Source organism: Quercus suber, unplaced genomic scaffold, assembly GCF_002906115.3.
Source record: "Quercus suber isolate HL8 unplaced genomic scaffold, Cork oak 2.0 scaffold_140, whole genome shotgun sequence".
In the NCBI taxonomy this organism is placed as follows: domain Eukaryota; kingdom Viridiplantae; phylum Streptophyta; class Magnoliopsida; order Fagales; family Fagaceae; genus Quercus; species Quercus suber.
Window position 1 is genome coordinate 611916 of NW_027069601.1, and position 72089 is coordinate 684004.

At 33.4% G+C, this 72089-nt stretch overlaps 3 protein-coding genes across 3 annotated transcripts; 2 read left to right on the top strand and 1 right to left on the bottom strand.

Moving 5' to 3' along the window:
• Positions 1–14909: 14909 nt before the first annotated feature.
• LOC111986212 (uncharacterized) lies at positions 14910–16272 on the bottom strand. Its single transcript, XM_065776719.1, has 3 exons — positions 15859–16272; positions 15343–15769; positions 14910–15043 (listed from the first exon to the last, which is right to left on the bottom strand). The coding sequence occupies exons 1-3, from the start codon at positions 16270–16272 to the stop codon at positions 14910–14912; spliced, it is 975 nt and encodes a 324-aa protein (XP_065632791.1).
• Positions 16273–18656: 2384 nt separating this feature from the next.
• LOC111986211 (uncharacterized) lies at positions 18657–28443 on the top strand. Its single transcript, XM_024017837.2, has 6 exons — positions 18657–18821; positions 18955–19072; positions 24141–24299; positions 25225–25485; positions 27027–27701; positions 27863–28443. The coding sequence occupies exons 2-6, from the start codon at positions 18992–18994 to the stop codon at positions 27950–27952; spliced, it is 1266 nt and encodes a 421-aa protein (XP_023873605.1). The 5' UTR covers positions 18657–18821; positions 18955–18991; the 3' UTR covers positions 27953–28443.
• Positions 28444–36567: 8124 nt separating this feature from the next.
• Positions 36568–36903, top strand: LOC112029926 (uncharacterized). Its single transcript, XM_024062607.1, has one exon. It carries the CDS (start codon positions 36568–36570, stop codon positions 36901–36903), a length of 336 nt encoding a protein of 111 aa, XP_023918375.1.
• Positions 36904–72089: the final 35186 nt, after the last annotated feature.

Here is a 72089-nt window from a genome sequence, read left to right on the forward strand (position 1 = left end):
TAATTAAGAGGTACTTTAGTCCACGAGTATTTTCCTTGAAATTATTTATATACACATTGATTTTTGAGTTTATGATGTTTACATGCTAAGTTTAATTCTTTAATGCATGTATGAATTTATTTAGGTTGAAAGTAACTGATTGATATTAGCTGATTAGTGGCAATACTAAAAATAATTTCAAAGAAATCCAAATTGGGTTTCCCTTCGAAAGAATTGTTGTTGGTGGCAAATTAGCATGGGAAGCATAGGCTTCTAAAATGCCAAAGAATACTTCGACTACTTGCTGTGGGAACCACCATGTATCAAAGTCCAAACTTTCAAGGTTGCCAAAAAACTGGAATGGGACATTGGAACCGTAACCTTATCCTTATGGTTATGAAGAATTTGTGGTTACGTGCAAGAGATGCTCAATTGACCTTGAAATGTTTAAGTTGGTGAATAGGTTTTTTTTTTTTTTTTTTTTTTTTTTTGTAAGTTTGACAAACAAAAAAAAATATATTAATGCTGCTTTATATATTTTAAATAATAAAATACAATATTCTCTTTTTCTTTTTTCATTGTAGCATCACTTAATAAAATGTAATATTTTCTTCTTTTATTCATTGTTTTATCTAATGCTATCCTCCATATGATAAACCAAAAAAAAACCTCCAATAGTATCACTTAAATAATAAAATGTAATATATATTTTTATTGTTTTATCTAATTCTATCCTCCTTGTGATAAACCCAAAAAGACAAAAAAGAAATTGACCAATAGTTCACTATAATTAACCGCACGGGTTACATACTAGTATATAATAATAGGTAAAACAGAGAGAAAATCCAATTAAATTTCAAATTGGAATTCAATTAGAGTCTAATTTTGCGCCATGTGTATCATCTAATTTAAATTTTAAAATTTTGTGCCAAGTGAGTTAATTTAGTGTAAAAATTAAATTTCAATTAGAGTTTAATTTTGTACCACGTGTTCCATCTAATCTAAATTTTTAAATTTTTGTGCCAAATTAGTTAATTTAGTATAGAAAATAAGGGGTCCAATAGAATAAACCATAAAAAACATAATCATATAACTAAAAAAAAATAAATTTATAAGTCATCTATATATATATATATATATAAATAGGTAAAGCTTAGGGAAAATTGAATTAGAACTTGAAATTATAATCCAATTTTGTGCCATGTGTCTAAATTTAGTGGGAATAATAGGTGAAATTGAGAGAAACTTAAATTAAAGTTCAATTTTACGCCATGTGTCTTAAATTATTTATTCTTAAAGAGTTTTATTTCTTAATTTTAGAATCAAATATGGGACCACATCATAAATATTCATCCAGAGTTTTATTTCTTAATTTTAGAATCAAATATGAGACCACATCATAAATATTCATCCAAGTGAGTTATTAAGTACAAAAACCAAAGAGTCTAAAATAAATGAATCCTATAAAAAAAAAAAAAAAAAAGTGCGTCACAGTAATTAAAAAAAAATAGACAATTTACATTTTATACCTAATAATATCCTTATAAAATTTTTTAAAGAATTAACGAAATATAAAAATAACTGTCAATAGTATTTAAATTTTATATATATATATATAGGAATTATATTATGCACTTTATTATATATTTTTAAGTATATTCATGCATATGCATGGGGTTATAAGCTAGTATATATTAATAGGTAAAGTTTAGAGAAAATCTAATTAGATTCTACAATTGAAGTCCAATTTTGTGCCATATGTCCTTAATTATTTATTTTTAGAGAGTTTTATTTTTTAATTTTGGAGTCAAATATGGGATTACATCATAAATATCTATTCAAGTGAGTTATTGTGTATAAAAACCAAAGAGTTTAAAATTAATAAACATTAATTTTTTTTTAAATGACAATTTACATTTTCTACCTAATAATATTCTTACAATACTTTTAAAGAGTTAAAAGAAAAATACTATCAATAAATTATATATGTAATTAAGAATTAGAGCAAATTGCAAATTACACCCCAAAAATTTGAGGGTGATTGGATTTTACACCCTGAAATTTTTGAATTTGGATTTTACCCCTTAAAGTTTGGGGTGTTTGGATTTTGCACCCAGACATTTCAAAGTTTGGATTTTACCCCCTAAAATTTTGGGTTATTTGGATTTTACACCCCTAAATTCTGAAACTTTAGGGTGTAAAATTCAAACACCCCAAAACTGTAGGGAGTAAACTCCAAACACTCCCAAAGTGGGTAAAATCCAAATTCTAAAACGTCAGTGTGTAAAATCCCAATATCACCAAACTTCAGGGGGTAAAATCCAAATTCCAAAACTTCAAGGTATAAAATCCAGTCACCCCCAAACTTTAGAGGTGTAATTTGCAATTTACCCTAAGAATTATACTATGTATCTTAATGTATATTTTAAGTATATTCATGCATATGCATGTGGTTACAAGCTAGTAATTAGTAAAGGAAAAAGTTAATGGATGCTAAGAATTGACTTAAGAAATTTTATTTGAAACTTTTTATAGGAAAAAAAAAGGCAATTGATATTTTTGACAACTTTTTATATTTCATGCTAAAGTGGTATTAAAACTTTCCTAAAACGTTCCATTAATAAATGTCCTAAGAACATATATTAACCGAACATTTATAAAAGGGTCGTGCTAACGAGTGCCCGTTAACAATCCATTTTAGGAAAGTTTTGATACCACTTTTATGAGAAATAGAAAAAATTGTCAAAACATTAATTATTTTTTTTCCTATAAAAACTTTTTTTAAATAGATTATTAACCGTTGCCCTAAGGGCATCCGTTAGCATTTCCCTTTATTAAAACCTACAATTGTGTTTACTTGTATTGATTAGAAGGGTCGTCTCCTCTAACTAAAAAAAAAAAAATCACATTTATGGTCCAATGAGAGAATTGATGAACTCTCAAAAATTTCAAGGAAAGTTGTAAACATTTAAAAATACATTGAAAGATTAAAAGCCACTTGAAAATGTTGATTTAGTCAATTTGTCTTTATCTTGGAAATAAATTTTGTGTGTGTGTTTTTTTTTTTAATTTTGTTTTGTTTTGTTTTTTTTTTTTGTTATAATTGCTATGAACATGGAGGTAAGATTCGTATAAGAGGCACCACATTACACTATTGAGTTACAAACTTACAAATCTCTTGGTATTAATTTTTTTAATGTTTGTGTAATTTTTGTTTTGTTTTATATATATTTTTTTTAAAATTTTGTTGTTGTTGTTGTTGATGGAAGTTGTAATCATTAGAGTAATTGGGTCTTAGAGCCTATAAATATGATGGAGAACTTGCCAACTGACAATCAATCACATTGATTATTGGTTTTCTTGAGTTAAGACATAGGATTCGAAAAATGGAACAAGTTTTAGTGCCATTGACTAGACTAATTTTTTAGTACTAAGAGAATACAATAACATGATATTCCCTTACCATATATCCTCTATGATAATGAATTTCATTAATTAAATTTAATTATGACAAAATATATTATTAATGTGAGAAGACATATATATTGCCATATGATTTTGCGCTTGGAAAATGTCAGGGACATAAAAAATCTTACAATTATTGCCACAACTTGTTACATAGTGAGCTGGTAGAGATTAAATGGTGGCTTCACACATCTACCACTCGCAACTCATCATATGGCGAGTTGAAGAATTTTTTGTGTCCCTAGCAAGGTTGTCAAAATTGGGATCTTATGTAGGATCGTGGGAGGTAAGTGAGATCATGGATCGTAGAATCAGATTGTGGATTGTAAGATCCTACATTATTTGAGAAAAAAAAAACAAAAAATACATATTGGTATGTTTAATAATTACATAAATTATACATTCATTAATATAATTACCATACATCACTACATCCGTTTGTAAGCATTATTTAAAGAGGTCAAAAACCTCAAAATGTAACACTCTATTAGGATATTTTTTTATTTTTTTATTTGGGTCCAACTGACGCTCTCTCTATATTAGAGTGGAAAAACTTGGTTTATTGAGATTTTATTTTTCATTTGGGTCCAACTAAACTTATTGTCAAATTAAAGTAGATTACAAGAAACCAAGGTAATTTGGGATTGTCAGAATCGTACAATCCAACTGATCCTGAACGATCGTAAAGATTCTTGAAAGATCCAGATTATTTTGGGCAAATGGAATTGTAAAATCCTACGATCGTAGGATCCAGATCAAAATTTTAACAACCATGGTCCTAGCATTGCTCTATACACTTTGTACTCCCCCCAACGTACACAACACAAAGCTACAACTTTGCAAGTGCCTTTTCGTAACTGGAAAGAGCAAAAAGAGCAAGCACTGGCACCGTACCGTTCTTTATTTTATTTTATTTATTTATATTTTTATTCCTGTTAAGTGGTAACAATCATGAATCATTATGAAAAATACTCGTTGGTTTAAATCGTATTTCTTGTGGAGAACAAGGATTTTACAAAAAAGAAAAAGAAAAAGAAGTACTTAACTGAGAGTTGAAGGCAAGCATTGCCTAATTAATTATTAATGACATAGTTTTGATGTAATTTTATTTAATTAGTATTATTTTTGCCATGTGGTTTTTGCTGGTGAGGAACTTCAAGAAACATGCCAAAAACATCTATTTTGTGTCAAATGCCAAGTTCTTATCTCCATGAATTTGGCTGCATAGGATATGTTCAGATGGTCAGATAACGGCACCAAAGTCGCCTATTACAACTTAATTACTGCACAAATGAAAATCGTGAGTGTTCTTGTTGACAATATAACTTACAACCTTGTCATAGAATTTAAGCACAAATAATGCTAGATACGAGATATTTTTCACTCAACGTAATTTATTGTGATGAACACGTGAAAGTGACACGATACTAAAGTGTGCTCTGAAATGAACAACTCAGTCTTGTGTCCCGACCTATGCATAGAAGGGAAGACTCACTCCTTCTGTTATACATAAATCACATCGTGCTAAGTTAATGGTCATGAAAAACGTTGTAAAAGAAATATTGGGTCTAAAATTATTGTTCACGGAATCCACGCGCCACCCGTAGTGTTCACATAAAGCAATGGCCAACATTTATCGGCGTTAGCAAGAATCAGCAAGCCACATTAAATTATGGTCTCTTGGATTGGAGAGTGTAGTGTGTGGATGTTTACCTTGGTGACATTTTCAACCTGGATGGGACAGAAATTGAAAATTGCAAATCTCAAACCGTTCAGTTTAAGTTTATATGCCTTTGCCTTTGTCGCCCACCTAACAAGTTGTGATGTTTGGCCAATTAGCGAAGAAAATATAGACTTCTATGTTCTGTTGGATTCAAGCTTGTCATTTAGTTAGCGTTGACGGGTTCAAAATTATAAGTGAGGTTTTATGCTTTTTAATTTTTTTTTTTTTTTTGCAAAAAATAAAATCACATTAATTTCTCTTAATATTTAATGAAATTACAATTATGTCAACACTTTTGTAGAAGTAACAATTCCCTCTCTGAGTTTTTATTTATTTATTTATTTATTATATAAATATTAATATGTAACACGTACTTACACACGTGAATAATGAATTGTAGTGGTGTTATTGATGTTAATTTGAGTTATTAAATATACAAGACATTAGTTCAACCAGAATATTTGGAGGTACTAAAATAATTTGTCCTTGCAATTTTAATGATGTTGGTTATGTCAAGTTCCTCATTACACTGCTGTTATATATGTAATTTTGGAAATCACTATTGGACACTACATATACAATATTGTAGGGACGCAATTGTGGCCCAAGCCCAAAGGATCAATGAACTTAGGTCCAAAAAGCCCAATACAATGAATTTGTAGAGAGTGAGTTGGAAAATTGGGCCTTAGTAAACCAGACAACAAGTAAAGTGGATTCATATGACAAGCAAATGAAGACAGACTCTTTGTTCTAAGTAAAATCGTCATCGACACAATCTGAGGATATCAGTTCTTATATATTGATTCTCAAATTAGTTTACAAATTCAGTTCTTGATTGCTACAATGTTTCCCCTTCTATTTTTTTGATTCCCCTTTCGTCAGAGGTCTCTTACATTATATATCTCCCTTTGAATGACCTTGGCCCTCTACTTGTTGATCATCCAGACCACTACTTGAGTGCTTGTCCCATCGAACACTCTATCTAGCCCTCTGTGAGTTAGGGTAACCAAGGTAGCACTGTTCATGAGTCTTCTCCAAATAAATGCAGCCAGAAAATTAGCTGCAGGGCATTCAATGCAATGACAACAGCTTTCTCTTAGATATTTCCTAGCTCTCATCCTCCCTGTACTTTCATGATGCATGTTTTTATCAATAAAACCTCCTGAAACGTCACCCTGGATGGTAGGAAGTACATCTTGATCTTCGTTGCGTTTAGTCAAGGGGATATTCCTTCTCGGACAACCTCTCCCACCCATTATAGTCACAATTTTCTCGTAAAGTTCGAAGTATTATGCCTTCCTTGCTATTAATATATTCTCAGACCATAGGGCCTCCTCGGACAAGGCTCAAGGCCCAATATACATTTGGGTTTGCGTTCTCACAATAGTCCCTTAAAACTCCAGTTTTCCCCTCCTATTCGAGGAGAAAATTGGGGTTTTGATGTTTGAATAACGAATCCCACATGTTCCTTTGATTTCCACACTTGAGAATGTCGCTTTGTGTGTCCCGTAATTGCTTCTGACACTTCAAAGCCTGCAATGTCTCATTAAATGCTCTAGGCGGCGCTATTTTCCCCATATCCTACAGTGAGATGTGGATCCTACGGCTGGCTTTTCTCCTTGAATTTTGAGCGGGATAACTCCCACTCAATTTCGCCTCCTATATAAGGCCCCTGGGGAGATCAATTTTCCTCATTTCACAAGTCTTCAAGCTCTCCAGAAATCTCAAACTCTCAAACCTTCAAGGCTTCCCAAGCTTCCAAATCTTCTAAGTCCTTTTCTTAAGAAATCTTTCAATCTTTTCAAAGGTTCAAGGATAAACGCACGTGCTTACTCTCATAAGTTTCTACTTGTTTAGGCCCTTTTCTCCTCAGCCAATCTCCTCGACCTTTCTTTCTTTGTTTCCTTTCTTTAAAAACTCCTTTCGCAACCCTTTAGTCTGCCTAGATAGGTAGGTTCAAGCACCTCGTAGACCTTTTCACTGGTATGGAGGGCTTCATGGCCAAGTACCACATTCCGCAGGGAGTAGCCTTGCGGTATTGTCCCCCAGGCCAAATAGTTACAGATAAAAAAGAAGGGGAGTATGAATGCCATTCCCTTACTGATGTGGGATATTACCTCAAATCCTGATCCAAAATTGTTAGGCTCGTATTGTGTCTTCCCAAGTCTAACAAAGGCCTAAAGGACGACTACTTAATTTCCTTTGGGGAGTGGCACGACGATCTTCACTGCCCCATTCGAGAGGGAGAGCCAGGTGGGATACCCAAGGTTTAGATCCCTTGGCACAGGATTTAGCACTTTTAGCTTTACTACTTTTCCCTTTTAACACTTCGTTTTCTTTGATGATGGGTTTCATTGGTCTAATCAGGATTTGCTCCTCGAATATTTTTGCAAATAAAAGGCACGCAACTCCCAGGCTCAGCCTTATTAACGTCCCAAGTCTCAACAAGGTACTGAGGTTCGAGATATTCGTGAGTGAAGACAGGCAACTGCGAGCCGTCCATCTTATTTTGGACTTCGAGCCCTTGTTGAACAAGTTTCAAGAAGTGGGCCACGTGATAAGAGTAGGCGACCTTTAGCTAGCCCAGATTGAAGTTTCAGTGCCTGATTTCCTAGACCGAGAAGATCACCCGCCTATCGAATTGCCCTTCCACCATTTTCCTCACGAGATAGCAACTCTAAGAGAGGAAACAACCTCCTCCCACCTATCATTGGAGGCTAAGATAGATCAATTTCACCTCGAGGAAGAAGGAGAGGCACAGGAAAAGCCCGTGGAGCTTTCAGACTCTGAGTGCGAACTTAACAGATCCTCCGTGGCTTACTCTCCTAGACTTATTGTTGCTAGGGTGGATAGCAGCTTCGGGGAGGAGGAGAACATGGCCTTGAACCCTAGAAGAGGCTTGAAAGACATCCTCGCCGAGAGGAACAAGGGCTCATCATCCAAGGAGGCCCCAAAGACTTAACTTTCCCCTAATCTCCCCTTTCCCCCTCTTCCTTCTCTGCTTGGCCTGCACCCCAATCCAAACTTGCAAAAGAAGAAAAAGAAAGAGAAGGACATTAAGGAGGGGGAGATTGCCCTACTAAAGGGCCCGAAACAGCAGAAAATAACCAACGATAGAGCACAGGAAACTTTGGTAGAGAGTAGGGAGGCCAAGCACTGGGCCAACGTATGCCATCCAGTTTGGAACCCAAAGTTGGAATTGGATGGCGCGACATTACCCTGGAATTCTTATATCAAGGAATTCCAGAGAGGCCATGCCTATCATGTGGCCAAGGCTTTAGAGCACCCCTTTCTGCTTCCCAAGGACATGGATGCCTTGAAGAAAGTAAGGCAGCCTGAGCTCTTCTTGTCCCTGAAGAGGGACCTGGCTATGGTAAGCTCCTAGGCACACTTCACTCATTTCTTTTCCCACTCTTTTGTTTTATCTCTAACATATTTCTTCATTGCTTATATGTAGGCTATCCAGGAAGTTTCTGTGGCTGAGGAATGGGTCAATGACGTCTGCAACAAAGTCAGGGTCAAGGCCAACCTCCGCTAGTAAGGCCTTGGGCGCGTTTGAACAAAAAAACAAGGAGCTTGCTAGCTAGCTGGTTAAAGAGGAAAGGGCGCGTCTGAGTGCTGAGGCGGGTTTGAAGAACACTGAGAAACAGGCCGAGGACCAACGTAAGAAGCTTCATATCACTAAGATAGAGTTGGCCACCTAGAGACAGCTGGTCCTGGATCTCAAGGTCGATCTACAGAAGGCTAAAAAAGCAACTCGGGTGGAAAAGGAAGTTTTTGAGGCTGTGGAGATGGCGTCCTATAAACGGGGAGTGTAGGAAAGGGAGATGCGGCTGGCAGAAGAGCTGACAGGGGTATGCAGAGACTACTGTAATGTGGTGTGGGCGGAGGCACTCAACCAAGCAAGAGTCTCGGCTACCTCCGAATGGAGGCTAATTGAGAACATCCACTACTCAAAGGACATTCGAGAGGCTTCAGCTACGCTCCCTCCTCCTACTGTTCTTGCCCTTCCCCCCTTGGAACAGTTGAAAATGTTGATTTGGACAACCTATCTCTACAAATTAATTGTATTGGGCCTCCACACAATATTTACCCATTTAACTTGGGTTCGGCTGAGGATTATTGTCCCCTACAGTATATATATATATATATATTACAAATAAAATAAAATCTCGACTTTCCCCCTTAAATGGAGTAAATTTGATAGCTCAACAAAAACATACAAGAAGTAAATAACAAATTAGGACCATTGGTACTTCCAAAGGATTATTTAATTAGTCTATAAAAAAAATTTACATTTCTTTTCCTTTTATTTTATTTTATCTTTTATTTAATGTGATGAGAATGGCATTTATTTTTAAAACAAAACACCATATCACTGCGTACCCTTGGTGCGGTAGTCACTCCACAAGTATAAATGCTTGTAGGTGTGAGGGGTAAGGGCTGAAGTTCAAGTCTCTGGGAGGAATTTTCACTCACATATATACTTAGATTATGTTAGAGTAAAAATTTTATCTTGTGTAAAAAAAAAAAAAAAAACAAACAACAACAACAACATAAATCACATAGAGAAAAATTTCTTTGAATGTGGATTCTTCAAGAATCAAGATAGATCTTTGAATGTGGATTATGATGATCTTTGAACCAAAGAAAAATAAATAAATTCCCCTCATATTCCAAGTTTCCAACAGTACTATGCTATCTTATTCTCCTGGAACAAAATTCATAATCATTGACTCTTTTATAGTTTTATTAGCATCAGTTTCTGCTAATAGTGCAAGCTATATACACAATTTTGTCTTTGTCTTGTTTTGTTTTTTGTTTTTATTTATTTATTATTTAATGGTTAAGACTAGAGCAGAGTCTGGCTATGGCTCGAGCAGCAACTTGTGGGTGGCGATTCTGGTGAACCAATGAGTTGTTGACTCATGACTGTCGAAGGCCTTGAGGCTTTGGAGAATGCAAGCAAAAGGATTTTTTTTTTTTTTTTTTTTCCCCTAATCAGATTTGGTATTTTTTTTAGTAAAGCCGTTTTTTTTTTTTTTTTTTTTGGGTGGGGGTATTATTAGGAGGAGTTCTTATTTACATAGTAGGGCAGTCCTTATTTACAAATGATTTTTTTTTTTTTTGGGATATTTCTATCTTTTAAAATAATTAATGCTGATTTGGGAATTTCTTAAAGTTGGTTTTGTTTCTTGTATTAGCTAAGGAATGGATCGGATGTATTTTCTTTGTGGGTTTTTTTGCACCGATTCTAAATTTTGAGGACACCCAAATAAATTAGAGATTCAGACCTTGGGGCAGTATATGTATATTTTACAGATAATTTATGATTTTATTACTTCTATAATTAGTAGTAAATAGATATTTAAAAAAGTTACCCCTTGGCTCCCCTAGCTTTTCTATTTACTTAATTTTAAATTAGAGCTTTAAATTAGACTATTTACTATTTTTTTTATCCAAAATTTCACCACTTTAATGCCCTTATATAGGTTATAAGGTTTTTTTTTTTTTTTTTTTTTGGTGGAGAAAACATACTAAGAGCTTTTATTAAGAACGAATTTTCAAATCAGCTTGTAGTACAATTTTAATATTTAGTGGTACTTCTTCCATCCAGACTAACATGTGATGATAAAATAAGTGTATGGGTAAAGAATGTGTAACAACATTGCCTAGTCGTCGTACTTCAGAAAATTAAATACAAGTAAAAAAGAGAGGCAAGGTTTTTAACGTCTTCAATAATGTTGCCGCACTGTGCAAGAGAACTAATGCTACTCTGTAGAGGTTTGATTAGGACTTTTGAATCATCTTCTAAAACCACCAATCGAGACCCTCATGTGCGAACTTAAGTGCTCTTCTTGCTGATAAGCCTTTATTTCCAAAACATTGAAAGTAAGAGTTCAAATCTTCTGTCCCACTCTTTTTGCTTCACTATATACTCCACAAATAAAAATATGCCACATGTTTCTAATTTATTAAATGCTAAATTTATCCTTTTATTATTTCAATTACCTAAATATGATGGGCTATTTATTTATTTATTTTAGAAATTGAAATAATAAAAGGCATAAATTTAGCATTTAATAAATTAGATGGACATGTGGCATGTTTTTATTTGTGGAGTATATAGTAGAGCAAGAATAGTGGGATAGAAGATTTGGACTCCTTATACCATTTGTTGAGACACAGAGGCCATGTCAAGTCCATCTTCATTTCGTATTGCTAGTATTTACCGCCCCATACAGAGGTTACAAGTTCGTGTTATTTAACCCGGTTGGCTCTCCTAACCTGGCCACATATTATTGTTATGATTTATTTATTTATTTATTTATTTTATAATGGCGTTAGAGTATTAGCATTAGTCTCAATACAATTTTAGCTAAATTGATAATTAAAAAATAAAAAAAAAAAAAAAACTCCACTTTTATTACTTTAGCTAATGTATGTTTTACAACAAATACACCAGCCTCAATACTCTATCCTTGTTTTATTAAAAAAAAAATTCCCACTCAAATCAAGTTTTTAAACTAAACAATAGATAAAATCATTTAAAATGATAAAATCTCAATAGATAACAAAATATAATCAAATGATCAGTTACATTATTTTTTTTAATAATGATATGATGTTATGTACTATAATATAATTATTATTTTAATAAGAAAAAAAAAAAGATTAAAGAGAACTTGGAGAAGTCATACTTGTGGGTGTGGCCACGTAGGGATTCTACCTCGGTTGTAAAGAATTAAGGGCCCGTTTGGATGGAGTGGAGAATGAGAGGGAATGGAGGAGAGTAGAGTAGAGTTAGCTGATTTTAGACCAAATCTACTCTACTCCCTCTCCATTTCTCTCAATCCAAACGGACCATAAAGTTCGACCGTACCTTCCATGATATCATGGACGTTGGAGCAAAAAAGAGAGAGTATTGAAACAAGAAAATATTTAAAAAACATAAAAGTCTAACTTTGGCGAAAAGTGTTTCACCATATGTGATGTGGTGGTGTTGCTCACTTAATATTTTGTACCAATTTGGTGAGACTAATATGTGAGTTTTTAGCTATATATTTGCTGAAATATTAAAATAGCTACACTGGCTCTTATGCTTGATATTGCTGGTATAGTACCCTTTTTTAGAGAAATTGAAGCATCTTTAAAGGGCTATAAATAACCTGAAGAAGGTATTCTGCTCATGGAAATAACTCATAAGCAAGCCCTTGATTCTTAAAAACATTATAAGGAAACATCTCTTTGGATTTACAGTGGCATAAGAGCTAGATGAAATCCTTTATATGTTCTCTGAATTAGGAATTAGGTTTTCTTTTCTCAAAAGTAATTCATTTTAACACAAGCAAAAAGAAGGTTATGTGTTCTTATGTGGATGGATTTGCGGGGCCGGGGTGGACTAGGTTGGTCCAGTGGACTGTACGCTTTCTTCTCCCAATGGGCTTCATTTCCTCTTAATATTGTTGTGGGCCGAAAACCCACTATATGCTTGTTTTCAATGTATGCCGTTTTCAACCAAATTGAAGCTGTTCAACCTAGATAAATTGGGTCATATCATCTACATTTCCACAGTTCCATGACAACCCGGAACTATAATCTTTGTACCCAACACTTTTTGAGATTAATGTACAATATCAGTTCTATCATTTAAGATGAATGTTAAAATTCTTTAAAAAATTAATACGTTGGTTGGGGAAAACATTACAAATAAATAAGAACTAATGTGCTAATTTTACTTATCAGTTATCAACTCACTATTTTGTTAATTCCTATACTAAGTGTGTGCTTGGCAAAAATTAATTTTGATAGCTTACTTTACTATTAAGTTTATTTTTGCTACTATTTATGAGTTTCACTGTACTTTTTGGTACTATTTATGGGTCTTATTATATTATTTCAGCTAACTTTTAACTTTTTTTACAATACTTTCAATAAAAAGTTTTCAGTTTCAGCAAAATAAGCAGATCCTAAACAGATCCTAAGTGTCTGTTTGGCTAGCTTATTTTTTGCCAATTTATTTTATTATTTAGCTTATTTTTACTACTATTTATGAGTTCTATTGCACTTTTTGGTACTATTCATGAGTCTTACTCTACAATTTTAACTAACATTTACCTTTATCTATAATACTTTTAGTAAAAAGTTTTCAATTTCAGCAAAGTAAGTGGATCCCAAATAGACCCTAATTCTAAATGGTTGAACTCTGTAAATTTATTTTTTTTAATAATTACAATAATAATATTAATAAATTTATAAGACAATGCTTCCTTTTTTTATTTTTTATTTTATTTTTTAAAGACAGTTTCAACCTATGGTGTCCGCTCCGGATAATAGCTATTTATCATTAAACTAAGACACCAATCAGTTTTTAGTGTAGGTAGGAATTAAAATTTAAATCTTTTAATCAACTATAAAATTTTTTACCATAAAACAATGCTTCCTTTTAATGTACTAAACAATATACGAGCCTAACACATGGTTAATGGCTATCAACACAAATTAAAAGCCAATTTATAATATTAAAATATGTATATATCTGTAGGGACTGGATCTGAGTACTTCTTCTGCTGGAAGAATGGACCCAGATCTATCTAACCCAATATAATGAATTTATAGAGAATGAGTCTAAGAACTAGCCCTTAGCGAGGATTACAGCCGTTAATATGATGGCCATAACAACCATACATAGACGAACTGAAATTATCTACGAAAGTTTGTCCTCGGCTCAGTCCGAGGAGTTTTGTGGTCATTCTTGAATGGTCCCCCCCTTTAATCGGTTTCTCCCTACTATATATAGTTCTCCTCCAACGATCTCTTTCTTCCACTTGTTGATCATTCGTGCCTTCCTTTGATTGCTCGTCCCATCAGCCATCTTACCAAACCTCCTGTGAGTTGCTGCAACCAAGACAGCACTGTTCAGAGGTAATTTCTCATTAATGCAACCAGAACTTTAGATGTGGCATTTAATGTGGTGGTGACAATTTATCCTGGAATTGCTCATCTACCATGCTTCCGTGGCAAACACTTTGTACTTGCTCTTTCTCTTGGGATGCTGCGGGAGGTTACCTTTGATGGCTCGCTGCTTCCTCCTCCCATGGTCCTGATTGGCCGAGGATAGGATTGTCCTCGGCAACATCCTTGGGCAACTTGGACTTTCTCACTACGTCCTCGAGCATTTCTTCCTTCTCGGCATGAGTCTTGGGCTTGGTATAAAGTGGTTCGGGGTTGCCAGATTCTTTAGGCCCCACAATATCTTTTTATATTTTACCCATGTTATATTTACCCCCTTTAATTTTTTTTTTTTTAATAATTGATATCATACATAAATAGGTAGCATTATTTGGGTTTCCTAAATAAGGTGTGCTCAAAAATACCAAAAATTACAAACACACCAAGAAAAATTGGTTAAGTTACAAAACTCTTGCAATCAAACTCAAATAATAACACACAACCCTAAAAAAAAAAAAAAAGAATAACCCAACAAAAGTAAAAATCATTTATTTGAATTTTGTGGTCACTTTATAAGAGCATCCACAGCAGTAGAGCTAAAAATTTAGCTTTTTAGCTCCACCAAAAGTTACTTTATCTATTATACCTACACACATGCTGCAGCAGTGAATCTATTTTAGCTTTCAATACAATAAAATAATATAAACATCACAATAAAATAATATAAACATCACAATAAAATAATATATCTATTACAATAAAATAATATATCTATTACAATAAACAACAATCACAACCACCTGTAACCGTCACCGCCACCGCTACCGCCGCCGCCGCTGCCATAGACTCTTCCACCACTGCCACCGCCACCGCCGCCGCCATCGACTCTTCCACCACCGCCACCACATGATAGCAAATAATCGTCTAGTGTTAACAAATAATTTTTTTAACCCCAAATTATACTTAATACAATTTTTTTTTTTTTACTAAAAAAAATTTTCAATCATCATGATAGCCTATTATCGTCTCAATTGTCCGGAAGTAATCTTGGAACAATGTGAACTATAAAATGCAAGAACTTTATAAAAAAACATATAAAATAAAACACATATTATAGCAAGAACAAAGTAGTCCATACATTACTCACGTACATAACTCAAACCAAATTACAATAAAACTCAGACACTTGCACAAATTTCTATGACTCATGCTTCTCAACATACAAAAAAGAAAGTTCCTACGACTCGCCTTGCAATTGCCATAAATGTTCGATGAGGTCCGACTCTTCTCAACCGCAAGTTTTTCTTTCTTAATAAACATTTTCTCCTCTTCCAATCGAGTTACATCCTCAATCAATTTCAATTTCTTATTCAAATATTCCCCTACATCTTTTCCAGTGGCTTTGTTCTTTCGGAAGACCTTTTCCGCCTTCCTACCAATGGGTCTCTCAAAATTAGAAGAGTCACCAAGTCCGGACCCACAATCCCCTTCGCCAATAAATATTGACTCTGGAGTTAGAGGCACAGATGATCTTGATTTAGCATTGCTAGGATCGGCAAACTTTGGTTGGTCCTTTAACATGAGCCAACAATGGTCAATAAGAAAGGCTTTCTCATGCTTCTCTATAAACAAAGCCTTTGCATCTTTAATCTAAAAAAATTAAAAGAAATATAACATAATTAATATCTTCAAACTATTGGTAAATGGACATGTTAACACTATTGCAATATAATTTATACCTTAACTTTTTCGGTTGTACCACTTTGATGAAGTGTATTAACTTGAGCCATACACCCAGCAAACTTATTTACCTTTTTACTAATCGCGCCCCAACGACTTAGCAAGGAGACAACAGTACGTGTAGTACCAGATGTATTGTACTTCTGGAAATACTCCCAAACTTTTTTACGAAATGTATTTTGTGTTTGTTCATTACTATTTACGGCATCAACACTAGTATTGAGCCATGCTGCCACTAGGAGTTTATCTTCCTCTGCACTAAAGTTAGAGCCTCGTTTTCCTTTTACAGAAGAGGCATTTTCAACTTGAGGTTGAGGTTGAGGTTGAGGTGGAGGTGGAGAATCAGAAACTGACAAAGGAGTATTTTGAGCCATTCCCAAAAATTGCGAGTCAATTTCTATATCCCCATTCATGATACCCGTAAAATATGGTAGGTTTCTATGCGACTCCATAAAATTAGAAAAAAAAAAATTGCAAACTTCCCTGCACACAGAAAATTCCCAAACCAACATTTATATCAAAACTTAAAATACTTAAAATTATACCAATAGAACATGATTATGCATAAATATTTAATTTGACATGTAACTTAATCCCACTGATAAAGAAAATACCAAATTCATTTTTGAGCATCTCAAAACCAAACTAACAATTTCACATTAAAATTACCACAATAAATATGTGCTCTGTTTCTAGTTTTGTGCAACAATATATCCAACAAAGTCCGCCCAAATCAGATATGAAACATTAAAACAAAATCCCTACACCAATGCTATCTCATCCAAATTTGCAATTCGGTGGTAGTTCTGTTTTCAAGCATCCACAACAGAGAGTAGAAACACCAAACAATCAAATAATAATAACAATAATCAAATAATAATAACAACAGAGAGTAGAAACACCAATCACCAAATCTGTTTCCCCAAAATTATCAAGAATCCAGAACAACAATAAAAAGTGGATCCACATGAACAGGACAACAGAGAATCCAGAACAACAGAGAAATCCACATGAAGTGGATCCAAATCATAATACCCAAATAAAAAACCCAATAGTCAATTTCTATATCCCCATTCATGATACCCGTAAAATATGGTAGGTTTCTATGCGACTCCATAAAATTAGAAAAAAAAAATTGCAAACTTCCCTGCACACAGAAAATTCCCAAACCAACATTTATATCAAAACTTAAAATACTTAAAATTATACCAATAGAACATGATTATGCATAAATATTTAATTTGACATGTAACTTAATCCCACTGATAAAGAAAATACCAAATTCATTTTTGAGCATCTCAAAACCAAACTAACAATTTCACATTAAAATTACCACAAGAAATATGTGCTCTGTTTCTAGTTTTGTGCAACAATATATTCAACAAAGTCCGCCCAAATCAAATGTGAAACATTAAAACAAAATCCCTACACCAATGCTATCTCATCCAAATTTGCAATTCGGTGGTAGTTCTGTTTTCAAGCATCCACAACAGAGAGTAGAAACACCAAACAATCAAATAATAATAACAATAATCAAATAATAATAACAACAGAGAGTAGAAACACCAATCACCAAATCTGTTTCCCCGAAATTATCAAGAATCCAGAACAACAATAAAAAGTGGATCCACATGAACAGGACAACAGAGAATCCAGAACAACAGAGAAATCCACATGAAGTGGATCCAAATCATAATACCCAAATAAAAAACCCAACGCGAAGAGGATCGGCGGATCGGATGTTAGTACCTAAATAAAAAACCCAACGCATCCACATGAAGAAGACAGAGGCAACTAACCTGAAGTGGATCGGCAGAAGCGAAGAGCGTCTGAGGCAGATCGGCGGCGTGGGTCTGAACTTGACGATGGCGGCGACATTGACGATGGTCGGGCCGGCGATGTTGAGAGAGTGAGCTTGAGAGGCTTGAGATGAGAGATGACAATGAACGAGAGAGAGTGAATCATAAGACCGGATTTGATAAAATGAAAAAAGAAAAAAAAAAAAAAAGCAGGTTGTACTGTACCGGAGTTGACGATGACGGCTACCGTTCTAGAGTTGACGATGGCGGTGACCGCACCGGAGTTGAGGATGGCGGTGACGGAATCGGAGTTGAGGATGGCAGTGATTGTACCGGAGTGTCTGTGTGTGAGCTTGAGAGGCTTGGAGGCTTGAGAGTTGAGAGATGAACGAGAGAGAGTGAGAATACAGTGAGAGTGAAGACTGACCGGTTTTGATAAATGAAAAAAAAAATCGGAACAAGTGGATCAGTTGAATAAAAAATTATTTTTTAGTTTTAGCTCCAAGCTACAGTGCACATCTATTTTTAGATGTGCACTGTAGCGAATCATCTAAATTTTTTTGCTTTAGCTCCACTGCTGGAGCATCATTTTAATGAAAGTGGAGCTAAAATTTAGCATTATTGCTTTATACCACCACTGCTGTAAATGCTTTAAGTGTTTGTTGGGTGTAGAGGGCAAAGACTGAGTTTTAAGTCTTTAAGATGAAGTTTTACACACATATACATTTAAATTAAACTATAGTAGAATTTCTATCATGTATAAAAAAGAAAATTTATTTTTATTTCTATGAGAATGCAATCCTAAATGTAAAAAGTTAAAAAAATAAAAATAAAATAAAAGAAGAAACTATGGTTCCACTACGAATGAAAATCCTATACATTATGAGTAAAACATAATCATCCAAAACGAAACAACATTCACATTTGGAGGGAACACATCACAGATTTGATTTGTGAAACGCATCCAATTGGAAAGACATATGGCGGGAAAATGTCCTTATAGTCCTCGCTCACATATAAAACCCTAAACTCTCATTTCTCTCTCTTCAATCTTCACAAATCTCTCTCTCACTCTCTCTCTCTCTGAAGCCCATTTCCTCTGCTTCGATCTCATCGAACTCTTGTGTGTGTGTGCAATAGAATCTCTCAGCCACAAACGTTAGGTATTTTCCTTCAAAACCTGATATTTTCCCTCTTTCTTCGAATCTAGGGTTTCCTTTTTTCTAGGGAAAAGACACAATCCACCCATTTTTCAACAATTTCTTTCACTAACATTCAGATTTTGTGTGTTTTCAGCGAATTTCAGGTACGTGTTGATAGCGTGGTGAAGAAAATGGCTGGTGAGCTTGAAGATGAAGCTGAGCAGACCGTTTCTATCCAAGAGTACCTTAAGGGTGTTGAGGAACAAGAACTGGTCAGCTTCTTTTCCATTCATAAATTTTATTTTATTTTTTTTAAAATATTTATTTTATAACCTGTATGATTTATGCACTTGTTGGTTGCTATGAAATCTGAGGAAAATCTGTTCAATTAGGGTGTTGGATTTTATGTTTTACGTTTTTTAGGGTTACTTTGAAATTGTGATGTCTAATTTAAGATAAAATGATGCTTGTTTGAGTGGAATAATTGTTGTTCTAGAATGAAAGATATGAAACGTGGAAAATCTTATAGGGACCTGTTTGGCTGGTAAGGTTTTTGATTCTTGAGAATTTAAGATTCCCGTGAGTTTAAACTCCTGTCTGTTTGAATTCCTGAGAAATTAGGCCTTAAGTGTTCATTTGGTCCTAGCTTAAAGGTAGGTGTTGCCCCTATTGTTAAGAATCTAGTTTTAGAAATACGAAGATTTTAATGTAAGTTTATTTGGGAGAATGGGGAGAAAACAACCCATGTGGACATTATGATATGTGATACTTGATAAGGAATGTTAAGATGCGATTTATAAAATTCTAATTAAGTGCACAATGCAAAAAATTAAAATTCCTAGGTGGAACTTCAAATCTTGAGAGCATATCACATGCAATGTGGTAATATGAAATTCCTGCACGTCTGTCTTGGTCCAACCAAAATTAGCCAATTCAATTAAAAATTCATGTCACGTCCTCCTAATCCAAAAATAACCAAACTGTCTCTTTGTCCTCAAGTCATCTCAAACAAGTTTGCTTTTTCTGTGGATGCCTTCAACCTTGTCCGTGATGTGTGGTTGTGTTGTCCATCCTGAGAGGAAAATTCAGTGCGTGATTGAAATTGATAAGCCAAGCATTAAATGGGAGCTAAACAGTTCACCACATCTTGAGGTGAAATTAAATTATTTGGTGCTCATGTGGTGGACATGAGCCCAAGAGTTCACTTATCATTTCCAGAAAGAGATCAAAGAAGCGTTAATATCACACCATTTATTGCCTCACTGGTAAGAATAAGCTAGTATAAAATACCATTTATATCCAGAAATCCCACAAATGTATGTCTTTTACTTTGAAAGATATATTGTGTTGCTTATGCAAGCTAAAACTAGCTCATTTTGCATTTGCAACTTAATTGCAACATCTATTCAATTTCAGTCTTACACTGTATTTTCTTGGTTTAGACAACACCTAGGAAGCACAAGAAGAATCTAATACCCGTTCCCAAAACAAAGAGAGCATTCCTGCTCTGAATGGTAATATTGCATTTGAAAATTTAATAAGTATCTTTATTCTTGATTTTTATTCTAATTTTCAAACATCCTTTAATAGTAAAGGATTGCTTTATTATCTATTATTAATCTTAGTTTGATATATATATATATATATACATTTTTTTTTAACACTATATGAAAATAAATGATTAATGACATATAGAAATATGAATAAAAATATATTTAAAACTTATAAAAAAAGAATAAAAATATATTTAAGAATTATTTAATAGATGTATCTTGCCGTACCTATGTCCTTTTTTTTCAAAAATTGACGTGTCTCCTTTGTACCCGTACCTATATCCATATCTGTGTCCGTTCTTCTTAGAACAACACTTACTACACATTGCGGACAAGGCAGAAGGCGTAAAGAAAGAAAACTTGTGGACTTTGGGTTCACGAGCGCCATTTCATGAGTTGGGTCTGAATGATGTTGTGGTTCTCGAGCATGGAGTGTCAAATTTGGAGGATGGATTAGTAGAGGTGAAGGGCCGATGGGAGGAGGAGGAGAGAATAGGTGAGTTTGAGATTAATGAATACAAAAATGGTTTTGTTAGTTTTGGTTGAGGTGTGGTAGTCAAAGGTGAGCCGGGCGCTCGCCTTGGTGCTTGGGTGAGTCAAGGTGCCACTAAAGAGTCTCTAAGTCTCTAAGGTGAGGTGCCTTTAGTGAGCTGCTTACCTATAATGCCCTAGGTGAGCAAGACGACCACCTTAAACTAGGCAAAAGGTGAGAGCCTTAGTCTCTAAGGTGAGGTGCCTTTAGTGAGCTGCATACCTATAATGTCTAGGTGAGCAAGGTGAGCACCTTAAACTAGGCAAAAGGCAAGAGCCTTAGTATTATTTACTTATTTATTTATTTTTTAAAATTTAATTTTGTTTATTTATTTATTTTATGTAGAAGCTTGCTGTAAAACCTATTGGTAGATTAATTATTTTTAGAATTTTGTTTGTTTTAGATAAGAAAGAATAAATTTTATTAAAAAAAGACTACTTCATGTACAATGGACACAAAGAAACCTAAAGAATTACAATAAATTATGTACAATAAGACAGACTCAATAAACATTGGAATTGAATAACTATTTGTAAAACCCCATTTATAAGACCAATCAAACAGAGAACAGCAAAAGTGGTTAATAACTGAGTCCTCATGCTCTACACATCACATTCTCTAAAGTACGCTAATTACATTACCTTCATATGGTCCACATTAAACATAACGGAATCACCATATATCTTAAGAGTGTTTACCTATTCAGTTTCTCCAAACAAACTTAAGATCAATCACTTTTTCTGTTAAAACCCGTTGAATCTAGAAGGATCAAAAAACAAAGCTCCACAGCTCGTAGGCCATTGTGCAATGAATCAAAAGATGCTCAGTTGTCTCCCCACTACACTGACACATGCAACACCAATTTACTAAAGAATAGACTCTCTTCATAAGTTTCTCACAAGGATCTTCTCCCAAACTACTGTCCAAACAAAAAAAAAGATACCCTTTGAGGGGCCTTCACACCCCAAATTTCTTTCCAGAGGAATGAAATAGAAGTGTAACCCCTCTAGGCATTGTGGAAAGAACAAATATCAAACTCCCCACTCTTCTTTGACCTCTACCTCACCTGAACACCATCCTTTCTCAGAAGAATATATGAGCCTAGAAGATGGAGAAAAGAAGCCACCACCATATCCAAATCCCAATCATTATGGTAGAGGTGTTTTGAGTATTGTTGTTCAAAATGATGTGAAAACTGTGGTTTAAAAAGTATTGTAAAACACATATTTAAAGTACTTATAATGCAAAAAATGTGTTTGGTACTATATTTCTAATGAAGTCTTTTCAAAAGTGAAAAAACATAATTGTGTTGTTGTGTGTGTGTGTGTGTGTTTTTTAAAAAGTGATGACATGTAGTCTAATTAGTAAGACCTATAGTTTTTGAAATATTTACAAAAGTGTCATTGAGCAACATTGTTTGAAAACTGAAAACTGGTAAGAGGAGTTTTCTAAATTTAGTGTTTGAGCAACGTAACTCAAAACACTCTAATAAAAAACACCCTTACCAAACGCGTTGTTTTTTTTTGGGCCCATAGTTTTTAGTGTTTAAACACTAAAAACTGTTGTTAAAACACCCTAACCAAATAGGCCCTAAAGGCCTGAATGATCTAACATTCCAACTTTGCCACTCTCCCTCAAAATGCCTCATCAACATAGATTATAGAAGTTGTAGAACCTATTGTTAGATTATTAATTTATAGAAGCTTGATGTAAAATGTATTGTTGGAATAATTAACTTACAAAAGCTTGTTGTAAAACTTATTGTTTGATTAATTAATTTATAAAAGCTTTTTGTAAAACCATTTGTTTGAATAATGGATAGATCCTAAACCATGTTAAGCCGATTCTGAAATCAAGTAATAGACCTAAATTCTTTATGCAACACGTCAAAAACACTTGATTATAATGTTTCAATACATTATATACATATTGATTTAAGTTCAATATGTATAATAACTATATTTAGATTTGGCGCCTCCCTTTTATCAGGCTAGTTTCTTTTTGTTTCCTCATGCCTCGAGTGATACAAGGCTTTGGAGTGTTAAGGTTGCCTTTTGCCTTTGAACACCTTGGGCTGAGGTGGATGTGACATAATTTTTGAATTGAGGTGGCTAATTTTGGTTGGACCAAGGAAGACACATTGTAGGGATTGTGTATTACCGAATTACAGGTGATATGTTCCTTTGGAATCCAATAAATTGTGGGAATTAAGATATCCCAAGATTTTCAAACTGCCAATATTAGCAAACCGAAGTACCAAACACCCACAATTTTGGTAACCCCCACAAATTTAAAATTTTCTCCTTAGACTCCTACCAACTGACTACAGCCTAATTGAAATTATTAGGTATTGTTTTGTTAGCATTTTAAAGAAGTACCTTACTCCTAGGTCCTACTGCTAAAATTTGTGTTCTTGTGTGTTAATAAGAAAGTCTCTGAAATTATGTGGTTAATTGAAATTATGATGGTTGCAAATTTAATAGCAATCACATGGTTCCTTTTTGTTTAAATAATCAATTCCTGGTGGCTAATTTAGTTCCTGTTTGGAAATAAGTAGATTAACTATTTTGCATCCTGGCGGAAGAGAAGGTAAATTCTGTTTTTGGAAGAAATAGAAGTACTTGGAAAATTAACCAAACAATATCCTTGCCTTCTTACTCCAATTTATTAATTGCTTAACCATTTTGCTTCATCATTATTCAAAAATAGACTGTTACTTATTTGGTGGCTTCTTCTGACAGTGTCTACTTGCAAGCTCAGAGGTTGACAAAATGCATTAATGTAGGCCCTTTAAACCACTTGAATGTAAAATGCAATAATAGCTTACCATTCTCCATGAGGGTTTCATTGTTCACTTTAGCTCATATTTTTTTTCTTCTATATCCTTTTCGGTTTTTGGATTTGATTGCTCTGATACCTTCAGATATAATGTTTTCAAAGCATATATATAATCTGGCCCAGCGAAGTACATCTAGTTTCTTATCAGTTCTGTCCTCATGTTTAACTCATTCTAGTTCATTAAGGAAACACTAAAATGAATACTGGGCCTCAAAGCCCTTCACGCTGGGATAGTGAAGTTCATCTAATTTAGCCACGTCATTATCTCATCTCCTACCATCTGTCCTAACTACACTCTTCTGTTTTATTGTAAAGGAGCGCTGGCTTTTGATTGATGTCATTAATATATTGTACCTGTACATTTTGTAGGGATTAAATTAATGGGTGTTTTTTATTTCATTATTTATTGACTTATAGGAAGCTGACCTAGTTTTGGGGGGTGATGAGGGCAAGGAATGTACTTATACTAATGGTTATATGAAGAGGCAGGCAATTTTTTCATGCCTGACTTGTACCCCAGATGGAAATGCTGGAGTTTGCACAGCTTGCTCCTTGTCTTGCCATGATGGCCATGAGGTATTCTTCAGTACTCTTAAGAGTAGAGGATTTTATTATGACTAATGTTAAGTACATAACTAGTAGCTATACATTGTTTAATGACAACTTCTTTATTTTTATTTTTATTTATGAATTTTACTAATGATTTTTATTGTGAATGAGAGTGCATCACTATAATGGCAAAGCAAAATTAGATGTTCAGTACATGAGGGTAGAGGGATCCTTTTTTTTTTTTTTTTTGTTATTTATTTCTTTTTGATTCTTTTGAAGAGTCATGTTTCTAAGATGTGAGTTGGTTTTGATGGGATCAAGTTTCATGAGTTTTTCTTTTGGTGGTGCCGTTGGGGGGGGGGGGGGGGAGATGGTCACTGCATGGTCTTAATTGGCCTCAGCAAAAGAAAAGGGTCATGGTTGTGTCTTTTCTTTATGTATGTTTGTTCTATTATGTTCTTATGGATTAAGATCTTCTAGAGTTTTAGGGTAACTCTATTGTGGTGTTCTTAAATCCTATCCATTTAGTCATGTTTGGATTGGATTTTGTCACTTCAGTAATAGTTAATTAGATAACTAAACAATGCTATTAATTTTGTCCAACTTACATATCAAACAACCATTTTTTTTTTGTTTTTGTTTTTTTTTTTTTTGTTTTTTTTGTTTTCTTTTTTTTGGTTTTGGATCCTTTGAATATGGTCTTGAGAATGAGTTATTGTTTTCCCTTCTCCCTGTTCTTGATGAATTATGGTCTTTTTGGGTTAAGTTGGTGGCCTGGATGGATTTCAAAATTAATATGCTATCAGATAGTTGGATGGATCATGGAAATGATATCTTTTATGCTAGGACATCATGTAAACCGAGTATATTTTACTTCTTAATCCTGTAATTTTTTTTCTTGAAGGATACTAACCTTGTCTAATGGTGCCTTTTGATGTTCTACTGTAACAAGATTGTAGAGCTGTGGACCAAGAGAAACTTTAGGTGCGACTGTGGAAATTCAAAATTTGGGGAGTTCTTCTGCAAGATTTTCCCAAACAAAGACATAGAGAATGCTGAGAATTCGTATAATCATAATTTCAAAGGTTCATATTGCACATGCAGTCGCCCCTATCCTGATCCTGATGTGGAAGAACAAGTAGAGATGATACAGTGCTGTATATGTGAGGACTGGTTTCATGAGGAGCATCTTGGTCTTGAGCCTTCTGGCGAGGTTGCTAGCTTGTGCTTTCACTATGGCTCTCAATTCTTTCTGTCTTTGTTTTATGTTCTTCTAACTTTATGCAAATCATATTATGGTTTTGCAAACAATTGGTCATGGCAAGATTCTGATAGCTGCGTTCAAATGATGCAAGGCCTTCTGATTCTTGCTGTTAAATTGAATAGCCAATTCTTACATGTACATAATTAAATAACATCGATGGTAGGGTTAGAAAAATTGATGAGTCACTTCATTGTCCTGTTATATACACATCTGTTTGCTTGTCCTTACTAGGAAACAACTGAGCCAATCCATGTTTTTGGGGCTTGCCATCTATCATTGTGGTAATTTTGTTGAACAATGATGTTACTGGGGTTAATCTGCCAGTAGATGTCCCTTTGGTATTGCCCTCACCCACCCTATTATACTGGAAAAAGAGATGTTCATCAATTAAACTTAACACTGATAAAAGGAAATATTTTTTAGTATATTGATGTTGTATTCTAGCATACATCGACCCTGCAGAATACTGTCCTTTTGGTTTAAATTACTGAGTATCTACTATAGTTGCATGTCTTGACTTGGAATGTGTCTGACATTAATGCATAGGCTATGCCTTGTTCTCAAACTTGGAGGCTCTTGCCTTGTTGTGTGTAGTTTTACCTGAGACCATGAATTTGTCTTATGTTTGTGCTACTTACCATCTGCAATTCTGTTCCATGTTGAACACTTCATTTCATATGCACTTGTTTGCTGAAACTGAAACTAACAATGTAAAAAGAGTTTAATTTTAATTTCTCTTGCATTGTGGTTGAGGTATCTGCATACTGTTCATTATTGTGTCCGCTTAGTTCAACGCCATTCAACTTCTTTTCCCATTTTAGTTAAATTTTTGTTAAAAGATGTCTATTCTTGACTTCTCTTTCTGAACCACTCTTTGAGTCTGTCTTTTACATTTTAAAGAGAAGCTACAGCTCAGAACTTGTGCTCCCCTTCTCCTGAAGGCCCCCACATCTTCCCCTGTGCCCCCCCCCCCCNGCTTAAAGGTAGGTGTTGCCCCTATTGGTGAAAAAAATGGGGGAGAGTTGCTTTAGATAGTTTGGTCATGTTTAGAGCAGAGTGATTAATTTACTAGCAAGAGACTGAGTCAATTGAAGCTGAGGGAACCAAAAAAATAAGGAGGAAGAGTGAAAGTAATATTAGTTGAAGTAGTAAAAAAAAAAAACATATCAATTAATGAAGTGAAAGAGAGTATGAATTTGGATAAAATAGAATCGCAGAAAAGAATACTTGTGGCTGAGGCACTGAGCCTAACTAATCTGTTAAAGATCCATAGTTGACCTAAAAAAATTTGGGATTAAGGCTTGGTTGTTGTTGTTGTAGTGTTCGTTAGGTCCTAAGAATCTAGTTTTAGAAATACCCCCCAAAAAAAAAAAAGAAGCTCAAACATCATCTAGGTGCTTCTCTAATTTTGTGGTAGCATTTTTTTCATTTCCTCCAATTGTCATTGTTTAGGTGTTTGGTGCTTCACCCATCTTTCTGCCATACCACAGGTTCCAAGAGATGATGAAGGAGAACCTCTGTATGAAGATTTTATATGTAAGGCCTGCTCAGCCAGCTTTTCTTTTCTGGGACTGTATCCTCAATCCATTTGGGCAGCAGGGAGGCAGGGTGATGCTACTGTAGATACTAATAAGGATAAGAATGTGGTGGAAGATACATCTTCAGCTGGTGGATCTGGAAAACTAGATAATGATGTCAATGCTCATAATAATCCTAAAATGGATCAAGCTAATGTCTCTGATGGAGCTAATGTCTCTGATGGGAACAGTTTGTTTGTTGCAGAAAGTTCTCAGAAGACTGTGGTTTCAGATCCTTGCGTAAAAGATGCCAGCTCACATACATCTACTTGTGTTCTTGGAGTTAACTTGGGGGTTGATTCTCCTGCTTTAGACAGTAAACCACTGTTTCTTTCCAAAAATTGGCGGGATGTACTCTGCAGATGTGAAAAATGTATAGTTCTTTACAATCAGAAGCATATTGCGTTTCTGCTTGACAAGGAGGACTCAATTGCAGAGTATGAGCAAATGGCAACACAGAAGAGGAAAGAAAAGTTGCAGCAACAGGAGGGTGCTGAGCTAAGTTTATTCAATAAACTTGGTCATGTAGAGAAAATGGAGATTTTAAGTGGCATTGCAGATATGAAGGATGAAATTCGTACTTTCCTGGTATGTTTTTGTTTGCCTTCATAATGACTCATTTACTGGTTTTATAAAGCAGAAGGGAGAAAGCAAGGGTTTGGCTGGTTTTTTCTTTGTTACATTTTTTAGTGTACCATACTCACATAAACGTTTATATGCATTTTCCTTTCTTCTTTTCCCTGTTTCAGGAGTCCTTTGATTCATCAAAGCCAATCACAGCTGATGATGTCCACCAGGTCTTTGATAATCTTGCAAAGAAGCGCCGGCGTGTAGAGTGAATATTTTGTTGAGTCTTAACCTTAGTGACATGCATGTGTAAACTGAAAATTTCCTAGTTGACTATGGAGCTGTTCTAAATTAGAATGCTGGCATGCATGACATGGTTTTAGGTTGTTCTAAATTAGAATGCTGGTGCTGGCATGAACCAGTTTGCTTTGTAGAATTATGTGTTTATGCACTGTAATCTTAATCGGGGCTTTTCTTATAAGATGATCCTAGTGCAAATATTCTGAAGACAATTGGATCCTGCATGATGTGCTGCAATTTATATGAATGCAAGGTCCGATCTTTGGTCACTGGCTACTGGCAGAAGAAAGAAATATACAAAACTTAACTACATGCATGTGTTTCCTGTGTGGGAAAAGGGGTAATTATTTAATACTCGGGAGCACAATAAATGTCTACTCTTTCTCACGTGATAGTGGGTTTTGCTTAGTAAATTCAGTGGAACTAATCATTTATGTGAAATGAGTAAGTACACTTTATGGTATTTTCTGGAGTATTCTATAAATTTTTATTGCAATGTATTGCTCTAAATGTTTTTCTTCAGTTCTCATCTGTGTATCTCTCTTGTTTCGGTGAAATATTTTGGAAGATTCAACGAATTGTAGGGAAGGTATAATTCCTTGCCACAAAAGTCTTTCCCTTAACTTTGGTTTGGGGTTAGCATTTCTTGTCTAGTTGTATTGATGGGTCCATATTAGGTGTGGAAATCGAAATTCACATTGAAGTATGTTTAGGGGCACTTGGTTGAGCCCAATGTGCCACATGGAATATATAGTTTTCTACTGCCCTTAAATGCAAACCTGGTTCTTCATTTTCAAGTAATTACTTGTGATGTTTCCCATCTGATTTGAATGTTGTCGTGTTCATCTGGATATTACAGAAGTCAGGAGTCTTGCTACTTTGCTAGTACTTCTGGACCAGTGAGGATTGGGAAAACATTGATATCATAGAGCCTGTTCAGATTTTTCAGTTGGGTGTGCAAGTGGAGCGTGAGATAATGTGGGCTCAGTTATACAAGGTTTAGGAATAGATTGTGGTATACCTCGTCATAAGTCTAAAATAATACGTCTTATCATTTTGTGCCTGTCTCCATCATGGATGTTACTCTTAAAAGACTATTGGTCAAGCCAGATCTACTATATTTTCCAATAGAAAAGAAAATTCTACATTATTGCAAAACGATTCTGCACAATGGGTAAGGTTTCTGTTTGGTGCTCTCGTATAAAATGGGATATGGTTAACACGTGGCCATTTGTACATGTTTGTTCTATCCCTGTTGCCTTCAATACGTCAATTATTGATTATATTTTAGGGGTTTATATCAGTGTCCATTGCTTTTTTAGCACTTGATTATTTTTGAGTGTATGAACTATGAAGTACTTCGTTTTACGCAAGCTAAATAATTATAGGAAAGAATTTCTTGGGATGGTTTCAAGATGTTGACTAGTTGTTTAAATCTCAGCATCTCATGGTTTTCATAAGGTCTTAAAAATTACTAGACTAATATTTTGAGTTATAAATCTTAAGATTAAATCGCTAAGAGAATCAACATGTTGAATCAAATGGATATATAGTTGTAGAATGGAGATAAAAAATTTGCCGAAAGTAATGTATGTATGTAACTAAGAGCTCGATAGAATCATTAAGGAAAATTTGGTATATGTCAATATTAGTCAAAATATTGGTGGGGGAGGTGGAAGTAGTGTGTGTGGGGGATTCTTAGATCCCTTTGAATTAGGGATCTTTTTTCTCTCTCTCTCTCAAACGACAAGCAGTTAATCTGCATCATTCATTGATATTTTATGCATTATTATTAGACTTAGATACAATAATTCTTCATTGCTAGATCCATTGGCCATTAGTAAGCATCCAAGTAAACTGTTAGTAGGGCCAGTTGGCGTCAGTTTGTTCTTGTAGGGTTACTGTGTTGCTGTGGAAACATGTGATGTAAAATGACTGAATAAAATGTGAAGAAATGAGCGAGCTAATGAAGATTGGTTGTCTAACAACCTTGCATCAGTTGTATGGCTAAGATCTTGAGCAAGATTATTAGCTGCGACTAAATTACCAGTTGGATATTGATATTATGCATGATTGGGAGATCCTAAATGCGTTTCTATTGATATGACCACCGTTATTTGTTACTAGTTAATAATTTTAGATTGAGATTGTTGTGGGACACTAAAAAATCTAAGCGAGTAATCCTTCTTTTTTTTTTTTTTTTTTTTTTTGAATCATAAGCGAGTAATTCTAGTACCATATAAAAAGTCACAACTTTTATTATAATACTATCTTATATGGTGGACTAACTAGTTTACATGTCACTTTTATATGAATTTATCATCCCCACATAGACAATAATAACAACAGTAGTGATTTTTTTTACGTAGTCTTAGAATTGTTGTTAAAATCAAAGGTTCAGATTTATCTAATTGACTCAGACTATTTCCAATGTGAAATGCAATCTTTTCAAATATCTTTTAACGCTCTTTAACGAGTGGGGACAAAAAAGGTAGGTTTTTGCTCCAATCCAATTGAAAAAGACTGTATGCATGTGTTCCAACTGTTTTGAGTTTGAAAATCTAAAAAACTAGTCAATTTTCCTACCTAAACTTGGGAGATTGTCGACTTAACATTCTCGTTCTACGGATCTTTGAGACAAAAAAAATACTAATTTAATCATAATAATTGCTAACTGAGTATTTAATTGAATTTTTCTGTCGCTTAGAAGAAGAAAGAAGAAAAAAATAGAAAAAGAAAAAAGAATGAATGAATGTCTGTCACTCTCATACTATCATACAATTTCGTTTTTGTTGAATTATTATTATTTTTTTCTGTAAATTAAGCGTCATTCATCGTCATGATTACATCAATGGAAACCTTCTGACTTCTCTTAATCTCGTCTTACTCTAGAGAATAAAATGGGTGCTTTAAATTGGCTATGACACATCGAATAATGACATATGATAGTCCATGTTAGTGTAACATTCACAAAGCAAAAGACGTGGGAACAAAAAATAAAATAAAAAAGGATCATCATTCAACAATCATATGATGAAGTTTAAGTGTAAATGAATCTGAAGATAATATGAGAAATCCTAAATTAAAAATTAAATAACAAGAAATTTTGAATCCTTAGTTGAGAGAGAAAGAAAAAAAAAAGTTGTTAGCTTGATCGACATGCAAGACATGTCAAAAACAACGGTTTTACTAGTTCTATCTATGTCTAACCTTGAGAAATATGTAAAGGTATATCTTAATGTTCACACCTGTAAGATGTAATATGTTGACCACGTCGGGGGCAGGTGTGGGACTATTGAACATGGGCAAGGAAAGGTTGTCATAAATGCTTTAAACCTCGGTCGATAGCTAGAGGAGCGGTGAGTACAATAATGATTTCTTTAGAACCAAGATGATATTGATATGACATTAGAACAATGCTTTTACATTTTTTTTTTTTTGAGAAGAACATAAGAAGTTAAGAACAAAGCTGGTTTTTCAAAACAAAAAGAAGAAAGAAGAACATTATTGTATTCACCGCTCTTCTATCCACCGATGTTTTACAAAAAAAGAAAAAAAAAAAAGGACAATGTTATAGAACATTATTGTATTCACCGCTCTTCTATCCACCGATGTTTTACAAAAAAAGAAAAAAAAAAAAGGACAATGTTAAGGAAAATTTAAAATTATTATCTATTTTATTATAAAAAGCTTTGTATTTTTTTTTATAAGAAATAAGCTTAGTAAATTAGTGGTAAATATGATATTTTTATTTTTTTATATGACTTGTTGTACCTGATTTATACTTATTACTCTTAACTATCATAAGGAGATACCTTTGCATAGGGGGAATTTGGTCATAGTTTATTTATTGACCGGACAATAAATTTGATTGGTATCACATTAATAATATATAAATAAATTTTGTAATTATTATTTTATTTTTAATATTATTTTAAAAATTGGCATATCAATATATAAATTTTAATATCCCTAACGCTTCCTCAAAGACACAAACAAACAGGAATCATAGTGCTAGAGAAACATTGGTCCAAAATTCAATTTTCAAAGATTTTTCGTATCAGTGATGTACATATTCTAATAGTCTTGTAAGAAAATATAAATACATTATTAAAACTTAAAAAGACCCTCTTTGTTTTGAACATCCAGTATAAACAAAGTCCTGAATTAAATTAATCTTAATTACCCTTCTCATGAATCATGATTCAGTATCATAAATACTAAATAGGCATAATACGTTAAAAACAGAGTACTCAGAAGTCAGAAGTCAGATCGAATTTCCAAGTAGCAAACTTATTATTCTTTAGTTTTCTTTATGTTGAAAATCAGTGGCAAAGTGTGGAAATTAAGATCCTTCATTAAATCTATCACTTTTTACTCTTAGATATGCTCCGCACCCAATAAGCAAATTGATCTAATAAAATGCGCTATTACCAACGAATTGTTACGTAAATTGGCAACACTAAAATTACAAATCACTAAAGTCAATAACTAATGTAGTTTTGTCTTTTGCATGATATTTTTCACTTAAAACAAGCAAGTGGAGAAGTTGAATCTGAATTCTCACTCACGGAAAATCCAGCAATGCCATTAAATCATTATGTTTTAACATGTAGCTTTGCATGATATACAGTGATAATAAAATACTATAATATCAATATGTAATATTGATTCTACAAAAACGACCCAGTCAAAGAGATTCGTCAAATTAACTATAGATATTGAAGAGAGAGAGAGAGAGAGAGAGAGAGAGAGAGTAATAATATTCAGTCATTCGGTATTGCAAAAATGTAAATTAAAGCTTGTTCTGCTTTTGCTTGGGTTGCTTTCGATTTTCTATCTATCACCAGTCAAAATGAAAGGCCAGTTAAAAGGGAGATATGAATGCATTCACATTTTCATGAGTAAAACATGATTATGATAATAGCATTCCAAGTGAAAAACAAAGAATCTTAAGTAGATAACATGGAGATAGTCTACGTAAATTATGTCACATTTGAAACTGGTCCAAGTAAGGTTATACTATTTTAAGATAAAGTGCTGAAGGAGAAGACCATTAGGCAACTTGAAATTGTAAAATATAGAAGTAGGAGATAGTGAATCTCTTTAAGAAATGCCACGTGATAGCACTTGTAGTTTGCATACGGAAAAAAGAATAGTGCATTGAGAAGAAATAAGTCTCTTACCAAAGTCTCTCCATATCAAGGGCCAGCAGGGTTTCATCATAGGCGGTGGGTTGTTAAAATTAATATAAATACATGGAAGAATAGTTTCAAGTTTTGCAACTGCAAGTGCAACAACCACACAACGATTAGTTTCATGGAAAATGTGGTCGATCCGCTTCCTGGGAAAAACTTCCAATGTATATATATTCTATAATCAGGGGACTTTTCCAATAAATTAAAGAACTAAACATAAGTATTCTTTTTTATCTTAAATATAACTTTAACTTAAGTTAAAAATAAAAAATTGAATCAAACTTTTATTTGAATAAAATATTTGTTACCTTTATTTGTAAAAATCTTTTGAAAGTAATGATTTAAAATGTTTTCCATAGTTTACAACAATGGAATCCAAATTTATAACAAAAGATTATAAAATTTGAAGACAGGCCAAATGGAAAATATTAATTTATTACATGTATATTTTAAATTTAAATTTCATATATATCAGTATAATTATTAGAGTAATTATAGAGTATCATAAACAAAATTATAATTATTTTATGTGGTAGATTGTGATTGGACTAGTTACTTATTATTTTCACATAAACCAGACACTTTTTTTTTTCACTTTTTTTTCACTACTTACAATTACGTGGATAGTTGTAGCTGAGTTTGTGGTGTTAGAATTTTTGTAGTTATTATACCTCGTTTTCAATTCCTTAATTTAGTGTGCAAGGTGTGGAAAGTGCATTTATTTTTGCAACAAAACTGTGAACCTAGTTTTTAATATCTTGGTGGGGAGGCGGCGAATGTGGAAACTCTGCTTTATAGTTTGTTGTCCCGTGACTATGTGTGGGAATGGGATCTAATCCAAAGAACTCGAAACTTCGATTTCAGTATCCAAGGCTCCCAGCTCATCAGCTAAAGAAAAAAGAATTCTGCTTCTTAAAAAAAGAGATTAGCATAGGAAAATAAGGGAAAAAATTAAGGGACTTCAAGAAATTTTTTATAATTGTTTTACAGAGACACAAAAATCTAATTTATTTTTTAGATGAGTTTTTATATTTTTCATAGAAATAGTATTAAATTTTTTCTAAAATAGTTAATTAATAAATGCCAAATTCTCTAAAGACACTCTATTAACGGTATCTAAAAAATAATAGTATAATTTTTTTAAAAATATTTAAAAGAATATAGAATGGTATATGGAGGGGTATTGGGCCAGGAGCTATTATCTATCTATTGGGCCTAAAGCCCAAGCCAAGTATTAGAGGTCACCTGAGGAGTAAACATCATCAAAGGAGTCCATATGTAGGCCAATGACGAATGTCTTCTTGGCTAGCTAAAGCTGAAGTCCGAATAGGTGGTCTGCCATCTAGGGAACGTTCCAGGGAGTTCTATTGGCACAGATAAGTATGTAGAAGCTTAGGATAGAATGAAGTTCTAAAATATCTAAGTAAAAGGCTGCTACCATTGTATTAAATGCTTTGCGGCTAACTTCCTAGCTGCATTAATGTGAAGAAGACCCCTAAACAGTGCTACATTGGCTGCCCCAATGCACAGAAGGCCTAAGAGGGTGTTCGATGGGACAAACACTCAAGTAGTAGCTTGGATAATCAATAAGTGGAGGGCCAAGATTGTCTAAAGGAACTATATAATGGAAGAGACCTTCCATGGTGAAAGAGATTGAGAAATCAAGAGAAAAACATTGTAACAACCAAAAACTGATGTCCTCAGACCTTGCCTCGGACTATTTTCTGTAGTTAAAACTTGTCCATTTTTTTTTCTTGCCATTCGAATCCACCCTATTTTTTATCCAACTCATTTTAACCCAATTTTTCTAACCCACTCTCTATAAATTCATTGTTTTGAATATTTTGAACCTAAATTTATCTACCTTTTAGACTAAGAACTCAAATTTGGTCCTTACAGTATATTAATTTAGAATGGGTTAAATTTGATACCGGAAATAATGCACATCAAATTTCCATGTCTAATGTCTTCTCAAAAAAGAAAAAGGAAAAAAAAAAAAAAAACATCTAATGATGATTTCTTTTCTTCCAAGAATTTGCTAAGTTAGTACAATGGGAATAAAAGCTGCTGTGGATCGCCACATGTCTGTTGCTCAGAAAAAAAAAAAAAAATCAAATGGCAGGTTTTAATTAAATTTTAATTTCATTACTTGAAAAGTCATTAAGCAATTTTCTTCTTGGTAAGTAAAGTCATTAATTATGCCAACTCATAAATAAACAAAGAGAATGGTTAATTGTCAACTTCACTAGCCTCGCTATTGGATGCCAGGTATAGTTTAATCCGCGTTTTGATTTTTGCTCTTAAATCTAAGAATAAACTTTGTTCTTTTCTGGACTAAATTAATAAAAAAAAAAAAATTATGATATGGTTAGATATAAAATATTTTTTTATTGAATTTGGATATTGTCTTTTTGTGCAAATATGATAACGTTAGATGCAGACACGTGTTCATGTCTACATGTGATTGCGTCTAATTCACATAAAATACTTTTCTATATATAAAAAAATCATATAAGAATAGGCCAAATTTTATTTATATCATTGCAGTCTTGCAGATATCACGGAGTAATAGTTTAATGGTACCAACTGATATATATTTCCATTTTGAAATGCAATTGATACAATTTACAGAGGGGCATATGAGTGACATGACACGGTTGGTTTCTTCTTCGTGGTTTACAATTATCTTTAAAAGGTGTACACGGGCCCTATCATACAATTATGGGTGACAAGTTTTGTCACTTGCTAAGTGGAAGAATCAATCTTCATAAATAATTTTTTTAAAAAAAACTAAAATTACTAGTCATTTTACTATTAAAAACTTTCTCAAAAAAAAAAAATACTATTAAAAAAATTACAATTTAACGTAAACTAAATGTGATTAAAGACACTTAAAAACATTATAAATAAACATTTTTTTTTTGGGTGTGTATACATCAATAGTTTTTTTTTTTTTTTTTTTTTTGAGAAACATATACATCAATAGTTGGGAATTTGTATTCTAATGTTTTTATTGTAAATACTGCAAAATATCAATCAGTTATAAGAGTTGACTCGCTCGACATTAATTACCTTAGTTTATAAAAAATTTATGTGTAAACTTATTGTAACAGTGTTATGAGGTACAAATTTTGTCACTTAGCAAGTGGAAGAATCAATCTTGATGAATAAAACACCTTTGGTACTCTTTAACTTTTCTTATTATTCGTACGTCTTTAGCTCTATAAATTCGTTGCTTTCTCTTCACTCCCAAGTCCCACACCTCACATGCACTATAGTTGAAACCTTGAAAAAAAAAGTTTTTCTAATTTTATTTTCCGGGACCAATTAGATCCACTGAAGGATCATATTTTCCCAAGAGAAAAGCGAGTTCTAGGTGATCCAAAATCATGGGAAATTGCATGGAGACATGCAACACATGGCAGCAAGCAAAGGAAATGCTACAGCAGCAGCAGCAGCAGCAGCAGCAGCAAGGTGATCAAAGAGAAAGAGCATTTCCTTTTGTGCAGGAAAGTAGTTTTGGGAAAAGTGGCATAAGGGTTAAGATTGTACTAACAAAGGAGGAGCTAGAGTGGCTGATGCTTCAGCTGAAAGACAAAGAAGGAAAGAGTTTGGAAGATGTTTTCAGGGAAATTGAAAAAGGAAGAGAGAAAGCTGATCAGGGATGGAAGCCTTCTTTGGAGAGTATCATGGAGACTCCTGAAGTCCATGATATGGAAAGATGAGTTTCCATTTTCAAATTGCAGCCTTTCTTTCTTTGATATGTATTATGATCCAATTTTGTAATTAAATCTTTCTTTACTAGACAACCTTATAGCAGTTGAGATAAATATTTAAATACTTCGACTGCAATCTTCTTCCTCTTCTCCTTCTTCTTCTTCTTCGTAGTTCGTGAGATTTTTCTTTTCTAATCTGGATGATGACTCTTGAATTTAGGTAACAGTTCATTTGAATGTAATTTTTTACTGAAAATTTATTTGTTGAGTACATGGATGTGGTTGGAAAAAGTGAAGTTTTAAAAATCTAAATATAAATAAACTTGTTAAAAAATCAAAAGAATAAAAATTTATGTGAAAAACATTGGATCGCAATTGGTTACCAAGTTTCACCTAAATTTTAAGCATAAATCAATTTTTCTATTTTACTCAATCACTTTTTTCAAATCAATCTCCAACAAACTTTTTTAAGTCTTCATCATGTTTTTATTATAATATGGACAAAGTTTAGCTCTAAACTTATTTGAAACTATATTTTCCAACTAATTACATGGTAAATTATTAGTTTATTTATGTGCATAATTTAAACAAGTCACATAATTTCATTACAAAAATCATATAATTAAAAATAAATATGGATGGTTTCCTCAATTGCCATATAGTAGGTTTGAGCACGTTACCCAAACTTTTTTCTAATACATTTTTTTTATCATTTATTTATTCTTTAAAGAAAATTGGGGGAGAGAATGTAAAGAGAGCGGTGAATATTTTATTTGAATAAAAACATATAACTCATCTATAGTGGTTGTAGCAATTAGAAAAAATGAATGTTTGATAATTAATATATTGAAGTTTATTTTAAGACGGTGAAAGTCTACAGACCAGATTTTTTAAAAAAATGACAAAAAAATAACAAATTGTTAGTAATAGGTAAAAATAAATGATATTAATGGTAGATTTAAGTAAAAATCAGTAAAAAATTATTAACTTAATTATTGTGAAAATTATTCTGAAATTTTGTATATATAATATTGCTTTTTAAGATACAGTTCTCCAAAATTTGAGAAATATTATATCTACAATATTATCACAATAAATATTAAGTGATAAGATGTTATGACTTATTATGGGTGATTAAAAATATAATTTCAATTCTAAATTCAAATTAGAATAAATAAAAATTTTACGGCTAGAATTTGTTGTTTTGCGTAGAGAAAAAAAATTTGACTATTCTGTCGGCTGGGGATGCTCAGAAGTACAGCCTCAATAAAATTTTTGGGGGGTGTCTGTGTCAAACATGGACACCTCTGCGAACACCCTCACATGCGTGTCTTTTGTCCTTTGAACGAAAAAATAAATATAGATTTTTTTTAATTTATTTGAAAGTCCCTTTAATTCAATATATATATATATTTTTTAAAATTTGATAGTCATCATTTATTTTAAAATAAAAATAAAAATAATATATTTGAAGCTATATGCTAATACAATAATTTTTTTATTTTATCCACATTATATCGTTTCCTAATTTTTAGAAGGTTTATGCTAGTGAGTGCTTTTAAAGTATTTGTTAACAATCTATTTTAGGAAAGTTTTAACACCACTTTTAATTTATGAGAAATGAAAAAATTTGTCAAAATATTAATTGCATTTTTTTCTTTTCCCATAAAAATTTTCTTTAAATAGATTATTACCCAATACTCTAAGAGCATTTTTTAGAATTGTCATACCACTGTGTTGTATATGGTATCGTACTTTATCCTTTACTCTTTCTTTAGAGGTCATCTGAATGTGCATATATATACTTTCTTGTTTTAATAATAAGGTTATATTTTTTCTAGTGAAAATAATCAGTTAATATATATATGTGTGTGTATATATATATTTATTAAAAAAAATGAGGTAAGTGCTTCATTGCTTTGTATGGATTGAAGCTGAGAAGTGGTATTTGTTAGAACAACTTTATTTTTAAATTTAATTTGACGAGTTTAGATATGTATATATATTGAATTTTACCGATCCAAGGTTCTGAACAATCTAGAAACGTGAGAATCAAATATATTTTTAAGAAAAAAATATTAGATATTCTTATAATAATGCAATAATGTCGTATTCATTCATCTTACATAAATAGCGAAGTTTATCAAGAATTTAATTATTAGAACATAATATTATATGAGAGAAAGGAATACAGTATTATTGTACTCCCAAAATATTTTATATTACACCATTTTTTTAGTATTTTTTGTGTGTGTCATGTTTCTGAGATGTAAGGAGATCAGATTCATAATTTCGTGTATCTTGTATTATCCTATTTGACATGTGATTTCACGTGAACAGGATGCTTCCTATTTGACATGTGATTTGAACAGCAGCCTTTGGAGATATACTGCATATTTCATTTTTGGTTTTGGTTCTTTAAATATGGAGAATATTTTATTTTAATCCCTCAAATTTTTAAATGTTACACGTTAATCATTCATAAAATGTTGAGACACTTCATTTTTAAGTGATCAAAATCTAACCAAAACTATATTTAAACTACCAAATTTAGATCAAACGTATATTTTAAGGAGCCAAAAATGCGAGTAAGAAATAGATGAAAAGTAAAGGAAGTGGCGAAATTGTTCTTTTTCTGAAATTCTAAGAGATAGAATTAGAAATTTTATTTTTTAAAATTAAGGGATTGAAAATTCGAAATTGAACACATTATTCATATTTGAGGGGCCAAAAAATGTATTTTACTCTTATGAGCCCGTTGCTTCCAAAATATACGGCCTGTAATTGATGGCCCGCATTTCAGCTAAATCAATCATTGCATGAGGTTCCTAGTGACTTCCTACCTAATTCAAAAAGAAAAAAGACACAAAATGAAACTCTAAAATGGAACCTTATATCCTACAAAGCAAAGTAACGAAAAAATAAATATAGATTTTTTTTAATTTATTTGAAAGTCCCTTTAATTCAATATATATATATTTTAAAATTTGATAGTCATCATTTATTTTAAAATAAAAATAAAAATAATATATTTGAAGCTATATGCTAATACAATAATTTTTTTTTTTATCCACATTATATTGTTTCCTAATTTTTAGAAGGTTTATGCTAACGAGTGCTTTTAAAGTATTTGTTAACAATCCATTTTAGGAAAGTTTTAACACCACTTTTAATTTATGAGAAATGAAAAAATTTGTCAAAATATTAATTGCATTTTTTTTCCCATAAAAATTTTCTTTAAATGGATTATTACCCAATACTCTAAGAACATTTTTTAGAATTGTCATACCACTGTGTGTTGTATATGGTATCGTACTTTATCCTTTACTCTTTCTTTAGAGGTCATCTTTTTTTTTTGAGAATCAAGACAATAAAATATTATTAGCTTATTAGAGGTCATCTGAATGTGCATATATATACTTTCTTGTTTTAATAATAAGGTTATATTTTTTTTAGTGAAAATAATCAGTTAATATATATATGTGTGTGTATATATATATTTATTAAAAAAAATGAGGTAAGTGCTTCATTGCTTTGTATGGATTGAAGCTGAGAAGTGGTATTTGTTAGAACAACTTTATTTTTAAATTTAATTTGAAGAGTTTAGATATGTATATATATTGAATTTTACCGATCCAAGGTTCTGAACAATCTAGAAACGTGAGAATCAAATATATTTTTAAGAAAAAAATATTAGATATTCTTATAATAATGCAATAATGTCGTATTCATTCATCTTACATAAATAGCGATGTTTATCAAGAATTTAATTATTAAAACATACTATTATATGAGAGAAAGGAATACAGTATTATTGTACTCCCAAAATATTTTATATTACACCATTTTTTTAGTATTTTTTGTGTGTGTCATGTTTCTGAGATGTAAGGAGATGAGATTCATAATTTCGTGTATCTTGTATTATCCTATTTGACATGTGATTTCACGTGAACAGGATGCTTCCTATTTGACATGTGATTTGAACAGCAGCCTTTGGAGATATACTGCATATTTCATTTTTGGTTTTGGTTTTGGTTTTGGTTTTGGTTCTTTAAATATGGAGAATATTTTATTTTAATCCCTCAAATTTTTAAATGTTACACGTTAATCATGTTGAAGTAATGAAGAAGAAGACTGAAAAGAATGCTGAAGCAACGAAGAAGAAGAAGACTGAAGCATAAAACGACTGCGTTGTGATTAAATCAAACGCAGCGTTTCATACTACACGCACCGTTTCACTTAAGTAAGGACTTCTTCAGGAAACGCACCGTTTCACTTAAGTGTTGCCTTCTTCAGGAAACGGTGCGCTTTGGCTTGCTTTGGCTTGCTCCAGTTTTTAAGCTTCAGTGGTGAACCAAATGTAATCAGTTAGCATTAACAGAATTCCTAAATTTAAGGGAAATTAGTTTACAGTTAGTTGAGTTTGTTAACTTAAGTTCTTAGGGATTCTCAGATTGTATAAATAGATCAGTAAGCACGGATGGATCATTATGTAGAAAATATAGAAATTGTATACAAAACTTTACTATTCATTCTCTCTCTCGTTTATTCTGTTTCTATCTTACTTCCTTGTTCATTCTCTCAATTTCTAGGGATTTCAATTCTCTGTGATCTTTGATTCTTTGATTGATACAATTGGTGATAATTGTTAGAACTCAGATTACTCGTTCTTGAGTTTTTCTACATGGTATCAGAGCCAGCAACTGCTGCTGCTACTCAATCTTCAACCATAGCTGCCTCAAGCTCAACAATGGCTTCGTCTTCATCAACTTCCTCAGTATCATCCAATCTGGTAAATCAACCTCTTTTGCTTCTCTCTAGTATGTCCAATATGATGACTGTGAAGTTAGAAAATACAAACTATATTGTATGGAAACATCAGATTTCCATGGTTCTTGAAACATATTCCTTGTATGAGTTGCTCGAAGAGCCTCAACTTGTTCCTGAGAAGTTTCTCAAGGATTTGTTTGGATCATACACTGCAGTTGTGAATCCAGATTTCTTGATTTGGAAATCAAAGGAAAAAGCATTACTTACCTTTATAAGTTCAACTTTGTCTCCATCTGTGCTTGCCATCACTGTTGGATGTGCAACTGCCATAGAAGTCTGGAAGATATTGGAAAATAGGTTTTCTTCAGCCTCTAGGTCTCACATTATGAATCTTAAGGGTGAACTACATAATTTGAAGAAAGGAAGTGAGTCTGTGGATGTGTATCTGCAGAAAATTAAAGTTGTAAGAGACAAATTATTGGCTGTTGGAGTTGTTGTGGATGATGAGGAAGTGCTTCATATTGCAATTAAGGGACTTCCAAAGGAATTCAATGCATTTAGATCAGCAATAAGAACCAGGAGTACTCAACTTGGTTTTGATGAGCTCTCAACTCTATTAACTGCAGAAGAAGAGTCCCTCAATGATGGATTAGAGGTTAAAGACTCTATTTTTGCTATGGCTGCATCAGCTAATCAGAAGTCAAATGGTAATACTTACAATCACAACCAAAATAGAGGTAGAGGCCGAGGGAATTTTAATAATAGAGGAGGAAGAGGTGGTAGATCAAATGGTCAATTTTCTCAATTTAATCATTTCAATCACTTCCAGCAAGGTCAGTCAGTTTTTGGTGGTCCTAGGTCAGAAAGACCTATATGCCAAATCTGTGGAAAGGCTGGGCATTTAGCTGTTGATTGTTACCACAGAATGGACTATGCCTATCAAGGCAAGCATCCACCTGCAAAGCTTGCAGCAATGGCCACAGCCTCCAATGCTTGCTTCAATCAGGACCAACCCTGGCTTGCTGACAGTGGGGCAACTGATCATGTCACAGCTAGCCTAAATCAACTTAGCTTCCCAAAGCCATACACCACTCAGGATCAACTTACTGTTGGTAATGGACAAAACCTACCTATTACTCATACGGGTAAAGTTCTCATTCCATTTCCTTCCTCTACAATTAAACTCAATAATGTGCTTAGAGTACCCTCAATTGCTTCTAACCTTGCCTCTGTCCATAAACTTTGTCATGACAACCAATGTTGGTGCTACTTTGATGAGAATATTATTTCCATTCAGGCCTTGGACACAGGGAAAATTCTCTACCAGGGCAAGAGTGAAGGTGGAGTTTATCCCATCCATCCTCATCATGCTTCTCAGCTTATTCCATTCCATAGAGTCTGTAATAATGCTTCTAGGAATTCTGTTTTTAATAAAACACTTTGGCACATGAGACTTGGTCATCCTACTGATCAAGCTCTCAATTGTCTGTTTCCAAATACTAAATCTGTTCAGAATAAGGTCAGTCTTGTTACTCCTACTTGTACTCATTGTTTGTATGGAAAAATGCACAATATTCCTTTTCCAAACTCTCAATTTAAAGCTTCTGCCCCTTTTGAACTTGTGCATTCTGACTTGTGGGGACCTGCTCCTACTCCCTCTGTTAATGGCTTTAAGTATTACATTTTATTTGTTGATCACTACACCAGATTTAGCTGGATTTATCTTCTCAAATCCAAATCTGAAGCCTTTCATAAATTTACACAATTCAATGCTATGGTTGCCACTCAATTTTCCTTGAAAATTAAAACCTTTAGATCTGATGGAGGAGGTGAATTCACTTCCAATGAATTCAAATCTTATTTGGCAACTCATGGTATTTCCCATCATATTTCTTGTCCTCATACTCCTCAACAAAATGGAGTTGTTGAGAGAAAACATAGACATGTTATAGAAACTGTCATTACTCTTCTGTCTCAGTGTTCTTTGGACTACTCTTTTTGGTCATTTGCAGCTCAAACTGCTGTTACACTGATTAATTTGCTTCCTACCTCTGTGCTTTCTTGGAACTCTCCTTGGTTTACACTTCACTCTTCCTTTCCTGACCTTACTCTTCTCAGAATCTTTGGATGTGCATGTTATCCAAACTTGAGACCTTACACAGCCCACAAACTTGAACCTAGAACTAAGGAGTGCATCTTCATTGGCTATCCTGCTCAATCTAAGGGTTACCTTTGTTTTGATCCTCTTACTAACCGGGTGTACACTTCCAGACATGTGGTTTTTGATGAATCAAAATTTCCTGCTGCATTACCTGTTCAATCTGTGTCTACACCTTCTGTTCCTCCTATAGTTCCTACTTGGTTGTCAAATCAGTTGTATCTTCACTCTACCAATCAGTCATCCTTGCTAGGTCCATTTCCTTATCACAACCCCAATCTGTCACAATCCAATTCTGGCACCTCTACTCCCTCCCTTACTCCTCTTTCTTCTCCACACTCTTCTCCCCAACCTGCATTACCTACTACTGACCCTGGCCCAGAACCTATATCTCCCCCTATTCCCTCTATCCCTGCTCCTATCTCTTTACCAATCTCTCCCCATGTCTCCATTCCACCTGCACCTTTACCTCACCCTACCATCAATTCCCATCCTATGCAAACTAGATCCAAGAATGGAATTACCAAATCTAATCCCAAACTGTGCTACAAGACTGCCATTGACTATACCTATACTGAACCCCCTTCCTATAAGATTGCATCTAAGTATCCTAAGTGGTGTGAGGCAATGGCTGCTGAGTTTCAGGCTCTTCAGAAACAGCAGACCTGGTCTCTTGTTCCTGCTCCTCCACAGGTTAACTTGGTTGGCTGCAAATGGGTGTTCAAGCTTAAATTGAACAGTGATGGTTCCATCTCTAGATACAAGGCCAGACTTGTAGCTAAAGGATTCCATCAACAGGCTGGTGTGGACTTTCATGAAACTTTCAGTCCCGTAGTCAAGCCTGCCACAGTGAGATTAGTTTTGGCCATTGCTGTAAGTTGCAACTGGGAGTTGAGACAACTTGATGTGTCCAATGCATTCCTTCATGGATTTCTCAAAGAGGAGGTGTATATGCATCAACCTCCTGGGTATGTGGATCTAGTTCATCCAGATTATGTATGCAAACTTCACAAGTCTCTCTATGGTCTGAAGCAAGCACCCCGGGCCTGGTTTGAAAGATTTGCTTTTCACTTGCTTCATCTTGGTTTCTCTGCCTCCATGGCTGACAGCTCCTTGTTTGTGTTTTGCTCAGCTCACACCATCATTTATCTCTTGCTATATGTGGATGACATAATAGTTACTGGGAATGATTCCACCCAAATTCACAATTTGATTGCAGCTCTGGGTCATGTTTTTGATCTCAAGGATCTAGGGCCTCTCAACTATTTCTTAGGTATACAAATCAACAAATCCACCCATGGTCTCACTCTGACACAGAGTAAATATGCTTCTGATGTTATTCATCGATTTCATATGGAGAGTTCCAAGCCAACCAAGACTCCCTCCTGCCCTTCTACTCGTTTAGTGCCTCTGGATGGTGTTCTTCTTTCTGATCCAACCCAGTACAGGAGCATGGTTGGTGCTCTTCAATATCTAACCTTCACTCGTCCAGATATTGCCTTCAGTGTTCATCAGCTGTGCCAGTTCATGAGTCAACCTACCACTACTCACCTTGAAGCTGCTAAACGGGTCCTTAGATATATCAGAGGTACTCTTCATTATGGGCTTTCTTTTACCCCTGGTCCTTTAACCATTTCTGCATTCTCAGACGCAGACTGGGCTGGGGACCCTACTGATAGAAGGTCTACAACAGGCTTGCTAGTTTTCCTGGGACCCAACCTCATTTCTTGGTCTGCCAAGAAACAGAGCACTGTGTCTCGTTCCTCCACAGAGGCAGAATACCGTGCCTTAGCAACTACTGCAGCTGAATTGGCTTGGATTCGAATCTTGTTTAAGGAGCTTCACATTTTTCTTCCTCACATTCCTGTCATTTGGTGTGATAATGTGTCAGCTATAGCTCTCTCTGCCAATCCTGTTTTTCATTCTCGCACCAAACATCTGGAAGTTGATTACCACTATACTCGTGAGAAGGTACTTCGAAAGCAATTGCAGATTGGTTTTGTTTCTGGCCGTGACAATTTTGCAGACATATTTACCAAGTCTCTTCCTGCTCCTTCGTTTCTCTTTCATCGGTCCAAACTTCTGGTTGATTCTTCCCCCATCAGTTTGAGGGGGGATGTTGAAGTAATAAAGAAGAAGCCTGAAAAGAATGCTGAAGCAACGAAGAAGAAGAAGACTGAAGCATAAAACGACTGCGTTGTGATTAAATCAAACGCAGCGTTTCATACTACACGCACCGTTTCACTTAAGTAAGGACTTCTTCAGGAAACGCACCGTTTCACTTAAGTGTTGCCTTCTTCAGGAAACGGTGCGCTTTGGCTTGCTTTGGCTTGCTCCAGTTTTTAAGCTTCAGTGGTGAACCAAATGTAATCAGTTAGCATTAACAGAATTCCTAAATTTAAGGGAAATTAGTTTACAGTTAGTTGAGTTTGTTAACTTAAGTTCTTAGGCATTCTCAGATTGTATAAATAGATCAGTAAGCACGGATGGATCATTATGTAGAAAATATAGAAATTGTATACAAAACTTTACTATTCATTCTCTCTCTCGTTTATTCTGTTTCTATCTTACTTCCTTGTTCATTCTCTCAATTTCTAGGGATTTCAATTCTCTGTGATCTTTGATTCTTTGATTGATACAATTGGTGATAATTGTTAGAACTCAGATTACTCGTTCTTGAGTTTTTCTACAAATCACTCATAAAATGTTGAGACACTTCATTTTTAAGTGATCAAAATCTAACCAAAACTATATTTAAACTACCAAATTTAGAACAAATGTATATTTTAAGGAGCCAAAAATGCGAGTAAGAAATAGATGAAAAGTAGAGGAAGTGGCGAAATTGTTCTTTTTCTGAAATTCTAAGAGATAGAATTAGAAATTTTATTTTTTAAAATTAAGGGATTGAAAATTCGAAATTGAACACATTATTCATATTTGAGGGGCCAAAAAATGTATTTTACTCTTATGAGCCCGTTGCTTCCAAAATATACGGCCTGTAATTGATGGCCCGCATTTCAGCTAAATCAATCATTGCATGAGGTTCCTAGTGACTTCCTACCTAATTCAAAAAGAAAAAAGACACAAAATGAAACTCTAAAATGGAACCTTATATCCTACAAAGCAAAGGCCACAGGTTTTTCCTGTATGGATGGTATGGTTTTAAACATCAAAGTGTTTTATGTGTGGTACAATGTATTCAAAGAAAATGTTAGAGCTATTATCAATTATTGAACTATACTACAGTTATTATATAGTATATACTGTACTAGATAAGTTTAGGAATTGATGTGTCAATTTTTAATTACAAATACATATCATAAATTTATTTAGAGTTAGTTACAAATGTTATCTCTGTGGTATATATACCGTTAAAACATGAAATTAGCATGTGTTTTATTCTGTCGCACTTATCTTGATTAGATGTGTGAGGCATTTTTATTAATTTTAAAAGAATTTGATGATATTGTAAGCATCTAGGAAACCATTGAAGAAAAGACTGTTTTATTCTAAAGCATATGTTGTGTGTGAATGGTGAATCATATAAAAGTGATTATCCATTGCTCATAACTTTATCTCTCGAAAAGTTGTGAAATAGGGTGGTGTTCGTCGTAAAGTTGCAAACCATATGTGATTGTTGAAGTGAAGCCATTTCCTGTACTAAAAACGGCTCCACTCAGCTGTTTTATTCCTAAGATGCCAAAGTCATACTGCTTTAAAAGATTGACCGCCTTTATGATTTTACTTATTGAATGCTTTTAAGTAACAAAAAAGCATGTAAAAGCTTTTGAAAAATCAGCTGCATCCATATCCTACTAACCGAATCTACCAATATCCAAAGCATGATTAACTAATTGATACAAATATTTTTTAGCTTATTTTTCTTTTGGGTATGTAAGCTGTTTATACAACCATTGAAATATAAAACTGCATATGGGATCAGATTGTGTTTTTCTTTCATCATCATTTCATTTTATTTTTTTACTGCTTTGTGATATTAGTGGTCATAATTTTTTCTAATTTACTCAGACTCTTCTCAATTTGTATGCAATTTGTCAACACTCTTTAACGAGTGAGGACAAAGAGTAGGTTGTTGTTGCTCCCAGAAAAAGCGAAAAAAAAAAGAGTGTTTCTACTTTCCATGAATTCCAAACCTAAACTTGGGAAGACTGTCGAATGAGTCCGCATTACTATCGATCCTATCATTTCCACGAGATCTATGAAAGCGAACCATATTTCTAATTTTAAATTCGTTTGTTGTGAATTGAGCAAAGACAATTTTTTTTTTCTTAAAGGTAACATAATTTAATCATAAAAATAAAATAAAATAAAACACTCACTGGATTTCATTTGTTGAGGTACCTGCATTAAAAGCATAGGATGAATAAAGTCTTTCATGGACCAAAAGGAAATGTTTTTGTCAACAATTACCCTGAGTGTAAGATAAGGTGCATAAATGAAATCTGTCACACTCTAATTTTGATCTTATCATGTGATAAATAATAAATTAACGTCATATGTTGTCACGATTACATCTTTTTTAATTTATTTTTGATGAATTGAGAGAGAGTGGGAGTTAATAAATTAACATCCGGTACTCTTTTTTCCTTTTTTTTTGAGAGGGGGGGGGGGGGGGGGTCATCCGGTACTCTTTTTTCCTTTTTTTTTTGAGGGGGGGGGGGGTGTTGATAAATTAACATCATATATGTTGTCATGACCAAATAAGAGAGACCTAACGTCTATTAATCATGATTTAATGTCTGGGACATGTTTCAAATTGTATTAGTTATGTCTTCTCTTTAATTCTTTCTTCAGACAATATTCCAAGGCTAGTAAATCAGCCATAATAGAAATATAATATCTAGAAGAACGGACTCTATCCAGACTATAAGCAGAACAAAAAGCCTTGCTCTTTGAGCTAAAGCATGTGCAATTATATTACCTTACTTAATAGTATATGATAGAAGGAAAAAGTTATGTAAATAGCTAACATAAGATATAGTGTCTTTAATAAGATGGCCTACGGAAAATTTGAGACTCAAATGTGAGCGATATGATATAGTACATTAGTACCACCAAACAACAAAAGGAAAATTTGTTATTCCTTGCAGCACAAGATACATGTTACTCAAACCTCACATGTTTGTGTAAAATGTTAATATAAAAAGAATAATAAGAGAAAGAACCAAAAAAAAAAAAAATCAACATTTAATTAATGCATAACATTGAATTTTATTATTGTTCAACATAGCACATAATTCTTACCCTTTATTTATTGTTGAAAAAGTCATAAATCTCACTTTATACACTTTATTCTTTTAGAATTACTTTATAAACTAAAGTACCAAACATCACTTAATGTGAAAATTGAACGCGCACAAGCAAGAGCGAGTTGATCACTTCACTTATGCAATTAGGCTTCTTCGACCTATAGACAGTATAAAGTTTTTTTTTTTTTTTTTTTTTTCCTTCAAATTTTGTTGTCTTGAAATGAAAAATAAAAAACATAGTAAGCAAGTCAAGTGGCAAATTAACAAATATGGGAGACAGTTGGGACCTTTTTACTCACCGATTACAAGCTCAAAGTACTTATCATTTTAATAAGGTATGAAAAAGGTGCGAAACAAATTTGTGCACTAAAATTTGCCGTCAACATTAAGTGGCTTTGCATGATAGGTACTGATCAAAGAAAAATTTGAACCAGTCTAGAGACTTTGTCAAACACTAATTCAGAAAGAAATAAAGTAAACTATGATAAAGACCTGATGATAGTGTTTATTTCTTCTAGTGGTAATTTTGATAGAAAATTATTAATCCTTGACATGTCTGTAAATGTAATAGCATATTTCAAATGAAAAATCAAAGGGGACGTAGTATTCTACGTAAATTATGCCACATTTTCATGCGGAAAAAGCGAGATGTATTATCAATTTATCATAACATCAAAAGGGCCGAAGAAAAATCTCAGCAAAAAAAAAAGGGTCGAAGAAAAAAAAAAACAGAAGTAGCAATATCAAAAGATAAAAAGTTAAATGGATCTAATTTCTAAGAAAGTCTATGTGCATCAGTGCATGATAGCACTGGCTCCCACGTTTTCTCTTTGATACTCTAGCCCGTGCAAAGACATGAAGACGTACAAAATGAAAAATCCCATGCTAAAAGTGAATAAACATAGAAAGAAATGTCATGTCGAGTGGTGGTTCTAAGAATTTTTTTTTAGGATAGTCACTAAAAAATTTAAATTATACAAAATTTAATAAAGAGACAATTTGAATATATTAACGTCACAAAAAAAAAAGAAGCAAATACATGAAATATTACAATTTTTTTTGTACTAACAAAGAGAATAAGAAAAAAAAAATAGACTAATAAAAGATAAAGTACAAACTAAAAATGCTGATATGAGAATATTAAAGTGACCACAACAATTTCATAACAAACCTTATGCAACAAGTTGTTAACCTGTTATTGGTGGGTAAAACATGTCAATATTGAATCTGGATTAGAATTAATAACAACTTACCACATAAGATTTATTGTGAAAATGTTGTGAATGTAGTATTATTCTTATATTTATTGAACTCAAATTTTTATGATTCTCAAGTAAAGGTGTTCAACATTTTTATTAGGGTGTTCAAAATAGGTTAATTTAGTATATAATATATATTTCTAAGTATATATATATATATATACATACATTTTTTTCAAGTCAGGGTGGTCACAAAACATATAGTTTAAAATGATTATTTATATATGTGAGAGACGTGTCCCTCAAAAAAGAGATTCGGGTACCTTTTAGGGCACCTCTTTTTTTGGGTAAATGGTATAGAGTTGTCATTTATTTTTATTTATACAAAAAAAAAATAACAAAAAAAATACTAATTACAAAATACATGACCGAATAGTTCCATTCATTGATTGAATAAAAATTATGTATCTGGAAAATTGAAAAGTTACATAGTTTTGGGTCCTAGTTACAATCTACCACATATTTACATGGCTCATTGTCCTAGTTACATTCTACCCAAAACAAATGAAGACAAGACTAGATCTACTAAACCAAAAACCTAAATCCGGAGGCTAGGTTACGGAATGGGAAGGTGTTAGGCACCCATTGCGCCCAAACAAAGTCTAGTCTTCTAGACTTTTGTAACCAATGTACTATGCTATGCATGTCATGCATGATATGTTGAACATGTGAACGAAAAATTAAATCACACAAATTTATGTAAGGATGAAATATCTTCTTTTGTTAAAAAAAATCAGATCTGTTTTTATTGTTAAAAAAATGATTTTGATTTGTCAAAATATCAAATCTGTTTTGTAGTATGTAAAAAAAAAAAAGGTTTTGTGACGACAAAAATTCAGATCTGTTTTTTTATATATTTTAAAAAAGTGATTTTTGATGACAAAAATTCAAATCTGTTTTATTATATATTTTAAAAAATATTTTCTAAGAAGAAAACTTAACTCATAATCTAAATTTATGCAATTATGAATTAAATTGAACACAAACACAATAATACATAATCTCTTTCTTTATTTCAACAATTTGCATGTATTAAAAAAATCAGATTTGAGAAAAATTTAGATCTGCATCTCATAAAGATGCAGATCTCTTTTTGTTTGAGAAAACTCAGATCTATATCTAAGGAAGATGTAGATCAATTTTTATATTAAGAAAAAATTCAGATCTATATCTTATAAAGATGAAGATCTGTTTTGTTTTAAGGAAAAATTCAGATCTACATCTTATAAAGATACAGATCTATTTTGTTTTAAGAAAAATTCAGATCTACATCTTATAAAGATGAAAGATGCAGATCTTGTTTGTTTTAAGAAAAATTTAGATCTACATCTTATAAAGATGTAGATCTTATTTTGTTTTAAGAAAAATAATTGTTCACATGCAAATTTATTGACATTCAAGAAAAAGATTATAACAATCATATAGAAACAATCATGCTTTAAACAAAAGCACAATTAACAATTTATAGATATTTGAAAAAGAAAGATATATAATATGCATCATCACATCACAAGAGAAGGGTGAAGGAAACAACCTCTTGCATGAGCACACTTTGTTCTTAAGAGGATATTTTAGGGTTCAAAGAAATTTATTCAATTCTCTTTGAAACCTAAAAACCCTAATTTTGCAGCAACACTCAGAGAGATGATTAGAAAATATGTGTGGTTTGAGAGTTAAAAATGTATGCCTCTCAGAGCGTGGAAAAATGTGCTGAATTATGAGGTCCAATCTCTATTTATAGAGCTTAGAGGACTCTAAAAAATACGTACGGACGATTAGGGTTTGAATCCGACACATCCTTTTGCTGAAAGATCGAAAATGGTGTGCATTATCGTCATTCGAAGGCCGTTGGGCCAAAGCCCATATGATGGAAATTCGGCACTCCAAAAATGCTAAATTGGCTCTCAGAGGCCGAACGCACTTTCGTATTTGGGTGCCATTTGGTCTCTCCTTCTAGGGTTTTTTGGCTGATTCTTGTACCTAGACGTGTTTTCAATCTCCGTTTATGATTTTTTGTGTCTTTTCTGGATAATTCAGGCTTTTTAAGATAAATTATCTTGAACAATTATCTTATGGATAAATCCCTTAAAATAAATTTTGATAAAGTTCAGATTATCCCTAATTTTATTGTTATCTAATCATCTCTTTTTATTCCTATGCATGCATCCCTATTTTAAACACTAATTATCAATTAATCACAAAATTATCTAATTAATTTTAATTTTTTGACCAATTAGAATTAATTTAAACTAATCATGTGTGGTCAATTCTACCTAGACACAATGTATATGGATCATGCAAACTTGATAATGCGATATCTTTCGATCCGATGGTCCGATTTGGAAACCGGAAACACCGTTGTGATCGTTAGAATCTCAATATCATTTTTATGATATGCAATGAATGAATTAATGCATACACTGTAGGGAAAAATTGATGCATGTGATGCAAGAACAAAACGGTGCACGTGATGCAAGAATGATTTTTTTTTTTTTTTTTGTACATGGATGGTCACTCTAGTCATCTTCCTTAATTAAATCATGGGTACAAAATTGAGTGTCTACAATTTATTATTATTTTTTTCTGCATGTATAATTTTTTTTTTTTGACAAGTGAGGGTGGTCCTAGGACCACCCTCACATACAAGTTGTGTCGCCAGTGGCCATATCTTGCTTGATTATGATTGGTACAAGATGGTTGACTAGAAAAACCGAAGAAAATATAATTTTCCTGATTATTGATCGAACTAAGATAAGGTGTAATACCCACTATGTGCAATTGCTTTCTAATGATGCCAAAAATTGTCAGTGAGTTGCATAGTCCTCACCTGCTCTAGACAAAACCTACGAAACAGAGACAAAGAAGACCTTGCAAAGAGTACCGGTGTGGCATCGGCCAAATACCTTCCGAAGGTTAAGTTAGAGGGAATTTCTACAACTTTAGAGTGTTATAGTTGGGAAAATTACGCATACTTTGATTTCTGAGGGTTTTAGAGTTTTTATAGTAGTGTAGAGTCGACCTTAATTTTTTGGTAGAGAGGGTATTTCCTAGTAGGGGAGATCAATATTTGCAATTTATGGGATGATTTCCTTGCAGGGATTCCTATAATTATGGTGGGGCGTGGAGCGCAAGATATTTCCATACTAGAATCCTTTGAGACTACCCATGCCACGTGGCTGCCATGTAGATGCCATAAGGGTGACACGTGGCTTCAACAAACCGTTCCTTTTTATCCATTTACTCAAAAGTGTCTATTCGTCTCCTTACCTTTTCGTCTGGGTCGCGAATTCGTCTACTAGCTTTATTAGATCAACTGTACCGTCTCTTCTGGTTACCTCATCTCTAAAGTCTGACTTCGTTAATTCAATCCGTCTACCCTAGAATTTACCCCTATCAGCTGCCCCCCTTTCCATGGGTCTGTCGCTTGATATGCTAGACGGACACGTGGGGTGACGACCTTAGCTAGTTCTTGGGAATCATGCTTTGATTGACAGGGTGGTTGCGAGTCATAAATGCTGGCTACTCGGATCAAAGTGTCTCTTCGTCTTCTACGCCATTTCCTATACATATATGTCACATTTCACCTTCTTTTCGACTCTTTGTAACCATTTCCTAGTGTTAGATCACCACTGTCATCTACAAGAATTTAGTACTCTGTCACCTCAGCGCGTTCGTTCACCATATTGCTTCCATCTCTTTTCTACATTGTACACCTGTAAGTGCTCTCCGTCCTGTAATTATTTGTTTTATTTTCTTTCTTTTTTAAGTGTTATATGTTTGTCGCGTATATAGACCTGTAGAGTCTTAGGAGTTTACCTATCACTTGTAGGTGTAATAATGTCTAGTAAAGCGTCGAGTAAATGATCGTGTGTTTGCAAAGGAGCGGGCTACGATAAGGTGTACCCGTTAGGTCAAGATGACCCTGGCGCCTTTTATCCGGAAAGGGTCCCATTGTTCTTCCCCTCATGTGGACGATCAACGACTTTAACTCAACTATTAAAAGAAAAAATTTTGACACCTTATGAGACAGATATCAAATCCCTATCGACATCCCCATCCGTCTACCCTTTAAGTTTGAAAAGAGCTATTACCATGGCACTGACGACGTTGGGGTGTATGAGCAAATGTTCAAGGCAGGGCTTAGACTGCCTCTGAGCACTTTCCACTGTCGCTTACTCCAATACTTAGGGCTAGCTGTCACCCATATTGCTTCAAATGCTTGGAGGATCTTCCTTGGTGTGGAGGTGCTATATGGGGTTTTGACTAAAGGGAGACGTCAACTAACTGTGAAGGATTTCTTCCATTATTACCGTCCTTTTGAAATTGTCAAGTCTAGGGGCATTTACAGCTTCCTACCAAGGAAGCCGTCGCTTAGGCTAATGTACAAGACTCCTGACTCTAACAAGAACTGGAAGGACTGATAGTTCTTCATCCAGGGGGACAACTAGATGTGCCATCCAGATGAATGGGAGAACATGCCCCTTTTTGATAGAACTTGGAGTATAATGCCTTCGTCTGGTAGGCTTCTGCTTGTTTAAATTTTTTTCGTTTATTTATTTTGTTTGTTTTACTTGTTAATTTAACCATCTCTTATTGCAACCTAGGACCGTCCAGAGGTTAACCTTGAACAGTGGAGCTTTTTGGAAAGGATCTTCAAAATCTCCTTAAAAGAGAGGACGTGGCAGAAGCTCATTACCTTGGACACCCTACACTGGTACTGTGAGGTCCTGAGCCAACAGCTATTGCCCGTCATTACAAAAAAAAAGCACGCAAACGTGAGTCCGTCACCTATTCCTTGTCTAACTTTTTTTATTTTTCAGTAATTTCTATCTAACTCTTTCTTTTCGTCCCTTTGGGTGTAGAAATGAAAGACGGTAAGAGAAGGGCTTACATCTGCCAATAAGCCACCGCGCAGGCAAAGAAAAAGAAGGAGGAGGGTGTGCCTCCTACTGGACTGACGGGCCTAATCAAGCCGTTCATTAAGAGGAAAACGACAGACAAGGTTGATTGTTTGACGAAGAAGCCGAAGGTGGTCCCTTTTACCATCGGGGAGATGCCTTCGGCTACCCAGCTGCCTCCTCCCCCCCGTCACGGGATTGGGAAGGGTTTGAGGACGGCCAAAGGCCCTGTCACTAAGAAACACCCCTTCTTCTTTGCAAAGATTTGTGATATGCCCTTGGCCAACTGTCATCCATCATTAAGGACGACGATTATGAGGACTTAGGAAATTAAGCAACGAAGGCCATTAGGGAAACCGGCCTCTTCAGTTTGGCTCAGGTGTGTGACTGTCCCCTTTTCCTTTCCGTCTTTCAATTACATTCATCTCTAACCATGTGTTTTACTCTTGTAGGGGGTGTTGATGATGAAAGGGATAACGGATCGTTGCATGGCCCGTGAGAAATTAGTTGACCATTTAAAGGAGAGGGCCGAGGTCACGGAGACGGAGCAGAATGAGCTTAAGGCCTCATGGGAGGGTCAAGTTAAAAAACTTGACATGACAAGGAAGGCCCTAGAGGAGTTGGAGACTCAGGCTGAGGAGCTGAAAAAGGTACTCAAAGACAAAGAGGGGGGAGATCTCCTTGTTAAGGAAGCAAGTTCGTCAGGCCAAGGAGGACGGGAGAATGGAATTCTGCAACTCCAACGGTTTCCTTACCGAGCTTAGTGGTTGCTATGCTGACGGCTTTAATGAGTGCCTTCGTTAGGTCAAGGCCCTCTTTCCTGACTTGGACATGTCCCAGGTCTCCTTGGATGACGCGGCCTAGACCTCGGCCAGATCCATTGAGCCTAAAGGCGTTGACGAGCTATTTGAGGATGATCCTACTCCTGATGCTCAAGGTGACAGAGGAGTCGCTCCCCAGGATGAACGAGCCAAATCCGTTGGTGATGAGAACCATCCAGTTGAGGAGGCCAAGCCGTCTGAGAAAGTAGTGGACAAGGAAGCCCTTGTCGACTAGCCCTAGTTTTTGTAGACTTTATATTTTTTTATTCTATTATGGAAATTATTTTGAGAACAATGGTTGTGTAATCCTATCATTTCCCTCAAATTTTTGGGTTTTTAATTATAAGTTTGTTTGCTTCCTCTCCAAATTAAAAGATTGTATGATCCGTCGGCTTTGTAGGTTTTAGCTTACTTGCTTTAGATTCAAACCTTAGGAATGATCTGTCTCTTTTATAAGTGGGATGTACCCGTCCATAAGAGGACTTACACAAAATTTAAGGCATCCCTTGGGATGTGTCCGTCTACTAATGGACTTTAATAAATTGCAAGGCATCCCTTGGATGCACCTGTCCACTCACGGACTTGTATAAATTTTAAGGCATCCCATGGGATGTATCTGTCCACTAATGGACTTTAATAAATTGCAAGGAATCTCTTGTATGCACCCGTCCCTTCATGGACTTGTATAAATTTTAAATCATCCCTTGGGATGTATCCGTCCACTAATGGACTTTAATAAATTGCAAGGCATCCCTTGGATGCACCTACCCATTCACGAACTTGTATAAATTTTAATGCGTCGTTAGGTGCATCTGTCCACCTAAGGACTTGGTCGTAGACATGGTTTTGTAGAGATGTACGCGCATAATATTTTTGAAGTAACACAATATTTTGTATGATTTAGAAAAGAAAAGTGAAAGGTATCAAATAAAGAAAAGAAAAGAAGTGGAGGAGTGGAATTGGCTTGGGTGCAAAAGCCCTCTCTCATTGCTGTATAATTGATTTTGTTAGAAGAGATCATGTAATATTTTACACAAATCTAACAAGAGTCTTGTGATTAAATAACATTACTCTACTATATTTATGTGGAGAGCTTGAATTAGAATACCCTTCTTGACTTGTTTTATGAAAAAAAGAAAAGAAAAAGAATCGCATGTTATTGTTGATTGCAATAAGCTTTTCTCACTAATTTATGGTGTTCGTGCTTATAAGTGTCAGCAAAAAGCTGAACGACCCATTGGGATAGTGGGTAGCCTGACATAGTAGTATTGAGGTCCATGGGTAGCCCACTAGTCCAATAGATTAGGCAATGCGTTGATTTTTCTAATCATGTGCACCCATTAGGCCAGCTCACTATTTTAATTTTTAACCCAGTTGCTTTGCTTGCCACCCTAGCCCAATTGTGAGTTATAAATATAAATATATATATATATATATAGTTTGGAGTTTTTTTTAAAAAAATTGGACCATTGGCAAGTGGGAAATGGTCAAAATTTAAAATTAAAATTGATATTTGCAAATAAATTAAAATTTGCAAATTATAAACACTGGCGATATAATAAAAGTTAATCAATGGTTTTTATAAGTATCTTTAATGGTTGGATTTGACAATTTGTGTTTTGTGACATATAAATATAATATATATACTTCTAATTTATTTATTAAAATTTCTAAGCCAATTAAAGGCTCGTTAAAAGCCCAATAAAAGTCCATTAAAAGCCCATGGGTGCTTTAGGCCCAACCCACTTGTCCAGCCCGCTAAATGCCCAAGGGCATTGTCCCTAGGCTGGGTCATGGCCCAAGGTTTTTCTCTTCAACCCAGTTCGTTGACTGGTTGATGGCTTGCCTGCCAGTCCCAACCTACCCAGCCTATGGCCCGAGTAAAGTAGGTCGGACAGGCCCATTTCTGGCTCTTAAAAGCATATACACAACAAATGCTACTACAAAGCGATTCTTTTGCCAATATATAAGGACCTTAATGGTGGAAAAGAGCTAGGTTGATGCAAATGCAAAGGGGTCAATTCAAGAAGGACGTGAATATGAAATATTTATAATATCGGATAATAGTAGTGCATCTCTCAAACTTGGCTTTTAAATAAAGGAAAACTCTTAATATTTTCCATTTATATCTAACTAGTTTCTTGGTTCTGTGTCCAGGAAAGCAGAATAAAACTTAAAACCTAATTTAATTTCTGGATCAAGCCATTAACAAATTCGTCCTCTTGGCTATGTGATGCAAGAAGATAAGTTTCTTTCAGGATTTAAAGAAAAAGTAATATTAGAGATATGAAAATTTCCATAATATTTTTCACAACTGTTATTGAGGTGAAATATTGTGATTAGATTAACATCATTTTTACATGGATCCATCAATAACACTATTTTCTCATATTTTTGCCTATAGAATAATGACTGGTATATTACACATAATAATGAATTAATGATAATACATTTCAAATTAATTTGGGATGCTCTTAATCCCTGGATCACTACCTGTCATAGCCGACTCATAGGGGACATGAGAGTAAGACAGAAAATTTGCATAAGGCTCACGCGTAATGTCCTTGAATTCTAGGGACCTCCTTCTTACTATGTCATCGTGACAAACTACTCCAACCAAGATTGTGACTCACATTTGTTTTGACTTGAAACATTTTCCTCGTGTTAAGGAATATAAGACCAACACAATTTGTTGATATTTGCACAAGGAAACGTATTGAGATTCTACATATTGAATCTACATATTGAGATTCACATGTTAAGAGAGAAATAATGCATATGTTGAATATATTAGATAATTATTGTCGTGTCGCGTATTATTGTTTCAAATTTCATTTCCACATGTTATCTAGTAAATTTGAATGAAAAAGTCTCTTGACATTGAGAGTTTCACTGACTTTTTCACATCATCTATATGTTTTGTGTTGGGTAGGTCTTGTCAAGCATTGACTCAAATGTTATGTGATTAAAAAAAAAAAATATACCATGTATCCGGTGTATGTTTTTCCCCTCTCACAAGGAAGTGGATTCCACACATGTGAGGTTCATTCTCACGTGAGAGGGAGGATACATGCATCAAATGCATGGTGTACCATCTCATGATTAATATTTGAAAAAGTAAGTGAATTATTTTTTGTGTCCGCATGACTCAATTTGAAGTTGTATAGCATGCCATTATTGGAAACTAGACAAAAATGTAAAGAGTGAAACCCATGGGAAGGATACACTAGGCTGGTCCAACCAACAGAAATTCAAAACGGCACTCTTGGCTAGGCGGTGTTGCAAGTTGCAACATAATTTTTCCTTTATAATTTTGATTAAAGAAACAAAAGTTTAGCTTGGAGAGAAATTACAGCTTCTTCTTTCAAAATTGTGCTGCAAAATATTAGGCATTTTTATAACAAATATTGTAACATATACAGGAAATTTAGGTGCAGGTTTTGTGTATTGCAATTTTTTAATTTGCACCTGTGGTCTATAATTAGCTTTTCAGTTGTGTTGCTCTCTGCAGAGTTTGTTGTAAGTTGTTATGGTGATCTTGTTGTATTTGTTTCATCTTAGTGAAAGTTACTCGCTTATCAAAAAACATATACTTGATTACTGCAAATTCCAATTTTTGTATGTGAGGATGATGAGATAGCAAATTGTCCAACACCGTTAATCAAGAAAATCGAAGAAATGAGGCTGCAAATTCCAGTTTTTAAATTTTAGAACGCCATGTTATTCACTACTACTATAAAATGCTCTACCTCCTTAATGGGGGCCGGGATTATCTACAATCAAACTCCAAGCTGAGCATATCTATAGTGGCCCATTGCTGTATCGTAAAAGAAGAAAGGAGCTATTTGTAACATTTCATCTGTTGACCATAGTCAAAGACCTCGGTCCCAATTGTCCTACAAGGTACAGCACATTTGATTTATCAAAAAAACAAACAAACAAACAAAAAGTACAGCATATTTAGCCCAATTTCTATGTTTGCCAAAAACAAGAGCCACAAGGCTTATTGGTATTGCCTAATTTTCTTCAAATCAGGCTCCAATTCACCTGGGTTATGTTTTAAGGACCCAAAAAACAAAAACAAAAAAAAAAAGGAAAAAAAAAATCTAAAACTCTTCTGGGATGCTCTCAAGCACCGGAACAGTAGTAGGGGACACAATACTAATTTGATTTGTTGGTATTTGCACAAGCTCAAGTGCTACATCCTTGAAATCAAGGACCCCTCCATCTTTGCATTTGGACAACATTCGAGCCGCTTCTTGCTTTGTCATCCTGACTTTAACTCTCATCACCTCCTTTTTCTCAACAGTAGTACTGCTAACACAGCCAGCTCCTCTCACAAAATCCTTACCATCATCTTCTTTTGGAAGCAATGGTACTTTTGAATATGGAAAATGATCTTTACCACTCTTCTCTGCACACTTCTTTCTTGATGCCTTCTTGTCTAACTCATCTCTGTATATGGTTTTTGAATCAGTAGTGGGGTTTCTAGGTACTAGAAGTTTATGAAATGAAAACATGTCGCAAGCAAAGGAGTTCCGCATATTTAGAGCTAGTGAAAAGAGGGAGAGGTGTTGGTGTGTATTGTGTATAAGAGGAATGGAGGTAGAGGTAGTGATATGGTGTATGAAGCATGAACAATGTGAATTTATAGAGGGTAGTGAGAGATGAGGAAGATAGTGACAAGAGCATTGAGTGCTATCTGGGCACAACACAACACACCTAAAATAACGTGGGTGAACCTGGGCGTCAAGTATACGATATAGAAAAAGTCTTCAAATCAAAGAAACTATTCACCAGACAAGCTGTAGTCGGCGAAAATAGCCAAGTAGCACATTTTTTGCAAATTATGTTATAATTTACTACTGTTTCAAAAATATATAAGAATCTATCACTTTTTGAGTACTTGAGTGTGGCGAAATCGAGTTTTCCATAGTACTTGAGTACTATGAAATAATTTAAAAAAATTTTAATGGTACTTCCATGAACTCGAGTACCATAAAAAATTTTCAAAATTTTTCTAAGTACATAATTTGCGACTTGAGTACGAATGCAACTTTTGAATGAGTTAGCCTCCATTTGGATTGCGCTAAAATTTAGTTTCAGCGCATTTGCGTCCAATATAGTGGGCCCTGTGCATTATTTACGGGACTCACAAGTTGTCTAATTCATCAAAATTTTCTTCAAAACTGGGTCTCATGATACTATTCACACATTTAAAATTATTTTGATACAGTGTTTTCAATTTTCAGTAATAAGCGGTATCCAAACAAACCCTTAGTGCTCTTTTTCAGTATGAGGTTTTATTGGTCCCTCAGAGTTGCAATCTTAGTGGCTATTTGTGTTAGTGGCTATGTTTGTTTGGTGTGAAGTAAGAATATTTGAATACATTGTTCAACTTTAACTCAAATTCATTTAATAATTATGCTAAAATCCCACAATCCTAACATAGTATTTTTGTCAAACAGATTGACACGATACAATAAACAACTAGTTGAAGGTTTGTGTGTTGCATGGTTTTGGTCGACACTTATTTCCCTAAACTATCACATGTGTAACACTTTGCACTTTTGCATTGGTGCAAAGTATTACATGGGTAATAGTTTAGGGGAATAAGTATACATTTTTATAGTTTAGGGGGAAGAGCATTCATAATGGGAATAGTAAATGTCATATTTTAGCAATATTTAGCATCAAGCCTCAAAAGTACTCAATAGTTGGCTTGCCAAACTTGTAAAATTGTAATTTTTTTTACAATATTGCTACAGTACCGTCTTACTTTTATGACGGTACGTAGCATCTTGGATAAAAATTTTATTATTTGTTTTCACTCTCTCAGCCACTCAGTTCTCTTTTTTTTTTTTCTTTTTTTTTTCCCTATTTCTGTCTTCATCCTCACTCCCTCTCTCACATCCCTCTATCTTCTTCTTTTAAGCATGCCACCGGAGCTAGGTTGGAGGTTGGTGTACACTCAGGGTTTTTTTTTTTTTTTTTCATCCTCACTCCCTCTCTGTCTTCTTCTTTTAAGCATGCCACCGGAGCTGGGTTGGAAATCGGCGTGGAGATTGGCGTAGGCGTGACATGGTGAGACCAGCGTTGTGTGCCTCGCGGTGGTGTGTGAATTCTGGGTGGGTTTTGGGTTTGATTTCTGGTGCCTCATGGTGGTAATGGGTTTGATTTCTGGTGGGTTTTAAGTAAATTTTTCTTTAATTTTTTGTGGGTTTTTGTCCATGGTGGTAGTAGGTGTGTTGTTGCGGTGGAATTGCCATGGTGGATTTTTCTTTGATTTTTTTTTATTTATTATATATATTTTTTGTGTTGTTGCTGTGGTGGTTTATTTGATTTTTTATGTTGTTGCTGTGGCGGTGCTGAATTTTTCATTGATTTTTTTGTGTTGTTGTGTTTCTGTGGTGGTGGATTATTTGTGTTGCCGTGGATGTATTTTGTGTTGCTTTGGTGGTGGTGGATTATTTGATTTCTTTGATTTTTTGTGCTTTGTGGGTTTCTTGTGGCAGAGGTGGTGGTGATGGGGTTTTTTAGCACTGGTTGTGGTGGGTTTCTTGTGACGGAGGTGGTGGTGATGGGTGGTTGAAAGGGAGATAGTAAGGAAAAGATAATCAGATTGATGTTGGAGAATAAAGTAAGAGAGATTAGATTATATTATTTTATTAGGTGGTATATATTATTTTAATAAGTTGAATAGGAAAATAAAAGTTGGGATGTTGAGTGTATTGTAAAATGATATGGTATAATTGATAAAGTAGCATTTTGAGATGGTAAAATAAAATAAAATATCATCTTCCATTGTGAATGCTCTAAGTGTAAAAGAGAAGGGCAAAGTATACACTCTCATAATTTATAGGGTAAGTATAAAAGTTGTATAGTTTAGGGGGTAAATAGGCATTTTCATAGTTTGAAGAGTAATTTCTCAAAAATATTATAATTATCGAACACTAATAAATTAAGCCAACATACAACTTGTGTAGTTAACTTAGTAATTGGAATTTTTTTTTTTTTGGTTAGTAAGTCTGACAAACTCAAATTATTCACAGTCCGATTCATCTATAGCCTAAACATGAAAATAGCTTGTTTCATCCAAGTATTTTATATCCTCTTATTCGTCTAGCATTTCCTCAATTTGAGCTTCCACGTAATCTTCTTTTCTTCAGTCTAACACAGATTTATTCGTGATTTAGACTTGTTCAATATATTATTATAGAGATTTGTACTTCATGGTTAGTCCGTGAACTGTTAGCTAATGACAAAATCACGGAGCAAGATATGTGATTGTGAGGAACAAAAAGACAAGCTTAATTGCTGCAGAACTGGAAGCCAAGATAATGTAGTACCCGGGCAAATAATCCAAACCCTGTTTTTTATTAGAACAATAACTGATCAAATGGTGAACAAATTATAAAAAAACAAAACGTACACAAAAAGTCAAAAACAATGTCTGAGACAGAGTGAGAGGGAGAGGGAGCAGAGTTATTAATTTTAGAAGAATTTTGCCGAACATGTGAATTCAATTTTTTCAGGAACGTAGAAGCCAGAGGAACACAATTTATTATGTGAACGAGTTCTATTTGTTAACTTAAAGGGACATAAGACCAACACAATTTGTTGGTATTTGCAGAAGAAAACAGAAAAAGTACTCTAGAATAAGGGACCCCGACCCCATCTTTGCGCTTGAATCACATTGAATGAACCTACTTCTTTCTCTGTCATCTTGAATTCTACCCTGTAATAGTAATACTATAATTTATTATCAGCTGTTTCCAAGCAAAGGCAGAAGCTGCTGCTAAGAAGTTCCTCTAACAGGTCTTGAGCTGCACGTAGCACGTGGCCTAGGTCCTAACAATTCCTATGACCTTAATTTTATCACAGTTTTTGTCACAATTTCCTTGAGTGTGGTCAACTTAGAGAAGTGGACAACCACTTTCATATTCATCTACCGTTTTTTCTCAATTTTTTCTCAATGTTAAAATTGTGGTAAAAGTTGTGATATAAAAGTTATGTTCCTAAACTTTATCACGTTCTAATCAATCATTGACGGAGCTGTTATTGGACTGGGGGGCAATGGCCCCCTCCTAATTTTTTTTTTTTTTTAATATTACTATATTAATAGGTATTAACTTTAGCAATTTTGTTCAAGAAAATTACACTTTGCCCCCCTTAATAATGCCATCAATTCTTTTGAAAGTAATGTTATAGTCACAAACATTTTTACAATGTTTATAGAAACTATTAAGATAGCAAATTCTTATTAGTTCGTACACTTGCATCACTTTTTACTTATCAATAACTACTCACCACATTAACAATTTGTAAAAATTTTGCAATTTTAGCATTTTTCACCTTTTAAAGGACATAAAAAAATTAATAGATTAAATCTAAAACAAAATATACAAGCCCAAAAAAATTAGCCCAATAACAAAAATCACCAATAAAAAAACTAAAAAAGTTAAGCCCAATCAATCTATTTTACCAAAAACAAACAACTTGGTCATTTAAAAAATTTTAAACAAAAATCCTTAGTAGTAAAGTAGTAGACTCAAAGACCGAAACCACCGTACACAGCTAGTAACAAAGTCGTCTCTCCTAACTCCAAGTCCTGGCTCCGTCCTTGGTTCTAATGTTGAGAAAGTCTCATGTGCATCTGTTATATATATGCAGTATATATCTTACATGTCAACCTCACACAAGACAACCACGGAATCTTCATATTGTTAGTGGTGTTCGCATGTTAGGAGAGAATTATGCATATGCTAAATGAATTAGATAATTATTGTCTAGTATCGTTGTTTCCAATTACATTTCTACATGACATCTTGTAAATTTGAATGGAAAAGTTTCTTGAAATTAAGAGTTTCACCAACTTTTTTACATTATTTTTTGTGTTTTGTTTTGTGGTGGGTCCAATCGACTACTTTCTTAATGTTATGTGATTAAAATGTGAAAAAGTAGGTGATTTTTTTCAGTGACTGTAGCAAGAGCCAATATGAAGTTTTATGTAATGAAATATAGAATGTATTTTGCGTTCAACAACAATATATAGTGATATATAATTGAAAAATATAATTTAACAAAAAAATTTAAATTACATAATTATAATAATTTTTTATATAAATAGAAAAATGTTATTAAAAGGATTTTTCTTAAAAAATATACTATAATTGGTTGACTAATCTGAATATATCCAAGAATATTAAAAAAAATGTACATCCATATTCCATGGAACACATGTTACATTAAGTTTAAATTATTATATAAGTTTCGAATTGTAGCATTTTTTCTTATCATTTAAGTAATGGAGATAAAACATAAAATAAATAACCAGGATCTATTCCCTTCTCTTTATCTCTTCCTTCCAAACAACATAAACATGATAGACTGCTACTGCTAGTATTTTGTGTACCCTAACATTGTTAGGTTGTTTTGTTATTTATACCTCCTATTTGAGATTGGTTAGATGCCAAAATAAAATAAAATATTTATTTTTATTAACAAGACATGATGTTGTGATTTCCATAAAGAAAAGTAACTTAAATAGTTATTTTGAATTATACATGTTATTTCGAAATATTAGATTATAGTTTTAATGAATTTGTTATAATTTATAGTTTATATTTTGTTTGTAATATTTATTTAGAGGAAGATAAAAAAAAAAAAAAAAAGATATTGGATTTACAAATTTAAGGGTAGCATAGGAAAAATAAATATTTCCTTTAAGATGCCTAGGAATAAACCAAACGTAAGAATGTCACATTCCCTTAAATTCCTAGTTAAAACAAACATAGAAATATTTACATTTCCAAGCATCCAAATTGCAAGACATTATATTCCTAGGAATCTAAATGTCGGAGTAATATGGATTCCCTCATATCAAATGCCAAAGGCAATCCTGCTAATATTTATCATTTTTATTGCTTTTTTGGGGTCTATATTTGTAATTTCTAATGTGAAATATAATTTAACAAAAAAATTTAAATTACATAATTATAATAATTTTTTATATAAATAGAAAAATGTTATTAAAAGGATTTTTCTTAAAAAATATACTATAATTGGTTGACTAATCTGAATATATCCAAGAATATTAAAAAAAATGTACATCCATATTCCATGGAACACATGTTACATTAAGTTTAAATTATTATATAAGTTTCGAATTGTAGCATTTTTCCTTATCATTTAAGTAATGGAGATAAAACATAAAATAAATAACCAGGATCTCTTCCCTTCTCTTTATCTCTTCCTTCCAAACAACATAAACATGATAGACTGCTACTGCTAGTATTTTGTATACCTAAACATTGTTAGGTTGTTTTGTTATTTATACCTCCTATTTGAGATTGGTTAGATGCCAAAATAAAATAAAATATTTATTTTTATTAACAAGACATGATGTTGTGATTTCCATAAAGAAAAATAACTTAAATAGTTATTTTGAATTATACATGTTATTTCGAAATATTAGATTATAGTTTTAATGAATTTGTTATAATTTATAGTTTATATTTTGTTTGTAATATTTATTTAGAGGAAGATAAAAAAAAAAAAAAAAAGATGTTGGATTTACAAATTTAAGGGTAGCATAGGAAAAATAAATATTTCCTTTAAGATGCCTAGGAATAAACCAAACGTAAGAATGTCACATTCCCTTAAATTCCTAGTTAAAACAAACATAGAAATATTTACATTTCCAAGCATCCAAATTGCAAGACATTATATTCCTAGGAATCTAAATGTCGGAGTAATATGGATTCCCTCATACCAAATGCCAAAGGCAATCCTACTAATATTTATCATTTTTATTGCTTTTTTGGGGCCTATATTTGTAATTTCTAATGCCTATTTTTTTTTTTGTATCTTTTTAGCCCAAAACTAACTGGAGTCGCCCAAATAGAATAAGATTTCAAACCAAAAATTAAGAAGAAAAAAAAAAGAATTTTTGAGCCCAAAACTACAAACAGCAACTTACAAAAATAATCAATTTTAGGCTTAATTAATCCAAAATGGACCGAAATGAACTAAAAAAATCAAAGCGGATCAAAATCGATCAAATTAGATTGCAAAGGAATGAATGGACCAAAGTGAAACAAAATGGAGAAAAGTGGACTGAATGTGATTGAAGTGGACTGAAAATGACCACAGTAGATTGAAATGCTACAATGATGTAGCTAACAAAAGCCTACCAACAATAAATGTTATACTTCAACTTTTAGATATTACTAGTATTATTCCTGTGTGATGCATGGCTTGATGAAGATTCATATATAAGCCAAATATTTTGTAAAAAAAATAATTAAAACAAAATAATTAAATAAATAGTAACAATAAATTCTAAAATAAGTAAGTAATTTTTATATTAAAAAAATTGTGTTAAGTTCTGATTGTTTAGAGTTTGGACTTTATTAGTGTTTATCTATTTTTATATTTTAAAATTCTCTTTGTGCTTTGTGTTAATTTATTAATATGAGATATGGAATAAGTTTGATCATTCCTATTCGAGTTATGTTTAATCTATTCCCTTGCCAACACAAATAATAATAATAAATAGTTCCTCAATACAGAGTCTTTTTCCTAGTGATAATCTAATTGAAAAAAAAATAAAGACAGTGACAAATTAAATACAATTACCAAAACTAAAAATCATATTATACACAAAAGAGTTCAAAAATTGAGTATATAAAAAAATAAATAAAAACTTACATAAGAGAACCAAGAACTTAAATGGGTGTCCATTATTTTGCTTCTTTATAGTAAACTTTCCTTGGCACAATATCTTGCACGCAAATTCCAAAGTAAAGAACAATAAGTGAGATGAATTTATTAGATTAAAATATAAGCATAAGTTAAAAAAAAAAAAAAAAAATACAACAACATAAGGTATATTGTGTGGGATTTAATTATAGGAATGACTTATTGATCAAGAGAAATTGTATTAAAAAGCCATGGTTGAATATATATATATAAGTTGGAAACATTTTGCTAATAAATTTTTAGCTAGAGTAGAATTTAAATTTCTAAAACTTAGATGATTAAGTTTTATCTAAACTAGCCGCGAATCCGCGCGTTGCGCGTGATAATTATTTTTATGGTGGTTTTATTAAAAAAAGTTTTTTAACAATTTAAACTAATCTTTTTTTTTTTTTGAGAAGCAAACTAATCTAATAATGACTAATGTATTTCGTAATTATATTTTTATTTGTTATAGGAACAATCATAAATGTAATATAGGAACAATCCAAAACACCAAAAAAATGTAAACTAAAAAAAATTAATAAAACTTAACAACGATTAATTGAACCAATATTATGATAAAATTTTGTTTTTGATTTATTTTCTTTGTAGAAATTAATTTCGGCCACCCAAAACATATTATCAGATAAACAATTATTAGCAAAATCTAAGAATTAAATTTCTATACATGCATTGTTATAAAATAATAATAATTAAAATAAAATTGCAAAAGTTAAAATTTGTCACCTATCCAATTATTTTCGTTTGGCTAATTTTTGCTTTTCTTTAAATGAATGGCATTATAAAGTACTTCTAATACAACTATTAAGAGTACTTTGTCCACCACAAAGGATTAGAGAATAAACAAAAATTAGTAAAATCTCATAGTTTAACATCTAATTTGAGTACTATAAAAAATCATGATATGTAACAGAATAAATACCAAATTATTCAAATGATGCTATGTAACATTTAACAATCAAAGAGAATAAAATAAATAAATAAAACAACAACAATTTAAAAACAAAACTAAATCGCATTAACCCAAAATAGAGTTTTAAAGAATATAAAAATTATCAACCTAAAGAAGAGATGTAAGAAAAAAAAAATCCACCAAAAAATTCAGAGAGAGAGAGAGAGAGAGAGAGAGAGAGAGAGATGGAGAGAGAGAGAACCATTTTTTTGTGAGAGAAAACTATGCATAGAATAGAAGAGATAATGACAAATTTATAGTAAGAGGGAGTGAATAAAAAGAGACAAAAATAAAGGAAGATGAAGGGAAAAAGAAAGAATGATATTAATGTAGAGGGTAGTGGGGAGATGAAAGGTAAGGGAGGGAGAAAATTGAAAAAGTAGTGGGGAGATGACATGGTAAGGGAGAGAAAAAAGTTGGAGAAGTGTAAATATTAAAAAAATAAATGTTAAAAACAATTATAGGAAAATTGGAAGAAGAAAAAAAAAAAAAAAAAACCTAAAGCTTGAAAGGCTTCAACGTTGTTGTTGTTGTGCTTTTTTTTTTTTTTTTTTTTTTTTTTTTTTTTTTTTTTTTTTTTAAGCTGAAAAGGCTTACACAAATCCTAAAGTTAAACTAAAAAGGCTCACACAAATCCTAAAGATAAACTGAAAAGGTTTTGGATTGGGCTTGATAGTGAAACTAAATAAATCAGAGGTGAGCTAGATTAATTATACAGATTTATTATAGGGTGATAGTGGAAGTAAATAAATAAGTAGTGGGCTGCATTTATATGGCTGAAAATTGTAAAAACCATTTTAAAATTGTAGGAAAAATTATATTTTAAAAAAAATGATGTGGTAGTTGATGTGGCGCAACTTGAGAGCAGCAGCATTAAACGCTACGCTTCAGCTTTTAGTAATATATAGATTAAATTATTGTTAAATTTAGTAAGATGCAACTTGACTTAACATCAAAATAGAACAATTGAATTAATTTTTTTTTTCTTTTTGAGTGCGTACTTGACGCGTTTGTGTCCATGTCGGATATGTATCTAACATCAGTACGTTGGCAATTTTGCCGTGTACGTGCTTCCCTAGATGATACCACTTGTTATGTTACTTCTTTATACCTTAAACCCATCTTAGATCCACTCAATTACAATTAAAGTGCATTTTGTCAAAGGATAAGCCAATACATTAAAAATATGACCCTAACATAAATGATAAAGTTTTATCTAAATTAAACAATTGTTAAAAATTATCTCTTAATTTCAGGAAATATATCCTAATAAATAATATAAAATTAATTTACTAATTAATGAGAATAGCCACTTGGTGCAATCACGACTTATAATCTTAACTTTTATTATATAATATATGATATGATATAGATATAGATAGATTAATGTAGCATAGGGGAATTAGGTGCAACCGTACAGGTCGTGTATTGCAATTTTTTAGTTTGCACCTATGACGTTTACTTAGGTCAATTTTGTTTTGTTGCACTGAAAAGTTTGTTGTAGGCTGGTTTGTTTTTTTCTTTTTTCTTTTTTAATTTTTTTATTATTGAATTTTGTTGTAGGTTGTTATCTTCTTGTATTTGTCTCATTTTAATTGAAGTTACTCGCTCATCAAAAAACATATACTGGATTTCTGCAAATTCCAAATGAGGCAGAGACTTCAGTGTGAGTAGTAATTTAGAAAGTCATGTTATTCATGACTCATGAGCATGAAATACATTTGAGTGGTTCACTAATACGATAGAATGCTCTGCCTCCTGAATGGGGACAGGGACTATCTACAATCAAGCTCCAGGCTGAGCAAATCCATAGTGGTCCATTGTTGTATCGTAAAAGAAGAAAGAAGCTATTTGTAACATTTCATCTGTTGAACATAGTCAAAGACCTCAGTCCCAAGTGTCCTACAAGGTACAGCATATTTGATTTATCAAAAAAAAAAAAAAAAAACAAACAGACAAACATAAAGTACAGCATATTTAGCCCAATTTCTATGTTTGCCAAATATAAAAGCCACATGGCTTATTGTTATTGCCTAATTTTCTTCAAATCAGGCTCCAATTCACCTGGGCTATGTTTTAAGGACCCAAAAAACAAAAACAAAAACAAAAAAAAAAGGAAAAAAAAAAAAAATCTAAAACTCTTCTGGGATGCTCTCAAGCACCGGAACAGTAGTAGGGGACACAATATTAATTTGATTTGTTGGTATTTGCACAAGCTCAAGTGCTACATCCTTGAAATCAAGGACCCCTCCATCTTTGCATTTGGACAACATTCGAGCCGCTTCTTGCTTCGTCATCCTGACTTTAACTCTCATCACCTCCTTTTTCTCAACAGTAGCACTGCTACCCCAGCCAGCTCCTCTCACAAAATCCTTACCATCATCTTCTTTTGGAAGCAATGGTACTTTTGAATATGGAAAATGATTTTTACCACTCTTCTCTGCACACTTCTTTCTTGATGCCTTCTTGTCTAACTCATCTCTGTATATGGTTTTTGAATCAGTAGTGGGCTTTCTATTTACTAGAAGTTTATGAAATGAAAACATGTCGCAAGCAAAGGAGTTCCGCATATTTAGAGCTAGTGAAAAAGAGGGAGAGGTGTTGGTGTGTATTGTGTATAAGAGGAATGGAGGTAGAGGTAGTGATATGGTGTATGGAGCATGAACAATGCGAATTTATAGAGGGTAGTGAGAGATGGGGAAGATAGTGACAAGAGCATTGAGTGTTATCTGGGCACAACACAACACACAGCAAATAACGTGGGTGAACCTGGGCGTCAAGTGCACGATATAGAAAAAGTCTTCAAATCAAAGAAACTATTCACCTCACATGCTGTAGTATCTAGTGGACCAGTTGACTGTCAAAGTCGAGCTCTTAATTTATTTATTGATTTTGGGTAATAAAGGATTAGAGGGAAATTTCTTGAGTAGTACTTTATTTTTTGATTCATTTTTGTTGTTTTTTTGGGGATGAAAATTGTAAGATGGAGGTGGAGCCTATGCCTGAAAGCAAAACCTAATGACGGAGAGCTAAAGACTAATTCAACTTTTGAATGAGTCAGTCTGAGGTTTTATTGGTCCCTGAGAGTTGCAATCTTAGTGGCTATTCGTGTTAGTGGCCGTGTTTGTTTGGCGTTGAAGTAAGGATATTTGAATACATTGTTCAACTTTAACTCATTTAATAATTATGCTAAAATCCTACAATCCTAACACAATCTTTCTATAAGACAGATTGACGCAATACAACTCATTTCTATTATTTAATACACAACTAGTTGAAGGTCCGTGTATTGCATGGTTTTGGT

What these genes read in the sequence shown, in the direction of transcription:
- LOC111986212 (XM_065776719.1), bottom strand. Translation starts at nt 16,272, where the DNA reads ATGAATGGGGATATAGAAATTGACTCGCAATTTTTGGGAATGGCTCAA. An exon ending in GTACAACCGAAAAAGTTAAG is followed by an intron (nt 15,770 to 15,858) that starts GTATAAATTATA and finishes TAATTTTTTTAG; the next exon opens with ATTAAAGATGCAAAGGCTTT. An exon ending in TCGTAGGAACTTTCTTTTTT is followed by an intron (nt 15,044 to 15,342) that starts GTATGTTGAGAA and finishes TGTTAACACTAG; the next exon opens with ACGATTATTTGCTATCATGT.
- LOC111986211 (XM_024017837.2), top strand. Translation starts at nt 18,992, where the DNA reads ATGGCTGGTGAGCTTGAAGATGAAGCTGAGCAGACCGTTTCTATCCAA. An exon ending in GTGTTGAGGAACAAGAACTG is followed by an intron (nt 19,073 to 24,140) that starts GTCAGCTTCTTT and finishes ATTGACTTATAG; the next exon opens with GAAGCTGACCTAGTTTTGGG. An exon ending in GTCTTGAGCCTTCTGGCGAG is followed by an intron (nt 25,486 to 27,026) that starts GTTGCTAGCTTG and finishes GCCATACCACAG; the next exon opens with GTTCCAAGAGATGATGAAGG.
- LOC112029926 (XM_024062607.1), top strand. Translation starts at nt 36,568, where the DNA reads ATGGGAAATTGCATGGAGACATGCAACACATGGCAGCAAGCAAAGGAA.